Genomic DNA, 62,893 nt, shown 5'->3' on the forward strand with positions numbered 1-62,893 from the left:
AGTCTAGTCTATAGTCTAGTCTATAGTCTAGTCTATAGTCTAGTCTATAGTCTAGTCTATAGTCTAGTCTATAGTCTTAGTATAGTCTATAGTCTAGTCTGTAGTCTAGTCTATAGTCAGTCTTAGTCTAGTCTATAGTCTAGTCTATAGTCTAGTCTATAGTCTAGTCGATAGTCTAGTCTATAGTCTAGTCTATAGTCTAGTCTATAGTCTAGTCTATAGTCTAGTCTATAGTCTAGTCTATAGTCTAGTCTATAGTCTAGTCTAGTCTAGTCTATAGTCTAGCTTAGTCTAGTCTATAGTCTAGTCTATAGTCTAGTCTATAGTCTAGTCTATAGTCTAGTCTTAGTCTAGTCTATAGTCTAGTCTATAGTCTAGTCTATAGTCTAGTCTATAGTCTAGTCTATAGTCTAGTCTATAGTCTAGTCAATAGTCTAGTCATAGTCTAGTCTATAGTCTAGTCTATAGTCTAGTCTATAGTCTAGTCTATAGTCTAGTCTTAGTCTAATAGTCTAGTCTATAGTCTAGTATATAGTCTATAGTCTAGTATAGTCTAGTCTATAGTCTAGATAGTCTAGTTAGCTAGTCTATAGTCTAGTATATAGTCTAGTCTATAGTCTATAGTAGTCTATAGTCTAGTCTATAGTCTAGTCTATAGTCTAGTCTATAGTCTAGTCTATAGTCATTATAGTCTAGTCTAGTATATAGTCTAGTCTAGTCTATATAGTAGTATAGTCTAGTCTATAGTCTAGATATATATAGTCTAGTCTATAGTCTAGTCTATAGTCTAGTCTATAGTCTAGTCTATAGTCTAGTCTATAGTCTAGTCTATAGTCTATAGTCTAGTCTATAGTCTAGTCTATAGTCTAGTCTATAGTCTAGTCTATATTCTAGTCTATGGTCTAGTCTATAGTCTTGTCTATTTCGAGTCTACAGTCTGGTTTATAGACTGGTCTATATTTTGGCCTACAGTCTAGTCTACAGACTATAATTCTTGTCAGTAGTTCATCGATTTTATAAGGAAACTTTAGAAAGAATAATCTATTCAATAGTCTAGTCAGTAGTCTGTACTGTTAACTGTGAATAGTCTAGCCTATTATCTGAACATCAGTCTGGTCTATAAACTGGTCTATGGTCTGCACTGTGGTCTCTGTGGTCTGCTCTGTGGTCTGGACAGTCATGTAGTCTTTTGTCTCTGGTCTGGGCGATAGTCGAATCAATAGTTTAGTCAAATGTCTGGGCTATGAATAGTTTAGACTATTATTTGGACTTTGGTCTGGTCTGGACTATATTCTAGTATAAAATCTGGTATATAGTCTGCTCCATGATCTATATTCTGGTCTATAGTTTGAACTATAGTCTATGCTATAGTACAGTGTATACTTCGATCTATAGTCCGGACTATATTTTGTTCTATAGTCAGGACTATAGTCCTGTTGAAAGTCTATAGTATGGTCTATAGTTTGTTTTATAGTCTAGTTTAAAGTCTGCATTGTGATCTAGTCTATAGTCAAGTCTATTATCTAGTCTATAGTATGGTTTAAAATCAGGTCAGGTCTATAGTTTAGTAACAACACGGAATAAGGAAAATATTAAAAATTATACATAACTTCTGAATTCTTCTTGACTTTCAAAAGATCACTCACAAACGAAAGTCTGTTGATTATTTGCATACAGATATGTGTCTCCTTATCAGTTTTAAAATTTACAATGATTTATGGGCGCAAGCCCTGAACCTTTTAGAAATTTGTGTAAGTCAGTAAAACTTAAAAAAAAAATTTAAGAAATTTTTTTTTGCTTAACTTAAATTACAGATAAATTGTAAAAAGAATATGATAAGGCAACATTTGCAGCTTCTCTATATAAACAAGCTTTTAGGAAAAAAGGCTTATCAGCTTATCTACAAATAAGAGCAAAATCTTTAGATTGATTGAAGAGAATTTTTTTGATATAAAAAGCTGTGCGGTGGACTAAAAAATTTACTGTTTTCGAGCTGTTAGGAGCTCAAAACCTCTTAGTGTTTGCTGAAGTTGTTAAAAACTAAAAGTTTCCCTTTTAAAACCAAAACCAAAGGACAGAAGAGCAAAAACCATTCGTAAGGTTGCGAAAAAGACATTTTAAAGAAAAGAAAATTTAAAATTTTCAATAAAAAAAGGTGCGTAAAAAAGGATTAAATAAATTTAAATAAAAGTTATTAAGTAAACAGTAACATCTGTTGATAATTGAAAACCAGTTTTATTAAAGTGTTAATTTTTAAAAAGGAACAAAACAATTGAAATTAAATTTTATTATAAAAACAAAAATTAACATAAATATTTGTTTTTCTGTGTTAAGAATTTTAATTGTCTTTAAACAAAATATACAGTTTAAAAATACATGATTATTTTAACATTATGAAAAGAAATTCCCAGAATTTTAATTGAAAACTTGAAATTTAAAAAAAAGGAAAAGTGTTTAAAAAGGTAGTTTAATAAAGAAATTATAGTGCTAATAAAGAAATTTTAGTGTTAAAACATAATTTATTCTTCGTTTTAAACAAAAACAGACAAATTTTCAAAAAAGTACTTTTTTCGAAAAAGTACTTTTTCAAAAAAGTACCTTTTTTTAAAAGTACTTTTTGTGGCAAATGTGTTAAAATATAATTTCTAATTAAAATTTTATTATTAAGGCAAAAAGGTACTTTTTTGCTAAAAGTACTTTTTGCAAAAAGTAGTATTTTTTCTCAAAAAAGTAGTACTTTTTTCCAAAAGAAAGTAAAACTTTTACAGAAAATTAAATTTTAAACATAAGCCAATTATTCCTGCAAATTTTCTTGTATAAAACCTAAAAGTACTTTTTTCTAAAAAAGTACTTTTTTCCTTTAAAAACAAATTTTCCATAAATTAACAAAATTTTCCATTTTTAAACAATTTTAAACAACAAAATTACAATTTTTCAAAAAGTACTTTTCCAAAAAAGTACTATTTTTCAAAAAGTACTTTTTCCAAAAGCTTTAAAATTCAAATCCATACACTAAAATCAACATTTCTTCTCAAAAAGAAACCCCAAAAAAGTACTTAATTTTCAAAATAGTACTAAATCAATTTTATTTCGCCATTTAATCTACAACATTGTTTAATAATTAATTTAAATAATTACATATTTATTTGTTTATATTTTCATAAAAATTAATCTCTTCTTTTGTTATGTATTTCTTTTTTTCCAAAACCAATTTTGTTGCTATTGTTGTTGTTTTTATTGTAAATTTTTCGTTTAATGACTTTTGTCGTTGAATACTAGAGCAACAACTTTTCGCAGTTTGTTTTCAAAATTGACAAAATAATTGTTTTAAATTTTTAATACAATATTACAACAAAACAAACAAACAAAATAAAACAAATATTTATTTATTTTTGTTGTAAACAAAATTTAAATAATCTTTTGTTATATTTATTGTTTGTTTATTTTAGTTTTTATTCACAATAGAACTTTCAATTTTTCAACTGTTTTTGAATTGAAAAATTAAAATTTCCACAACAAAAACCAATGATCATAGAACACTTTGTTTTTACAATTTATTTAAATATTTATTTATTACGTTTTATTGTTATTAAATCAAATAAATTATTTTCATTCAGAACAAACTTCAGATAAGACTATAAAGCAAATTATACTACTAAATATAAAACTGGCTATAAACTAGACTAAAGACTAGACTGTAGTCCAGACTATAGACTATTCTATAGTTCAGACTATAAACTATTCTATAGTACAGAGTAAAGTCTAGTCTATAGTCCAGACTAGACTATGGACTAGACTATAGATTAATCTATAGACTGGACTATAAAATAGACTATAGACTAGACTATAAACTAGACTATAGACTAGACTATACACTAGACTATAGACTAGACTATAGACTAGACTAGACTATGACTAGACTATAGACTAGACTATAGACTAGACTATAGACTAGACTATAGACTAGACTATAGACTAGACTATAGACTAGACTATAGACTAGACTATAGACTAGACTATAGACTAGACTATAGACTAGACTATAGACTAGACTATAGACTAGACTAAGACTAGTCTATAGACTAGACTATAGACTAGACTATAGACTAGACTATAGACTAGACTATAGACTAGACTATAGACTAGACTATAGACTAGACTATAGACTAGACTATAGACTAGACTATAGACTAGACTATAGACTAGACTATAGACTAGACTATAGACTAGACTATAGACTAGACTATAGACTAGACTATGACTAGACTATGGACTAGACTATGGACTAGACTATAGACTAGACTATAGACTAGACTATAGACTAGACTATAGACTAGACTATGGACTAGACTATGACTAGACTATGGACTAGACTATAGACTAGACTATAGACTAGACTATAGACTAGACTATAGACTAGACTATAGACTAGACTATAGACTAGACTATAGACTAGACTATAGACTAGACTATAGACTAGACTATAGACTAGACTATAGACTAGACTATAGACTAGACTATAGACTAGACTATAGACTAGACTATAGACTAGACTATAGACTAGACTATAGACTAGACTATAGACTAGACTATAGACTAGACTATAGACTAGACTATAGACTAGACTATAGACTAGACTATAGACTAGACTATAGACTAGACTATAGACTAGACTATAGACTAGACTATAGACTAGACTATAGACTAGACTATAGACTAGACTATAGACTAGACTAATAGACTATAGACTAGACTAGACTAGACTATAGACTAGACTATAGACTAGACTATAGACTAGACTATAGACTAGACTATAGACTAGACTATAGACTAGACTATAGACTAGACTATAGACTAGACTATAGACTAGACTATAGACTAGACTATAGACTAGACTATAGACTAGACTATAGACTAGACTATAGACTAGACTATAGACTAGACTAGACATAGACTAGACTATAGACTAGACTATAGACTAGACTATAGACTAGACTAGACTAGACTAGACTAGACTAGACTAGACTAGACTAGACTAGACTAGACTAGACTAGACTAGACTAGACTATAGACTAGACTAGACTAGACTATAGACTAGACTAGACTATAGACTAGACTAGACTATATAGACTAGACTATAGACTAGAATATAGACTAGACTATAGACTAGAATATAGACTAGACTATAGACTAGACTATAGACTAGACTATAGACTAGACTATAGACTAGACTATAGACTAGACTATAGACTAGACTATAGACTAGACTATAGACTAGACTATAGACTAGACTATAGACTAGACTAGACTAGACTAGACTATAGACTAGACTAGACTAGACTAGACTAGACTAGACTAGACTAGACTAGACTAGACTAGACTATAGACTAGACTAGACTAGACTATAGACTAGACTAGACTATAGACTAGACTATAGACTAGAATATAGACTAGACTATAGACTAGACTATAGACTAGACTATAGACTAGACTATAGACTAGACTATAGACTAGACTATAGACTAGACTATAGACTAGTCTATAGTCTAGTCTATAGTCTAGTCTATATTCTAGTCTATAGTCTAGTCTATATTCTAGTCTATAGTCTAGTCTATAGTCTAGTCTAGTCTATAGTCTAGTCTATAGACTAGTCTATAGTCTAGACTATAGTCTAGTCTATAGTCTAGTCTATAGTCTAGTCTATAGTCTAGTCTATAGTCTAGTCTATAGTCTAGTCTATAGTCTAGTCTATAGTCTAGTCTATATTCTAGTCTATAGTCTAGTCTATATTCTAGTCTATAGTCTAGTCTATAGTCTAGTCTATAGTCTAGTCTATAGTCTAGTCTATAGTCTAGTCTATAGTCTAGACTATAGTCTAGTCTATAGTCTAGTCTATAGTCTAGACTATAGACTAGACTATAGTCTAGACTAGACTAGACTATAGACTAGACTATAGACTAGACTATAGACTAGACTATAGACTAGAATATAGACTAGACTATAGACTAGACTATAGACTAGACTATAGACTAGACTATAGACTAGACTATAGACTAGACTATAGACTAGACTATAGACTAGACTATAGACTAGACTATAGACTAGACTATAGACTAGACTATAGACTAGACTATAGACTAGACTATAGACTAGACTATATACTATACTAAAGGATAGACTTAGCTATATTCTATAGCCCAGATTATGGCTATTCTATAGTCCAGACCATAGACTATTATGTAGCAAGACTTAAGACTATTCTATAGTCCAGACTAGTCTATAGACTAGACTATAGACTAGACTATAGACTAGACTATAGACTAGACTATAGACTAGACTAAAGACTAGTCTATAGACTAGACTATAGACTAGACTATAGACTAGACTATAGACTAGACTATAGACTAGACTATAGACTAGACTATAGACTAGACTATAGACTAGACTATAGAGACTATGGACTAGACTATAGACTAGACTATAGACTAGACTATAGACTAGACTATAGACTAGACTATGGACTAGACTATGGACTAGACTATGGACTAGACTATGGACTAGACTATAGACTAGACTATAGACTAGACTATAGACTAGACTATAGACTAGACTATAAACTAGACTATAGACTAGACTATAGACTAGACTATAGTCTAGACTATAGACTAGACTATAGTCTAGACTAGACTAGACTATAGACTAGACTATAGACTAGACTATAGACTAGACTATAGACTAGAATATAGACTAGACTATAGACTAGACTATAGACTAGTCTATAGTCTAGTCTAGACTAGACTATAGACTAGACTATAGACTAGGACTATAGACTAGACTATAGACTAGACTATAGACTAGACTATAGACTAGACTATAGACTAGACTATAGACTAGACTATAGACTAGACTATAGACTAGACTATAGACTAGACTATAGACTAGACTATAGACTACTATATACTATACTAAAGGATAGACTTAGCTATATTCTATAGCCCAGATTATGGCTATTCTATAGTCCAGACCATAGACTATTATGTAGCAAGACTTAAGACTATTCTATAGTCCAGACTACAGACTATTCTATAGCCCAGACTATAGTCTATTCTATAGTCCAGACCATAAACTATTCTAGACTATCCTGTAGTTGATTGTATAGTCTAGACTATAGACTATTCTGTAGTCCAAACTTTAGACTATTCTGTAGTCCAAACTATGGAGTATTCTGTAAACCAAATTATAGTGTATTTAGTCCAGAGAATAGACTATTCTATAGTCCAGACTATAGACTATTATATAGTCCAAACTATAGACTGTTCTATAGTTCAGGCCATAGTTTCATAGTTCTATAGCCAGACTTAAGACTATTTTATAGTCCTGACCATAGTCTATTCTATAGTCCAAACTATAGTTTATTCTGCAGTCCAGACTATTCTCTAGTCCAGTCTTTAGACTATTGTGTAGTTCAAGCTACAAAATATGTAAAATGTTTCTTTAATTTAGAAGGGAGGCACATTTCTTTCACATTTCCTGGTTTTAGAAGTTTTCCCCAGTTTCTGGATTAAAATTTGGAAATTATCATGTAAATCTAGTAAATAATTAATGCATAACACTTAAAAAATTAACACTCAATTAAAAACTGCATTACATTAAGTTGTTTTAGTAACACTGTTAGCTATAGTAATGTTAATTTTACACTGTTATTAAAGAGAGATGGAGAGAGAGAGTGAGAATTAACAGTAACAATTTATCATTATTACTCTTAGAATTTGTACTTTTAAACTGCTTTTTTTAAGTTAATACTTTATTTTAATTGTTTAGGTATTTAATGTTAAATAAGTGACTTTTTTTGTTTTTAAAACGAAAATTTCACTTTGACTCTTCATTGTATTTAAAGCCGCGTTTTAGACTTCAGAACAATTTTACTGTTTGGCGCGTGAAAACCTAAAAAGTAACCGTTTTATTTTCTTTTTATAAAAAATAACGTTTAATATATATATTTTTTTGTATTAAAAAAAGGAATTGTCTATTTTTATTGAAAATAAATCTACATGTGCGAGTAATTAAATTTTGTTGTAAACTATTGCATAGCGTGTAAATTGTTAATGTTTTCGTTAATTTATAAAAATTATATTTATAAAAATTTACTTTTGTTAAAGACTAATCGTGGGACCAAAAAAATTCTAATTTTTGTTTATTTATAACAGTTAATAAAACGTATAGAAATAATAAAATTTTTTGTGTAAAAAACAAACAAGTGTTAAAATTATATTTGAAACACAACAACAACAATAATTATTTGATATTAACCATAAAAATTGAAAGGTAAATAAATGTAGAGACAAGTTTAATAAAAAAAATTTAATTGAAATTTCAAACATTTTTTGGAAATTACGTTTTGTAAAAAAAAAAAATTGCCACCAAAAAAAAAGTTCAATAACTTAATAATTAGAAAAAGTTTTAGGAATATGAAATGTTTTCAAATTTATTCCAAAGTTCAAAATTTTAAATAAAACACACGTTTTTATAAAAAAGTTTAAAAACCCAGATATTTGAAAGTAAAAATATCTAAAATCCGTAATAAAAAACGCTGAATTGGTAAAATATCTCTAAATTATAAAAAAATTACAATCATTTTTAAATTTCAAACAAAAAAATTAATTCCTAAAATATTTAAAAAAATCTCCTCAAGTGGGGATTTTTGTTAAACATTTGGGAATAAAAATTTGTATGTTTTTGGAAGCATACAAACATGGTTTATAAAGTAAATTATTAAAAATTCTGGATTTATTAAAAATATACACTTCCCCGGCAAAAATAGATTTCCCCAGTAGGGAATTTTTTAAATTTTTATAAGGAATTTTATGTTTCTTCAACTAAATATTGTTTAACCGAAAAAATTTATGATTTCTAGAAAGAAACTAGAATTCTTAAAATCTTAGTAAAAAATCTTTTCAAGTGGGGATTTCTGTTAAACATTTGGGAATGAAAATTTTTGTTTTTTTAGAAAGAAAAATTCATAATTTAACAATTAAAACATAAAAAACTAAAGTTTTACGAAAAAAATATACTTCCCCGGCAAAAATATACTTCCCCAGTTTAGATTTTTTTGTTTATTTTCTGAATTTTATAAAGAATTTAACTTTTCTTTAACATAAATAATTGTAAACATTTAAAATTTTTACATTTTTGCTAAGAAATTTGAATTCCTAATTTCAGGTTTAAAATCTCCTTAAGTGGGGATTTTTGAAAATTGTTTGGGAATGAAAATTTTTATGTTTTTGAAAGCATATAAACATGTTTTATTAAATTCTTTTAACAAAATTTAAGTTTTTTAAAAAAAATATATATACTTCCCCGGCTTAAAAATGTTAAATTTAAAGCAAAAAATGTTGCCACAGTTTTTTTTACCATTTTAATAATAGTTAGAAGGTTAATTTAGGGAATATTATAAAGAAACCTGAATTCCCAATACCAGAGGAAAAAATCTCCTCAAGTGGGGATTTTCGAAAAACATTTGGGAATGAAAATTTTTATGTTTTTAAAAAGAAAAATTGAAGTTTAAGCGATTAAAATTGAGAAAAAATAAGTTTTAATAAAAAAATACACTTCCCCGGCTAAAAAAAAAGTTTCCCCAGTTTTGAAAATTTGTGAATTTTGAAAGAAATTAAAATTGTTTAAGCTTTATTAAGAGTTTTTGGTTAATTTAAAGAATTTTACCAAGAAACTTGAATTCCCAAGTCCAAGGGAAAAATCTCCTTAAGATTTTGGAAAAAGTTTTTGGAATTCAAATTTTTTTGTGAAATTCGCTGAAAAATTTTATTTTTTTATGATTTAAACAATAATTTGTATAAAATTTACGTTTTCTGCTAAAATAAATGAGGTTTTTAAAAATTGCGTTTCTGTATGATTTAAATTATATTTTTTAAAAGATTTTTACAACATTTTTAAACTTGAAATGTCAATTTTATTGAAAGAATTGTGACAATATTTATTTATTACTATGAACATAAAAATTTCGTGTAAATTTTTTTTAAGGCGCAGAAAAACGCAAAACATTTAAAAACCCGCTTTAAATTTAGTTAATGAAGGCAAACAGGAACTGATTAATGCTCATTTTTGATCTGCATTTTAGAGAGAGATAGAAAAAAAAAATAGTTGTTACACATTTGATTTTATGATAAACAATAACAAAAAAGATTTTGTTAATTAATTTAATCTAAAAATCATTTCTATTTTTAAGAAAATAAAAATTTTAACAAAATACATAAATCAAAATTTTTTATTTAATAATTGCCGCCTTAATTACTAAAGATTATTATTTAAGAAAAAAACGCACACATGACATTGTTTTTGTGGGTTTTTTTTAAAGAACAACAACAACATCAAAACAAAATTTCTGTTAAATTGTCACGTGCCGTCGCTGGTTTAAACGATAGCGTGAGCCAGCTTCATACAGCTTCCCCTTTTTTTGTAAAACGGTACGTGTTTTATTAAATAATACAAGCACAATATAAGAAATTTTTAATTCCCGAAAAAATTACCAAAATCCCAACTGGGGAAACTTATTTTTTCACCAAACTTGTTTATTTTAAAGCTAGAAATAAACTAAATCAATTTCCCATTCCAAAAAAATTATTCCCAAACAATTTTCAAAAATCCCCACTTGAGGAGATTTTTAACAAAAAATAGGAATTTAATTTTCTTAATAAAAATCAGAGATTTATTAAGCAGACTATCAATTAAAGCAATAAAAACTAAAATTCATAAAAAAAAAATCAAAAATTTCCCAACTGGGGAAACCTAAATTTAACGGGGAAGTGGTATTTCTTTAAAAAATTTTGAAATTTTTTATGTCAAATAAAACTATATAAATTTCTCTTTCTAAAAACCCAAAAATTTTCAAAAATCCCCACATGAGGGGATTTTTAACAAAAAAATAGGAATTTAATTTTTTTAATAAAAATCAGAGATTTATTAAGCAGACTATAAATTAAAGCAATAAAAACCAAAATTCCTAAGAAAATTTCAAAAATTTCCAACTGGGGAAACTTAAATTTAACGGGGAAGTGGTATTTCTTTAAAAAATCTTGAAATTTTTTATGTCAAGTAAAACTACATAAATTTCACTTTCTAAAAATCTAAAAAAATTCATTCCCAAACAATTTTAAAAAATCCCCTTTTAGGAGATTTTCTTTAAAGAATATAGGAATTTAAGTTTCTTTTTAAAAATCGAAGATTTATTAAGAAAACTATCAGTTAAAGTCATAAAAGCTAAAATTCCTAATATTTAATGAAAAAATCCCTTACAAATTTCTTTAATTAACGGGGAAGTGGAATTTTCTTCAAAAAATCTTGAATTTTTAATTTCAAATAAAAATACATAGATTTCACTTTCTAAAAATCTAAAAAAAATCATTCCCAAACTATTTTTAAAAATCCCCTATTAAGAAATTTTCTTTAACGAACTTAGGAATTTAATTTTCTTTTTAAAAATCAAATATTTATTAAGAAAACTATCAGTTAAAGTCATAAAAACTAAAATTCCTAATATTTAATGAAAAAATTCCATAAAAATTTTAGGAATTTAAAACTGGGGAAGCTTAAATTTACCGGGAAAGTGGTATTTCTTTAAAAAATCTTTAAATTTTTTATGACAAATAAAACTACATGAAATTGACTTTCTAAAAATCGAAAAAAATTCATTCCCAAACTATTTTTAAAAATCCCCTATTAAGAGATTTTCTTTAAAGAATTTAGGAATTTAATTTTCTTTTTTAAAATTAAAGATTTCTTAATTTAAAAAAAGTTAAAATCATAAAAACTAAAATTCCTAATATTTAATGAAAAAATACCTTACAAATTTCAGAAATTTAAAACTGGGAAAACTTTAATTTAACGGGGAAGTGGTATTTTTAAAAAAAATCTTGAAATTTTTTATTGAAAATAAAAATACATAATTTTTTATAGGGAAATAAGCAAAAATTTCAATTCCCAAATGATCTTGGGAAATACCCATTTGAGGAGATTTTTTTATAAAAAATTAGGAATTTCGATTTCTGTAGAAATTTTGTAAATTTATTAAGTAATTTATTATTTATAGCAATAAATATTAAGATTTTTAATAATTTATGAAAAAATGTCTTAAAATTGTTAGAAAATTAAAACTGGGGAAATTTAAATTTAACGGGGAAGTGGTATTTCTTTAAAAAAACTTTAAATTTTTTATTTTATACAAAAATACATACGATTTGGTGGATTTATAGGCAAAAATTTTGATTCCCAATTGTCTTTTTAGAAATCCCCATATGAGGAGATTTTTTAAGAGAAATTGGGAATTTAAATTTTTTGTGAATTTTGTTAATATAAAGTAAAAATTTAAGTTTTATTCAAGAAATTGTTAGTTTGTTTTAGAATAAGGTGAAAATTATGTGTTTTGAACTTATAAACGTGTTATTTTTATAGTTTTTTTTTTTTTTTTTTTTTTTTTGTATTTGATTAAGTAATAGTTATTTTTGTTGTAACATAATACCTTAATAATTTTTTTAATGCTTTTGTTTTTTTATTCTATTTACAGCTTTATACACAATTAGCTGTTGCTGCTAGTTAACTATTAACTTTAAAATTTGTTGGTTAAAGTAAAACTTAACTAAAGTTTTAATAAATTTTTTCCCCCTTTTTTGGAACGAATTTTTCTTTTTTCTTTTGCGGATTACGCGTCGCACACGGATAAAACAAAAAAGCTACTTCATAGAATGGTAGAAGGTGACTCTCAAAATAAAGCAAGTAATAGTAAGTTTAACAAATTTTAAAAGGAATTTAAAGAACATTTTAATAAAATTTATGAAATTTTATTGCAGATTATAATGTAGAGACTGGACTACAACCAAACGATAATAATACAACTACAACAACTGTAGATAATCGCTCTATTTTACAACCTTACGGCTTGGTTACTGACTCTAAAGATCCCGGCTATCACATCAACGAGGCCTATGAGAATGATAAAAATGACGTAGAAAAAGGCGGTAATGCTGGCCGTTCTGGCGGCGGCCTTAAGGCCGGCTTTGAACAGGCCATAGAAATGTGCGGCTATGGCAAATTCCATTATATACTATTGGCCATTTGTGGTCTGGTTAGTACGAGTGAAGAAATGGATGTCATTTCGATGTCATTCATTTTGCCCTCGGCCCAATGTGATTTGAATTTGAATACGGAAACTAAAGGTTGGCTTAACTCCATCATCTTCATTGGCATGATGGTGGGTGCTTATTTTTGGGGTAGTATTGCTGATTCGATGGGCCGTAAGAAAGTACTGATTGTTATATCGTTTATGAATGGTTTTTGCATTGTCGCCTCGTCATTTTCGCAAACTTACGAATGGTTTATGCTGTTTCGATTTTTGAATGGTGCTGCGTAAGTATTTTGAAATGAATCATTTTTAGTTGTTGTTAATTGTTTTAAATAACAAATCTTTTTTCTGAATTCTCAAGTATTTTAAAGTGTTTATGTTAATTGATTTGCTAAATTTTACAACAAAAAAAGTGTGCCGTGTTACCCTTAACAAAAAAGTAACACCTTTTAATTATTACAGCCGCTATTTAACAACATTTTGTTTATTTGAACTAAAAATGAAAAAACAAATTTTTCATAAAATTCCCCTAATTTCACAATTTTCTTTAAAAAAAGTTAAAATTTTCCTTGAAATTTGAAAATTTTTGCAAAATTTTCCTTTCCTCAAACTCAATGACATTTATTTAACAATATACCTTCAAAAAAATAAATTCCCAAATTCCAAAGAAAAAATCCCCTCAACCAGGATTCATATAAAATCCTTTAATTACTCCCAAAACCACATAAAACCATCTAAATTTTAATTATTTCACTCCTCCACTAAAATTTTCAACAAATCTCCTTAAAACATTAAATTCCCAATTTCCAGGGGAAATATTTTCCCAAAAAAGTCTCCCCCCAAAATTTCAAATTTCCTCTTAAAATTAATAATTCACGCAAATATTCTTAAATTAAAAACCTCCAAAACAATTTTTAACCAAATTTCCTCAACAAATTAAATTCCCAAAAACTTTACGAAAATCCCCCAAACCAAAATTTTAAAAAATCTAAAATTTTCCTTATGGCCTTAATTTAAAACGCCTTAATACTTGATTTTAAACAAAATACCTTAAAAAATCAAATTCCCAAATTTTTACAAAAAATCTCCTCAAACGGCGATTTCTTAAAAACATTTAGGAATTGAAATTTTTGCTTATTTCACTACCAAAACTAATGTACTTTTATTTGCAATAAAAAAATTCAAAATTTCTTGAACAAATCCCACTTCCCCGTTAAATTTAGGGTTCCCCAGTTTTAAATTTCTTAAAATTTTAAAAGATTTGTTCATAAATTATTAAAAATCTTAAGTTTTATTGCTAACAATAAAAAAATTCTTAATAAATTTTCAAAATTTCTAAAGAAAACTAAATTACCAATTCCTTATAAAAAATCTTCTCAAAAGGGTATTTCTGAAAAAGATTTGGGAATTGAAATTTTTGTTTATTTCCCTACAAAAGCTTAGGTATTTTTATTTTCAATAAAAAAAATCAAGATTTTTTGAAGAAAATTCCACTTCCCCTTAAATAAAGTTTCCCCAGTTTTAAACTTTTGGAAATTTTAAGGGATTTTTTTATAATTATTAAGAATCTTAAGTTTTATTGCAAAAAATAATAAATTACTTAATAAATCTTCAAAATTTCTAAAGAAAACTAAATTCCAAATTCCTTATAAAAAATCCCCTCAAATGGGCATTTTTAAAAAACGTTTGGGAATTGAAATTTTTGCTTATTTTGATACAAAAACTAATGTTTTTTTATTTGCAATAAAAAAGTTAAAGATTTTTTAAAGAAATCCCACTTCCCCTTTAAATTTATGGTTCCCCAGTTTTAAATTTTTTAATATGTTAAGGGATTTTTACATAAATTATTGGAAATTTTAGTTTTTATGACTTTAACTGGTAGTTTTCTTAATAAATCTGTCATTTTTATTAAAAATTTAAATTCCTACAAACTTTAAAGAAAATCTCCTAATAGGGGATTTTTGAAAATTGTTTAGGAATGAATTTTTTTAGGTTTTTGGAAAGAAAAATAAATGTATTTTTATTTGAAATAAAAAAATTTAAGATTTTTTGAAGGAATTCCACTTCCCCGCTAAATTTAAGTTTCCCCAGTTTTAAAATTTCTTAAATTGTTATGGGAATTTTAAGTTTTTACAAGTATAAATAACATTTTACTGTTTAAATCAATAAAATTTCTAAAAAATTCTGAATTCCCAATTTCATATAAAAAATTTCCGTAAAAGAGTATCTCTGAAAAACATTTGAGAATTAAAATTTTTGCTTATTTCCCTACAAAAACTAATGTATTTTTATTTGCAATTAAAAAAAAATCAAGATTTCTTTAAGTAATCCCACTTCCCCGTTAAATTTAAAACGCTTAAAAACGTCTTTATATGGGCAAGAAGACAAAATACATTAAAATCTCACAATTTCCTTCCTTAATCTTTCCCTTTATTTGTTTGCCAACAAAACAAACAACTTTTGTTATTTATTTAGCATTGAAGAAAAAAATACCAAGACGCATTTAAATAAGTATTTACAATTAATTTAATTATTATTTAAAAATAAAATACAATTTCCCCAACGAATTTGAATACGTATGTTAATGAAGTTAATAAAAGACCAGCAGCCAAGCAAAACCATGTCCATCCAGTTTTATAAAAAAGGGTTATAATTTGTTAATTTATTTAAGAAATTAACTAGAATGAATCATTTAAAAGCTATTTGGTTGATTAAAGTGTAGCTGAATTGTTCTTAGAAGTAATTCAGCTAAAGATTGTGCTATAAAATTTATTTAACTGGATGTCTTTGGGCATATATTGCCAATTCAGCTAAGCTGAATAGCTTTAAGCACTAATTCAGCTAGTTATTTTACGGCTTAATTGCTTTTAAATGTAATTTAGTTAATTTTTATTCAGCTGAATGGCTTTTATATATAATTCAGCTACGTATTTTGCTGGTTAATTGGTTTTAAGTCTAATTCAGCAACTTTTTAATGCAATTCAGCTACTTTTTATATAGCTGAATTGCTTTTGTTATCAATTCAGCTACTTTTTATGCAGCTAAATTACTTTAAAATGTAATTCTGCTACTTATTTAGCAGCTTAATTCCATTTAAATCTAATTCTGCTACTTATTTTCTAGCTGAATTACTTTTAAATGTAATTCAGCTAGTTTTTATGCAGATGAATTGTATTAATATCTAATTCAACTACTTATCATTCAGCTGAATTGCTTTTAAATGTAATTCAGCTACTTATTTTCCAACTAAATTGCTTTTAAATGTAATTCAGTGACTTATTTCCCAGCTGAATTACTTCTAAATGTTATTTTAGCTAATTTTTATGCAGCTGAATTGCATTAATATCTAATTCAGCTACTTATTATTCAGCTGAATTGCTTTTAAATGTAATTCAGCTACTTATTTTCCAGCTGAATTGCTTTTAAATGTAATTCAGCTTCTTATTTTTAAGCTTAATTACTTTTAAATCCAATTCAGCTACTCGTCATTCAGCTGAATTACTTTTAAATGAAACTCAGCTCCTTATTATTCAGTTAAATTGCTTTTAAATGTAATTCAGCTACTTATTTTCCAACTAAATAGCTTTTAAATTTAATTCAGCTACTTATTTCCAAACTATATTGCTTTTAAATATAATTCAGCTACTTCTAATGCAGCTGAATTGCCTTAATATCTAATTCAGCTACTTCTAATGCGACTATATAACCCTAATCTCTAATTCAGCCACTTATAATGCAGCTGAATTACTTCTAAATCTAACTTAGCTACTTCTAATGCAGCTGAATTACTTCTATATCTTATTCAGTTACTTCTAAAGCAGCTGAATTGCTTTAATTTCTAATTCAGCTCGTTCCAACTTAGCAGAATTGTTTATATTTTCTATTTAACAACTTTCCTTACATCTGAATAGCTTATATTTCTAATTCAGCTCGTTTTAATGTTGCTGAATTACCATTATACTTTATACAGCTAGCTTTCTCGCAGCTGAATTGTTTTCATTTTGAATTCAGCTAGATTTAATACTGCTGAATTGCTTTTATCTCTAATTCCGCTACTTCTAATACAGCTGAATTACTTCCATCTTCAATTCAGCTCGTTTTAACGCTGCTGAATTGCTTTTATGTGTAATTCAGCTAAATTTCTTGCAGCTGAATTGCTTCATTCTGTAATTCCCGAACATTTTCTTTAGCTGAATTGTTGAAATCTCTAATTCAGCTAAATTTTTTGCAGCTGAATTGTTTTAATCTTTTAATTAAGAACTTTGAAAGCTGCTGAATAGCATTAAACTCAAATAAACAGCTGAATTGCTTTCATCTCTTAACTAACCTTGTTCTCCTTTTCTCTTCTTTCCAGCCTTGGTGGTAGCGGTCCTGTCATCTGGTCCTATTTCGCCGAATTTCAACCTAAATCGAAACGCGGTTCCATGTTATCCTTCATGGCCGCCTTCTGGACATTTGGTAATCTATTTGTGGCCGGCTTAGCCTGGCTCATCATACCAACTGGCATTGGTTTTGTCACTCCTCTCTTCACCTACAACTCATGGCGTATCTTTTTGATGACCTGCTCCATACCCTCCTTCATTGTGGCCTTTTTACTCTTCTATTTGCCCGAATCACCTAAGTTCCTGTTGTCCAAGGGTAAACAGGATAAGGCTATGGCTATATTCCGTGGTATTTTTGTGACCAACACTAAGAAACCAGCTGAATTGTATCCGGTAACCGAATTGGATATTGATGAGAAACTATTGGCTGAGATCAAGGAAAATCGTGAAAGTATTAAGGGCAAATATGCTAAAATGTTATCGGGCATGGTGGATCATAGTAAACAATTGTTTACTTCACCTATTTTGAAGTTTACCTTGGTCTCCATTACTATTAACTTCACTTTCCATATTGGTTATTATGGTTTGATGATGTGGTTCCCGGAATTGTTTAATCGTTTCGAGGAGTATAGCACCAATTTCCCCAACAATCAAACGGCTGGTGTGTGTACTGTGACCAAATATGTGGTGGATAAAATTGCCCATGAGGATGCTGTCTGCTCTTCCCATATTCCCTCCGCCGTTTTCATGGAATCCTTGATCTCTTTGGCTTCTGCTTTGCCCGCCAATTTGATTGCCATTTTGGGCATGGATTTATTGGGTCGTAAATTCTTTTTGATCTTTGGTACCATGACCGCTGGTGTCTGTTCCGCTGCCATGTACTTTGTCTACAATTCCACCCAGAATTTAATAGTATCGGCTGTGTTTAGTGGTGCCATTTCTGCCGCCAATGCTGCCCTAGATTGTTTGATTACTGAGGTCTTCCCCACTCATCTGCGTGCCACTGGTGTGGCTATTTCTATGGTAGCTGCTCGTATGGGTGGTATTATTGGTAATATTGTAATAGCTACTTTATTGGATCAATATTGTCCGGCTCCTACGTTTATTGTGGCTGTGCTGCTTATGGGTGGTGGTCTGATGTGTCTATTGCTGCCCAATACCACCAAAAAAGAATTGAATTAATCGAGAGCAGCTGGGGTTGCTATTACGAGAGTTTAAGTCATAAATATACTCAAACAAAAAAATTACACTTACACACACAGTTTCCTTTTCCCCTTAATCCTTTCCCTCAACAAATAACACTTATCCCTACACTTACACACACACACACTTCCACTCTTCTCCTTAAGTAATTTTAACAAAATTTTCTGTTTTACTTTTTTTGTTTTGAAATAATTATGATTGATTGATTGATGATGATGATGTTTAGTTGGTTAGTTGAGCCTTTCCTTTTCTAGTTTTCTTTTCCTTTTTGTAATTTCTTTAATTAAATAACTACCACTATATTCTTATAGTGTGTTTTGCTAATGCCGGCTCCAAATTCTTACACCATTTGGTATTTTTTTTTAATAAAAATGTATTTTTATTTTTTTGTTCTTTTAATTTTAGGTAAATGTTGTAAATTTCTATTTATATAGAAATATTATGTAAAATATTGTATTAATTATAAACCACAAACTAATGTATTGTTAATAATTTAATAAAAATAAAAAAGAGTTAAAAATAAAGAAAAAAGTCTTTAAATTCTATCGAGAAATTCTTAGGAAAATGTCCCCGAATGCTTTAAAATTCCATTCAGCTACTCTAAAGGCTGCTGAATTGCTTTAATATTTAGCAACTTTTAAGGTAGCTGAATACCATTAATCCTTAATTTAGCAAATTATAATGCTGCTGAATTGTTTAAATATCTTATTCAGCCGCTTCTAAGTTAGCTGAATAGCTTGCATATCTTATTCAGCTAATTACAAAGCTCCTGAATTGCTTAATATTTCATTCAGCTACTTCTAAAGAAGCTAAATATAATTAATCCTTAATTCAGCAACTTCTAATGCTGCTGAATTGCTATAATATCTCATTCAGCCATTTTGAAGGCAGCTGAACAGCCTGGGTCTGTTATTCAGCTAATTATAATTCCGCTGAATTGCTTTAATAATTCATTCAGCTACTTTTAAGGCAGCTGAATTGCTTTAATCATTAATTCAGCAGCTTACAATACTGATGAATCCTTTAACATGTAATTCTGCTACTTTTATTACTGCTGAATTGCTTTAAAATGTAATTCAGCTCCTCGAAGTTTAGCTGAATTGCTTTTATTTTTAATTCAGCTTCAAAAAACGCAGCTGAATTGCTTTAATATTTCATTTAGCTACTTTTAATGCTGCTGAATAACCCTAATATGAAATACAGCTACTTATTTTATAGCTGAATTGCTTTTATTTTCAATTCAGCTAGTTATAATGCAGATGAACAGCTTTAATACTTATTTCAGCTACTTTTATTTTAGCTGAATTGCGTTTATTTGAAATTTAGCCTCTAATAATGCAGCTGAATTGCTTTAAAATCTAATTAAGCTATTTATAATGCAGCTGAATTAGTTAAAATTTGTATTTTGTTACTTATTTTTCAGCAGTATTGCTTTAATCTTTAATTCAGTTACATATAATACAGCTGGATTGCATAAATCGTTAATTCAGCTACATATAATGCAGCTGAATTGCCCTTATCTTCAATTCAGCTACATTTTTTGCAGCTGAATTATTATATTCTTCAAGTCAGCTACTTATAATTCAATTAAATTGCTTTAATCATTAATTCAGCTACTTTTTCTGCAGCTGAATTACTAAACTCATCAATTCAGCTTCTTTTTCTGCAGCTGAATTGTTAAAATCTTTAATTCAGCTACTTTTTCTGCAGCTGATTTGCTGAAATCTTCAATTCAGCTACTTTTTCTGCAGCTGAATTGCTGAAATCTTCAATTCAACTACTTCTTTAATTATTGAATTGCTTTAATATTTATTTCCCCAGCTTATAAAGCAGCTGAATTGCTTATTTCTTCAATTCACCTACTTCTCTTGCTGCTGAATTACTTTATTCTTCGATTCAGCTACTTCTCTTGCTGCTGAATTGAATTATTCTTCAATTCAGCTACATTTCCTGCAGCTGAATTACTTCAAACCTCAATTCAGAGGCTTAATTTGTAGCTGAATTACTTCATATTTCAATTCAGCTACTTACAATGCAGCTGAATTGCTTAAACTTCTATCTCATCTACTTATTTTACAGCTAATTTCTTTAATCTATAATTTAGCTAATTTTTCTTGTAGTCTAATTGCTTTAAACTTCTGATCTCTTTGTAATTTTGCAGAATTTTCCGAATTACTAACAAGCTTAATAATATTTAGTAAATTTTCTTAGCATCTGTTATATATAAATAACTCAAGTCATAATCACTTACCGTTTCTGTTCTCCCAGTAATTGTATCAAAACTTTCTTAACTGTTCTTTTTCTCTTCACTGTTATCTTGAAATTACAAAAAACTTTAAAACTTCTGCTCTCCTGTTAATCCCAAACGATAATTCTATCAATAATCTTGATTAATACTGAACTCCTGTTAGATTAAGTCTATTTCTGGCACTCCTGATAATCAAGCACGAACACTGTTTCAAATAGTTTTAAATAATTATGTTCGCCTAGTAGATTTGTATTTCAATAATACCGCTCTCCTGGTATTAAGAAAGAAAACAAATGATCTTAAAACATTTCTGCATTCCTGTTAGGAAATTTTCAATACTTATGCTTTCCTGGTAGTTCTTGATAAATATTTCAGCATTTCTGCTCGCTTGCTAATCACAAACGAAAACTTTTTCAACATTCTTATTTATTCTGATCGCCTGTTAGGTTTACAATATTATTTCAATAATTCTGCTCTCCTAGTAATCAGAAACAAACAAATTTTATAATAATTTAAAAAAATTTTCTGAACTCCTGGTAGACTTACAACAATATTTTAATAATTGAGATCTCGAAGTTTTAGATTATTATTAACATTACTTCTGCTCTGATGTATTTTTAAAGAAATCGGCACGCCTGATAGATTTACATTATCATTTCAATTCTCCTGCACTCGTAGTAATGAGTAGCGATAAAGTTTACATTAAATTTTGAATAATTCTTAACTCCTGGTATGTTTACCAATATTTCATAAACTCCTTTACTTTTGCTAAATAGATTTACAGTAACAGTTAAATAATTCTGTTCTCCTGGTAATCGGACATGAAAACTGTTTCAATATTCTTAAATAATTCTGCTCGCCTGTTAGGTTTACAATATTATTTCAATACAGTTGCTCTCCTAGTAATAAAAAACGAAAAATTTATAATTAAATTATAAGAAAATTCATTAAACTTCCATTAATATTTCAATACTTATCTGCTCTCCTGGTAAGGAACATCAATAAATTTTACCATAATCTTAAATAATGCTGCTTGCCTGTTGGATTTTTAATATTTTCTTGTTAGATTTTGAGTATTTTTGGCAATATTTCTGCTCTCTGGGTAGATTTATATAATTATTTACCATATTTCTGCTCTTCTGTTAATCAGAATTGATAAACTTCTTAATAAAACTTAAATACTTTTGCTCTCATAGATAAATTTTTAGATAAATTTTAATACTTTTTTGCTCTTTTGCTAGGATTTTGTCTATTATTTGCAATACTTCTGGATGCCCTGATAGATTGAGATTATCATTTGAAATGCTTCTGCTCTCCTGTTAAACAAAATTTACTTCTGCTTTCTTGAAAGATTTTAAGGAAAATGTTAATAGTTTTTGCTCGGCTGGTAGATTTTTACTATAATTTGCAATTTTCTGATCTCCTGGTGGATTTTTTAATACTTTTTGCTAGACTGCTAGCTTTTGACTATTATTTGTAATACTTCTGCTCTCCTGCTAGCTTTTGGCTATTATTCGCAATACATATATCTGCTCTTCTGTTAAACAGTATAGAGAAAATTTCACAATTTTAATTATTTCTGCTCTCCTGGTAGTTTGATAATAATATTTTAATAATTCTGTGCTCCTTTTTGTTAATTACATTACTCCTGCTAGTTCGACAATAATATTTGTGTAATTCTGCGCTCCTGCTACCTTAATATATACATTTTTCTGCTCTCCTGTTAGATTGACAATAATATTTGAGTAATTCTGCTCTCCTGCTATCTTCATATCTCAATTTTTCTGTTTTCCTGCTACCTTAATATAACAATATTTCTGCTTGTCAGATTTAGTTAATTTCATTACTCCTGGTAGTTTGACAATAATATTTGAGTAATTCCGCTCTCCTGCTAACTTAATATATCAAATTTTCTGCTTTTCTGTTTGATTTAGTTAATTTCATTACTACTGGTAGTTTGACAATAATATTTGAGTAATTCTGCTCCCCTGTTACCTTAATATTTAAATTTTTCTGCTCTCCTGTTAGATTTTATTAATGTCATTACTCCTGGTAGTTTGACAATAATATTTGAGTAATTCTGCTCTCCTGCTAGTTTAAATATCAATACTTCTGTTTTCCTGTTAGATTTCGCTAATTTCATTACTCCTGGTAGTTTGATAATAATATTTGAATAATTCTGCTCTCCTGCTACCTTAATATAACAATATTTCTGCTTTTCAGTTAGATTTTGTTAATTTCATTACTTCTGCTCTCCTGGTAACTAAAGCTAATACAATTTTCTTATAATTTGATACAAATTTAAGTTATGCTTATACTAATAGATGTACTGTTGTCCTGTTATCACAAAAATATTACAAATTTCTTAAATCCTAATACATTTTAAAATTAAAAATTTCTGAATTTTTTTTTTTTTTAATTTTTCTTACGTTTTTTTGGCAACTTTTTGCCTTAATTAAACAACATTTTTGTTTTTATTATTTTTTTTTAATTTTTATACAATTTAATTTATTTTTTTTTAATTTTTTTGTTTCTTTAAAGATTTTTTGTTTAATTTTTTTTTTGTATTTTTCTTGGTTTTTTAAATATATTTTAAGAGAAAACTATTTACATTATATTTTTTTTAATTTAAAGCAACGAAGACCATGAAATTTGTTTATAATTTATAGCCTAGGAAAATAAAGTTTTAAAGAGAGAGAGAGAGAGAGTTAAAGACAAGAGAATAAAATGTGGCCAAGGCAGGGTGAGGGCATAAGAAGTTGTAATTTAAAATTGTTTTTTTTTTTAAGCAACAAATTTAAAATTAATTTTAAAAGAAAAATATTAAAAATTAAAAAAAATCCTGTTTTTTTAAAAAATAAAGTCAAGTACTTAAAAAATAAAAAAAAATTTAAATGTTAAAAAAGAGAAAATAATTAAAATTACTTATAAAAACAATAATAGTAATAAGATAAGTGGTAGTAGTAAAAGAAGAAAAAAAATTAATAATAATAAAATATGTTTTAAGCTTTAATTTAAGTTTCTTTTGTTTGCTTTTGCTTAATTCGCCAGTTTTTTTTAATAACAAATTTTATTCTAAATCACTTGGTTTTTGCTAAATAATTTTCGAAATAATTTAAATTTAAATAATGCTAAGCATTAATGAGTTATTTAAAGGACCTGCGCAGCTCAATTTGAGTTTAAATATTTATAACATTTAATTTTAATAAACCACCAAAGTTTCTTAACCAAGTGATTTTTTCTTTTTTAACTTTCAAATTTTTTTCATTTTCTAATTTCAGGTTTTAAAATTCTTTTTCTTTTGTTATGTTTTTAAAAAGGACCAAAAAAAACTTATTAATTGTTGTAATAATAATTAATATTTTTGTTGGCGTTTTGTTGTATTTGTTTTTTTGTTTAATAACTATTATATTTTGTTTTATATTTAAGTTTTTTTTTTAGATTTTTTTTGGGGTTTTTTGTTTGTTTTTTTTTTTATAGTAAAATGTGTGGTTTCTGTTTAAATTATTATTTTTGTTGTTTTTTTATAATTATAATGAATTTCTTTTGAATTTATTACCACTACATCGCTTACGAGCCGTTGATGGAATATCTCGTCATTCCAAATATTCCCACCAATCTTTTTCATAGCCCTCATGTACATGATCTAAAAGTACTTTACGCCTTTTTTCACAGTATCTGCCAGAAAAAAGAAAAAAAATTAAAATTTTTCTTTTTATATTAAAAGATTTATTTTACTTACCTGTATTTATCTTGAACTTTTTGTTTAATATCAGCTAAATTTTCTGATGTTATATCACGTTCCAAATATTCTGATAATTTTTCAGTGGCAGATTCTAAATCTTTTTGATTATCTTCGAATATCATTGATTGATTGTTCTTTTTCAAATAATACGCAAAAACATACGTATACATGAGTGTTTGACGGCATTGGCATAAAATATCAACGGCCTTTTTCAAAAATTGCACCTGGAAGAGTAAAAGTCGAAAAATCAATTAACAAAAGACCCCAAAAAGCTAGATAAATTACTAGTTATACTAGACAGTAGACTAGGTTAAGGATTAGACTATCGAGTAGACTATAGACTAGACCATAGACTAGACTACAGACTAGACTATATACTAGGCTATAGACTAGACTATAGACTAGACTATATACTAGACTATAGACTAGTCTATAAACTAGACTATAGACTAGACTATAGAATAAACTACAAACTAGACTATAGAATAGATATTAAAGTAGACTATGTACTAGACTATAGAGTAGATTATAGACTAGACTACAGACTAGACTATAGACTAGACTATAGACTAGACTATAGACTAGACTATAGACTAGACTATAGACTAGACTATAGACTAGACTATAGACTAGACTATAGACTAGACTATAGACTAGACTATAGACTAGACTATAGACTAGACTATAGACTAGACTATAGACTACACTATAGACTAGACTATAGACTAGACTATAGACTAGACTATAGACTAGACTATAGACTAGACTATAGACTAGACTATATACTAGACTATATACTAGACTATAGACTAGACTATAGACTAGACTATAGACTAGACTATAGACTAGACTATAGACTAAACTATATACTAGACTATAGACTAGACTATAGACTAGACTATAGACTAGACTATAGACTAGACTATAGACTAGACTAGACTATAGACTAGACTATAGACTAGACTATAGACTAGACTATAGACTAGACTATAGACTAGACTATAGACTAGACTATAGACTAGACTATAGACTAGACTATAGACTAGACTATAGACTAGACTATAGACTAGACTATAGACTAGACTATAGACTAGACTATAGACTAGACTATAGACTAGACTATAGACTAGACTATAGACTAGACTATAGACTAGACTATAGACTAGACTAGACTATAGACTAGACTATAGACTAGACTATAGACTAGACTATAGACTAGACTATAGACTAGACTATAGACTAGACTATAGACTAGACTATAGACTAGACTATAGACTAGACTATAGACTAGACTATAGACTAGACTATAGACTAGACTATAGACTAGACTATAGACTAGACTAGACTAGACTATAGACTAGACTATAGACTAGACTATAGACTAGACAATAGACTAGACTATAGACTAGACTATAGACTAGACTACAGACTAAACTATAGACTAGACAATAGACTAGACAGTAGACTAGACAGTAGACTAGACTATAGACTAGACTATAGACTAGACTATAGACTAGACTATAGACTAGACTATAGACTAGACTATAGACTAGACTATAGACTAGACTATAGACTAGACTATAGACTAGACTATAGACTAGACTATAGACTAGACTATAGACTATACTATAGACTAGACTATAAGCTAGTCTATAGTCTAGTCTATAGACTAGACTATAGACTAACTATAGACTAACTATAGACTAGACTATAGACTAGACTATAAGCTAGACTATATACTAGAATATAGACTAGAATATAGATTAGACTATAGACTAGACTATAACTAGACTATAGACTAGACTATAAACTAGATTATAGACTAGACTATAGACTAGACTAAAGACTAGACTATAGACTAGACTATAGATTAGACTATAGACTAGACTATAACTAGACTATAAACTAGACTATAGACTAGACTATAGACTAGACTATAGACTAGACTAAAGACTAGACTATAGACTAGAATATAGACTAGACTATAGACTAACTATAGACTAGACTATATAATAAAATACAGACTAGCCTATAGAATAGATATTAGAATGGACTATAGACTAGACAGTAGGCTGGACTATAGACTAGATCATAGACTAGACTATAGACTAGACTATAGACTAGACTATAGACTAGACTATAGACTAGACTACTAGACTAGACTACTAGACTAGACTATAGACTAGACTATAGACTAGACTATAGACTAGACTATAGACTAGACTATAGACTGGACTATAGACTAGACTATAGACTAGACTATAGACTAGACTATAGACTAGACTATAGACTAGACTATAGAGTAGACTATAGGCTAGACTATAGACTAGACGATAGACTAGACGATAGACTAGACTATAGACTAGACTATAGACTAGACTATAGACTAGACTATAGACTAGACTATGGACTAGTCTATGGACTAGACTATAGACTAGACTATAGACTAGACTATAGACTAGACTATAGACTAGACTATAGACTAGACTATAGACTAGACTATAGACTAGACTATAGACTAGACTATAGACTAGACTATAGACTAGACTATAGACTAGACTATAGACTAGACTATAGACTAGACTATAGACTAGACTATAGACTAGACTATAGACTAGACTATAGACTAGACTATAGACTAGACTATAGACTAGACTATAGACTAGACTATAGACTAGACTATAGACTAGACTATAGACTAGACTATAGACTAGACTATAGACTAGACTATAGACTAGACTATAGACTAGACTATAGACTAGACTATAGACTAGACTATAGACTAGACTATAGACTAGACTATAGACTAGACTATAGACTAGACTATAGACTAGACTATAGACTAGACTATAGACTAGACTATAGACTAGACTATAGACAAAACTAGAATATAGACAAGACTAAACGCTAAACATCTTTATAAACATAAATTTTTACTCACTTCAATCCATGACATATTATGTTGTTGCATTTCTTCCATTTTATGTTTAACAGAGGCATACAATTTATTTTCAAATTTTAAAGATTGCATATGATTCATATAACGATTATAATAATGTAAATATCTGAAAATAAAAACAGAAAATCATTTTTATATCAAAGTTAAAACCAATTTAAAAAACATACAAATAAATTAATACAAAATAAAACATCTCAACTACCTTGCTAATGATGATCTAAATTTCTCTTGAGCATGACGTGCTGCTTTGGCTTCATCTTCATCGTAACGATTGCAATTGTACCATGACGAACCATGCGGCTCCCATGAACCCAAACAAACCCAACAGAAATCATGTTTACAATTTTGATTCTTGCAGACCATATGATTACAGCCGCCGTCTTTTTCAATCGTTACATTGCACTTGGGACACTCTTTGGTGTTGGCCGCAATCCAATTGCTTGTCTCTGAATCATCGTCACACTTCTTAATCCACTTCTTTAACCAACGACACTTGACCGGATCGTGCCAGTTTTCGCCGCAAGCAAAACAGAATTCATGATTACATTTGCAACGCACTGGCCGTGATTCATAGTAGGCCACTTTGATTGCGTAGGTACAATCAACGGACGGACACCAGCGTAACAATTGATTGCACTCGACAAAAGAGTTTGTTATGAGTTGTTGGTATTTAACACGTACCCGGGGGTCTGTTACCAGTTTTGTTACGGTTACATCGTCCACTAAAATATCACAGCCGTGAGCTGCACACGATATCGATTGACCTAGACCTTCGGTAACGATTTTCGTTGTTAGATATTCACGCCAGCAGGTTAAGCAGAAACGATGACCGCATTCCAAACCAGCCATGGACTAAATGCACAAAAAAATATATATTTAATTAATTAACAAACTAACTTTAAGTTTATTTACTTACATCTGAGGGCAATTGTGAGAAACAAATTTCACATTCTTCTGCAGTATTTTTTGAATTCTACAAAGGGAGACGGGGAAGTTGTATAATTAAAGTTAATTTAAAGTAAATATTTGTTTAAAGTAAACCTTTTGTTTATTAGCATTGGCTGGTTTATTGAAGGGATTCACAATATGTGCCAGTTTAAATAAATCCTCTACATTGCCATCGAAATATTTTTCTAAAAGTCTTTCTTTGTCCCATTTGAAATGATTTAATAGCATTCGTGTTATGGTTGGAGGGAGCTGAAAATAAAAGAAAACAAAACATCAATTTAAACATAATTTAACTGAATAAATAAACTTAAATAGATTAGTCTGGTCTCTAGTAAAGTCTAGTTTACAGTCTAGTTTTTAGTCTAGTCTATAGTCTAGTCTATAGTAGTCTATAGTCTAGTCTAGTCTAGTCTATAGTCTAGTCTATAGTCTAGTCTATAGTCTAGTCTATAGTCTAGTCTATAGTCTAGTCTATAGTCTAGTCTATAGTCTAGTCTATAGTCTAGTCTATAGTCTAGTATAGTCTATAGTCTAGTCTATAGTCTAGTCTATAGTCTAGTCTATAGTCTAGTCTATAGTCTAGTCTATAGTCTAGTCTATAGTCTAGTCTATAGTCTAGTCTATAGTCTAGTCTATAGTCTAGTCTATAGTCTAGTCTATAGTCTAGTCTATAGTCTAGTCTATAGTCTAGTCTATAGTCTAGTCTATAGTCTAGTCTATAGTCTAGTCTATAGTCTAGTCTATAGTCTAGTCTATAGTCTAGTCTATAGTCTAGTCTATAGTCTAGTCTATAGTCTAGTCTATAGTCTAGTCTATAGTCTAGTCTATAGTCTAGTCTATAGTCTAGTCTATAGTCTAGTCTATAGTCTAGTCTATAGTCTAGTCTATAGTCTAGTCTATAGTCTAGTCTATAGTCTAGTCTATAGTCTAGTCTATAGTCTAGTCTATAGTCTAGTCTATAGTCTAGTCTATAGTCTAGTCTATAGTCTAGTCTATAGTCTAGTCTATAGTCTAGTCTATAGTCTAGTCTATAGTCTAGTCTATAGTCTAGTCTATAGTCTAGTCTATAGTCTAGTCTATAGTCTAGTCTATAGTCTAGTCTATAGTCTAGTCTATAGTCTAGTCTATAGTCTAGTCTATAGTCTAGTCTATAGTCTAGTCTATAGTCTAGTCTATAGTCTAGTCTATAGTCTAGTCTATAGTCTAGTCTATAGTCTAGTCTATAGTCTAGTTATAGTCTAGTCTATAGTCTAGTCTATAGTCTTGTCTATAGTCTAGTTTATAATCTAGTCTATAGTATATATTCTAGTCTATGGTCTACTCTATAATCTTGTGTGTCCTCTAGTCTATAGTGTAGTCTATAGTGTAGTCTATAGTGTAGTCTATAGTGTAGGCTATAGTGTAGTCTATAGTCTAGTCTATAGTCTAGTCTATAGTCTAGTCTATAGTCTAGTCTATTGTCTAGTCTATAGTCTAGTCTATAGTCTAGTCTATAGTATAGTCTATAGTCTTGTCTATAGTCTAGTTTATAATCTAGTCTATAGTATATATTCTAGTCTATGGTCTACTCTATAATCTTGTGTGTCCTCTAGTCTAGTCTATAGTCTAGTATGTCCTCTCTATAGTCTAGTCTATAGTCTAGTCTATAGTCTAATCTATAGTCTAGTCTATAGTCTAGCCTATAGTCTAGTCTATAGTCTAGTCTATAGTCTAGTCTATAGTCTAGTCTATAGTCTAGTCTATAGTCTAGTCTATAGCCTAGTCTATAGTCTAGTCTATAGTCTAGTCTATAGTCTAGTCTATAGTCTAGTCTATAGTCTAGTCTATAGTCTATAGTCTAGTCTATAGTCTAGTCTATAGTCTAGTCTATAGTCTAGTCTAGTTTGTCTATAGTCTAGTCTGTAGTCTATTCTATATTCTAGTCGAGAATATAGTCTATAGTCTAGTCTATATTCTAGTCTATAGTATACTACATATTCTAGTCTATAGTCTAGTCAATAATCTGGTCTATAGTCTAGTCTATAGTATATATTGTAGTCTATGGTCTACTCTATAGTCTAGCGTGTCCTCTAGTCTAGTCTATAGTCTCATATGTCCTCTACCTTAGTCTTATCTTGTCATTTGTTGTGATTGGTGAGTCATGACCTAATTTTAATAATAAATAATTTAAAATTAACACCTTTTTAAATAATATTTATAAAGCGTAAAGTTTCAATTATAAAAATAAATAAATAATCTAGAAAAATAAATTACAATAAAAAGTAAAAATATTAAAATATTTCTATAGAAATTTACAATGAGTCAAAGAAAAAATTTAAATAGGAAAATATAGCTGATTACAAATATTAATTATAAAAAGGTATTGCAATTTTTTTTTTGCTAAAGTTTTATGACTTTTTGGTGGAAACTAAAAAATTGTAAAGCAAAAATTGCATTTAAATGACCTTGTGGTAATAACAATAATAAAACTAAATGTAGTATTTTTCCTTTGTTAAGGTGGAGAGGAAATAAAAACAACATCAATCAATTTTTGCATTTTTATTATAAGTATTACATGCCATCATCATAGTCATCATAATGCAACAACGTCTTTCCCTAGATTTTCTTTCGTGTTTTTTTTTTAAAGCTTTTCTATAAGAATTTTTATATTGTATGGTAGAAGTGTTGTTGTTGTGATGATGGCGCGGGGTAACAGTTTGTTTCTTTTTTTAACAGCTGTATTTAGCAATTTTTTTTATGTTATAATTATTACATTGAAGGTTTTTTATTGTTTTTTAGGTTGTTAAGGGAATTGTTTTGTTATAGTAAAGAGGCAAACAAATATTCATGAAATGCATGCATGTTGTTATAGAAATACTATAATGCAAAGGCAATCTTATGTGGAATAGTTACTAAAGTAACAAACTGTAAGGAAATTCCATTTTTAGTTAATCTATTTAAACTATTTGTTAGTTTGTAGGTTTTTTATAGAATTTTTCATGTAACCGATTAAATCTATTGATTTTCTTTTATTTTTAAAAAGTAAATCTTTGAAATTCTCTTGATACAATGTTAAAACCTTCACTATAAAAGCTTTAAATACAGGATATTAAAACAATATACAGTTTTTTAGCTGCACATAATGATTAGTGAACACTAAGCAAACCCAGCAAACAATTTTTTTTACAAAATCTTGTTTAATAAAGAATTGAAAAGCTTGTCTTGACAAAAATTCAAAATAGGTTTCTTTGGGCAAAATTTTATTTTGAAAATCATTTTGTTTTTTTTTAACTTTTCAAAATGTTTGCTGGTTTACATGTAAATGGTATAGAGGGTGAACAAAACCTAATAATACTTGTATCAACACACAATATGTAAACTTAAAACAAACATACACACAAGAAAATACTAATGAAAGGAAAACAATAACGTATGAAAGGAAAAAAACAAAAATGTTATAGAATACACAAAAATCCTTGACCTAATTTTGAAATTTTTGGTTACAAACACAAGAAAGAAATGCTTTTTAAAACTAATGTAAAGAAAACAAACAAAACTTTAAAAGATTTCTAATAATTTTTAAAAATTTTGAAATAAGTTTGAGAAATCGACGTACGAATTTATATTTCTAGTTGAAAACTTAAACAAAGTTGTTTGAAATAATTAAAATACTATATTCTTCTTATCCTGATCCAATAGGAATCACATCAACTCATAATATTTCGAAAATTACAATAACAATCTCTTTTCTAATAGGAATTTTAAGAAATCTTTTCAATTTCCTTAAAAGAAATCTATCAAAAACAGTTTAAAATCTATCAATAATCTAAACATGCTCATCTTCTTAAACCTCCCTCTTTCACTTAATCCTTAAAGCTAACATTCCATTTTATATTCTTCATTTAACTTACCTTTAAAACAATTTTAACTTCATCGATTATCTCCCGTTGATGTAAAACAATTTCATCTGTTGTATAGACTTCATAATTGTACTCATCATTATCGGCTTGACGTTCGTGTACCGAAGGTATATCATCCATAGGAAAATCATCATCACCCTCATCGCCGGAAGAAACATTACCGGAATCAACATTATCTATTTCAAAGGAATCTTCATCAGAATCCATAATGAAAGAAGACTAAGGGGAGAAACTGAAAAAGCAGAAGACTGCTAGCAGCAACAGCAGCACGATAGAGAGGTAGTGTAGGAAGAGAAATAAACTAAATTCAAAAGCTGTAAGAAATAAAAAAAAACACAAATTTTATTGTTAATAATTTAAGTAGTTTTAGATGTTTTTAATTTTATACACAAATATAAACAGCTGTTTAATATAGCTTGCGAAAGCCCTTAAAAACTATACACAATACAACAAATAACCATAAATAAAAGTAAAAACAATAATACAAACGTCACTTGACCTTGTCGAATTTTTATTGTTTGTGTTTTTGTGTGTGTAAAAATGAGCTGCCTTTATAGCTAGGTCTATTGTTATTTTTGCAATAATTTTAAAGAAATTCCTTTTCTTTTTGATTTATTATCTTAAAAAATCACTTGTATAACATATTTGTTTTATATATTTATATAAAATCTACTTTTTTATTAAATAAAGTCTAATTTTTGCCACTCACACTTCCTTTGTCAAACAGAAACCTTAGGTCAATGTTTGTAAAACTACTGAGACAAGCCGCCTTTAAAAAGTAAAAAGCAACGTCGTTTAAAAAGTTGTTTACCTTAAACAAAGTTTAAAATTAAGCGTATAGTTGTTAACATTTTTTAGAATTTTTGTTAAATTAACAAAATATTACTATTATAAGACATATTTTTTACACTTTAAGCTTTTTCGCTAAGAGGATAATTTAAGCCGCCTTCATAGATTTATCTAAAGCCGTTGTTTTCTTCAAGTTTTGGCTTTTGTCAGTTTATTAGTAATGTCAATGCTAAAGTTAAAGAAAACTCGCTTAAAATTAAGGTATACAAGAAGATATTAAAAAAAAAAAAAAGAATTTGGGTTTTTAATATTGAAAATAAATTAAATTAAATTTTAAACATGTTTGGCAAAACATTTTTTAAAAATAAATTTTTATTAAAAGTATAATTTACGAAAAAACTTATGTTTGTAAAAAAGTTTAAAAAATGCTACTCACAAAATAGTAGTTAACCACACTACACTCCCTCAAGAGAAAAATAAGTAGGAAAATATAAAAAGATGTAAACAATATAACCAAAAAACAAATTTTCGTTAATAAAAAAGAGAAATAACAATAAATTGTACAAAAAATTAACTAAATAAAACAATTTTCTTAATGTTTTATAAAAAAAATTCCAATTACTCTTAAATAAACACACACACACCAGCACTCATTTATTCAAAAAAAATATACACACATAACCAACAACAAAGTTCAAGGCTATTAACACAACAAATGGGGCCAATACAAAAAAGAAACACAAACAAAATATTAAACAGCAAATAAGACCTTCATACTTTTTGCAAAATTACAAATATTATAAAATTTATTAAAAATTTAACACTTTACTTTTAATTTTAAGAAGTTTTCTTTAAAATATTTTACAAAACTTGACAATTACGAAAAGGCAGTACAAGAAAATGCATGTGTGAAAAATTGCATTATGGGAAAAAAGGGTAGAAAGAAAAGGAGAGCCTGACACAATGCAATTCGTATAATAAAGAAAACAACAACAACAATACCAATAAGAATGACATATTGGTTATACTTTTATAAAAAAAAAACACTAGTTATCTCTTTCTTTACTATGGGCAAAGAAAACTTATTGGATTTTGTAGAGCAATGGGAAAAACAAAGAAAAATAAAAATTTTTATAGAATAAAAAAAAAAAAATTGGGAAAATTTTCTGCTTTTTCCTTAAAATTTTTTAAAAAAGAAATCTACATTTTATTTAAAAAATACCCACCTTTTATGGAAAATTGTATATTTTTGTTTATTTTAATGTTATTGGTATAAATTTGTTAATAATTCGTTGCTAAAATTTTGTAATTGCGTATTTTACGTTGAAATTTTCTTTTTTCTTCAACTTTAATTCAATTTTCCTTTTAATTTGTGAACTTTTACACTTTGAAAACTAAATTTCAATTTTTAACTTTATAATTTTTTTTTCCTTTAACTAAAATTCTTTTTCTTTTAACACTTGCACGTTTTTTTTTTCATACACTGCTTTTAAAATTTTGCTTTTTATGCAATTTATTTTCTTTTTGTTATTTTGTGCAAATAATTTTTATAGCTTTTTAATTTATAAAGGAAATTTTATTTTAAACAAAAAGTACCCAAAGAAAAATTCCAGTTTTTCTCGCAACGAACGCAGCAAACTGCGACGAACTTTCTTTGTAAACTTTATAAAACAAATGATAATAAAATAGAAGAGTGTGTGTGTATGTTTGTTGTAAGGCAGAAAAAGAGAAATAGAAAATTTTTATAAAAGGAAAATATGATTAACTCTTTTTGTTCAAAAGGGAAAATGTATGAGAGTGACAGAGACAGCTAGTGTTCATTAAGACAATAAGAATTTGTGGAAAAGCAAATGAAAGAAGAAAAAACTAAAACAGAGTTGTCATGGCTATAATCACAGATGTGTTTAGTTGTTATAATGAACAGGGTTGCATTTTCATAAGCAAAGTTGTTTGAATTGTACACTAAGAGAAAATGTAATGTTAAAATGTTGAACTATTTCAAACAAAAGGGAATATTTTGGTACTTTTTATTAATAAAAAGAAATAAAAGTACTTTTTTAAATGTAATTAAACAGAAAATTTATATTTTATGTAAAAAACTCAAACAGTAATGTTTGAAATATATAAAAAATCACGTAAAAAAGTAAAATTTAGAGTATTATTCTTACGATAATTTGTTTAATATATTCAAGTAAGAAAATGACTTGCATTTTAAGAAAATTTTATAAATTCTAAATATTTAATATATTCTTTTGTAAAAATAACAATAAATTCTATATTTAATGGAATATGTGTTCTTTTTTTTTTCTTTAAAAAATTGTTCGCCTAATTAATATTCTTTAACACTATTTTTATATTTTCTTTTTAATCTATTTGAATTGTTAATTTCTTGAACTTTCTACCTTTTCTTTTATTTGTTAAACAAAAAAAAAAAAAAAAAACATCTATTTCGTCTGCGCAAAATGAAATTTCAAATGCAAAGAATATAATTAAAAATTCTAATCGCGTTTGTTTGAAATTATTTATTTTTTCTTTATTTTCTTAAAGTTAAATGATTTCCATTGTTTTACATTATGTACATACTTTTATGGTGTGTGTTTTAGTAAATAAAGATCTATCTCATTTATCAAATATTTACAACACCTTAGGGGTTATTTTCAAAAGTGCGCTATTGTAGTTGGAAGCAAAGTATATTAATAAAGTAGCGACATCTCTTGTTGTACAACAACATCCACAACAACCACATGTATTTTGTTTTTGGAATAATTTAAGATTGTGTCAAAATAAAATTTCCTTGAACAACAATGTGAACAAAACATAAAAAATATTACTTTTAAGTTAAAATTATTAACGATTTAATTATAATAATATAATTAATATAATAATTACACAATTTATTACATTTTAAAATAACTTTAAAACCACTTTTAATTCACTTTTTCAACTTTTCACAAATTTTAACAAATAGCAAAACACAATTTAAAAATGGCGACGTAAACAATGTTAACAATTTTCAAAACAAACTTTGACAACTTGCTTCATTTATCTAGTTTAAAAAAAATAGTCAGCTGTTCAAGTGATGCTACTTTATTAATTTACTTTGGTTGGAAGCTAGACAGCTGGACAGGCAGATTAAATGTTTTTCTGCAGGCCCAAGACTAGAAAACCTTGCGCAGCATGTGTTTTAAGTAAGAAAGGTCTTAATTAATTGAAAATTATGGAAAAGTCACAGACAAATACTATGTAGAAGAAAATTTCCAATTAGAAAAAGAAAATTTTGCAAAAATAGTTTTTTCTGTCTTTACAAAAATGCAATTTTTTAGACATTAAACTAAAATTTAGAAGAATAAAAAAATAACGTTACTAAAACAACAGCAACAAATGACATTCATTGTTTTCTTTTCATTTTCTTTATCTTTTGTTTTTCAAATTGTCAAACCACAAAAACATCTGGCGTATCATTTATATTTCATTTAGGTATTTATCTTACGCCAAATGTAACCATCTGGGTTTTATGTAAAACAAACAAAATCAATTAAAAACAAACTATTGTTACGATTTCTTATTACTTTCTTTCTTCTATAATTTCTTGTGTTTTACTTTTCCCCTTTGCTCACATTTTTTTAAATATTTTCTTTGTTTTTAATTAATTTACTTTTATTTTCCTTTTTCTGTCCTTTTTTTCAATTAAAATGTTTCTTTTATTTTTGCATTTATTTTATACTTTATTTTGGTTTTAATTTAATATTTACTTTTTTTTTTTTGCGTTTTTTATTATTTCATTGACTTTTTCTTTTCATTTTTCCTTTTATTTCCTTTTACTTTACTTCAGTTTCCTTAATTTTTAACCAAAAAATCAATAAATCTTTAATTTCTATTGAAAAACTGTTAAAAAATGGTGGATTTCTTGAATAACAAAACAAAATGTCATAAAAAACAACAAAAACTACGGCAAAATGCCGTTAGTTTTGGGACGGATAACAAGAGAGTGAGTATAAAAACAACAACAAAGAGTGTCGGAAAATAAACAACTGTAGCAAATACAAATGGGTAGCAAATACAAAACAAATGCAAAAAAAGTAAACAAATAAATTGCACAAGTATTGCATTATCCAGGTCTGCTAGGAAATCAAAACAAAAACACACATATTCAAACTGACAGTTAAATTTCTGGGCGGAATAACGATAATTTTCTTTTTTTTTACGAAATTTGTTAAATTAAATTTAACAACCACCAACAAATAGTTCAATATATTAATATAATGAATTATTAAGTGTTTTTCTATAATATTACGCCATTAAAAGTTCTTTTGTAAAAGAATTTATTGTTTTTCTAAAAAAAAACATTTAAATTTAACTTAAAATCTACATACATAACAGAATTAATAAAATTTCTTAAAAATTTATATTTTCTAACTTAATAAACTCCACCTCCTTGTTATCAACATCCTCATCTAAGTAGTTTAAGGAACTTATATTGCTTAGACCAGTATTTAAGTTAAGTAAACCCAATTCGCCATTCAATATAACATCATTTATTAACTTCTTAGCAAAAATATTTTGCGAGTGTGACATTTTCGTTAGTTTAAGAGCCCATGCTAGGGCCATATATTGTTGGCTGGTGTTGGCGGAAGTTGTATTGGGTGGTTGTGTCTGATCTATTGTTGTATTACTGTTGTTTGCATCTGCTGCTTTATTAGTTACTGATTCGTTAGCTGTACAATTCTTCTTTTTAAGTTCTAGTTCATTCGACGAATCGCGCAGCTAAAGAAACAGATTATTATTACAATTTCTTTGGCAGCATAAAGTTTTACCTTAATAATATCTTGTGAATCCTCCGCTATTATATTCAAATCTATGGTCGGTATGGCGTCGGCCTTTAACTTTTTTCTCCCCACACAATTACTCGGAAAATGATGCTCGCATATATAGAGATTTCTTTCATAATCTTGTTCGGGAATTTGACATTTTTCACGCCAAATTTTACCAAGTACCCTATCTGACGTTGGAAATTTAAACATTTTTAATCCTTTATTATTCCTTTTGGATTTTTTGCATATTCTCACACAGCATTTTATGCCAGATGTTAAATTATTTTTGTTTTTCTTATTATTCTCAGCCATTTCGCATTCAAATATTTTACTCGTCTTCAAATACTAAAGAGAATTCAGACGAATTTTGTTTAACATGCATTTGTCTGAAGAGTTTAGCTGTGACTCTTCTCTGCATTCAAACTGTTGTTATTGTGTTGTGATTCTTTACTTTTTGTTTTACTCGCTTTTCTTCTTCCTCTCTTAATTCATTTGAGATAAACAGTTGATTAAAATAAAGCAAAAAATAGTTTTTTTTGTTTACAGTGCTGTAGATATGTATGTATGTATGTTTGCAAAAAAGTAAACACATAAATTGCAATAGCATTGCACTAACCAGCCCTGCTTGCAAATCAAAACAAAAACACTTTTTTCTCCACCTTAATGACAATTAAATTTCTTTTAGAAATTAAAATAAATTTTTTACAAAATTTATTAATTAGCAGTTTGCAAACAGCTAACAAATTGTTTAAAATTTAAAAATAATTAATTGTTTAGTATATTTTCTTTAATTTTCCGTCATTTTAATGTTAAAACATCCTAGTATTTGTTGCCTTAATTAAAGGCTGTACTTGTGGTATACGTTTGCCCACAACAATTGGCGCCGGAGAAGAAAATTTACCATAAATTAGGTCCAAATTAATTAGACTGCTTAAATCCATTACTATTTTGGCCTTTAGTTAAACCTACTAGCCTAAAATAGTGAAAAAAGTTCCTTGACTTGTGTGTAGACCATTTGCCAGGAACTAAAGGCAGTCGGAGTAGATGAAGTGGCCATAAACATGGCCAATTTGTTTACATCTTCGAGCCTCGACATTTAATTATTGTTTTTGTTAAAATTTTTGCCATTTAAATGTTAAAATAAACACATTTTTGTCCATTTGTCAGGAACAGTGGTTTGTTTGCTTGATATGTATGTAGGTACATATAAAATCAGAATAGAAAAGTTTTAGCAAATTTCTTTGTTCTTTTATTATTTAAAAATACTTAAATAAACACTTAAAACTAAATGGATTTATAAAATCTCTTAGATATTTTCTTAAAAACTACAAATCAAAAATATTTTTATTTTCTATAGTAATAAACTCCTGTTCGTTCTCGGCGTCTATACTAGAGATAGGGTCTGTATCGATTCTTGAGCCTATATGGGTTAGACCAGTATTTAAGTTCAATAAACCCAATTCGCCATTAAACATAACCTCATTTATAACCTTTTCGGCAATAATACGTTGCATACGTGACATTTTTGCCAGTTTAAGACCCCATATTTGGGCTATTTGTTGGCAGGAATCCGTTGTGCGACTGGTGGCTTGTTGTTCTTGGTGTTGTTGTTTTTGTTGGCTATGTGGTGGTTGTTGTTGTTGTTGCTGTTTTTGTGGCTGTTGTGGCATTTCGATTGCTGTAAAGTGTTGATTAGGAGGGAAATAACTTTCGTTGGCTCCTGCTGCAAAACCATTATTGCTGGGCGGGCGTATCGTTGATTGCTGGACAGGTGTATCACTGGTTACCTCTTTGACTTTATGTTTTTTCGTTTTAGGCTCTGTAGTGCTATCAGTTTGCTAAAAATACATACATAAATATATTCTGCATTATATATTTTAAATTATAGTCCAGTCTAAAAACTAGTGAAAAGTCTAGCTGTAATCTATAATCTATAGCCTAGTCTAGAATATATTATAAACTACACTATAGTCCCGACTTTACACCAGATCATAGACTAAACTGTATACCAAACTATAGACAATAGAGTAGACTATAGATTTGACATTTAGCATTAGCTTTATACTGTCCCCTTTCTTTTTTATTGCATTTTTTACCCCTTTACACTCTTCTTCCTGCTCTAGCTGTAATCAATTGTAGCGAAATTCCAATTGTATCTTCTAAATGAAATTTCAACAGAATTGTAGTGAAAAAGCACGTTTTCTTTTACGTTTACCTTTACTGTTGTTGTCTTGTCAAAAATGTTGATATTTTTTCTTGTTGTTATTTTGTTTTAGTGGGTCGTATACAGCATTTCGTATAGCGGGGAGAAGGGGTAATGGGGTTCATTTATCAGTCATTCTGTTCGTCGTTGTGTCTGCTGTTTTTTTTTTTTCATAATCGCGTCATCGTTGTTTTGTTGTATTCTGCTATAAGTAATAACATAGGTACTACTTACGTAGTTGTTGCTATTATTTTGCATTTACATTTTGCTACTCTTCTGCAAGTCTCTGCTCACTTTACCAGGTATGGAAAATTGTTATTTTGAAATAGCACTAACTTGCAACAAAAATAGTACTTTTTTGGTTTTAAAGTGCTAACTTTCAGCCATACTATAGACTATATACTAGACAATAAACTAGACTATAGTGTAGACTATAAACTAGACAATAAACTAGACTATAGACTAGACTAGGCTACATACTTGACTAGACTATATATAAGACTTTAGACTAGGCGACAGACTTGACTAGACTATACATATATAAGACTTCAGACTAGTCCATAGACTAGATTATAAGACTTTAGACTAGTCTATAGACTAGATTATTAACTAGACTAGACTTTAGATGAGACTATAGACTAGTCTAGATAGTCTAGAGTCTAGACTATAAACTAGGCTATAGACTAGACTATATGCAAGACTTTAGACTAGCCTATAGACTAGACTGCAGACTAGACTATACACTAAACTATACACTAGACTATAGACTAGCCTATAGATTAAACTTTACTCTGGACTAGACTATTGACTAGACTATAACCTAGACTATAGACTATACTATTGACTAGACTATAGCCTAGACTATAAACTAGACTATTGACTAGACTATAAACTATACTATACGTCATACACTAGTCTATAGACTGATCTGTTGATTACTTAACAAAAGTTTATAGGTTATAATCAAGGCGAATAGACTATAAGGTGAAGTCATTTCATTTTGCAGCGAATTCATGAAATTTTTTATATATGTAGTTTGACAGCGTCGGGTTTGAGAGAGAATTTTTTTTATATTGAGTTTGACTACTTCGGGCTAAATTTCCATGGACAAAAAAACAATCAGCTGTTGAAATGACTTCACCTTATTAGTTTCGCCATGGTTAGAATCAATCGAATCGATAAAGTACTAAATTTTCCATGCCTGCACTTTACTCTTCTTAAAATTCCCTCTACTCTTCTTATTCTGTACGCTTAGTGCAAAACATAATGGCAACCTCAGGCGTTTTTGTTGCTTTAGTATTAGAAGCAGTTGTTATCGTTTTGTAGTTTGTAGTGTAACGCAGTAAATGTGTTTTAATAGTTTTGTTATAACTGTTTGTAGTAAAGTCTAAAGAGCATTATTCACACCCCCCCAACACCCTATTAGCACTCGTACTCTCTCTCTCTCTTTCGTTAATTCAAGTATAAAAATGGCAAAGCAATTGTTGTTGTTTTGTTTCAATATTTTTAAACACGTTTCGAGTGTGTGTATATGCGAAAGTGTAATGTTTTTTTGTTGCTGTTATTTTTGGTTTTATATTTCAATTCAGTTGTTTTTATTTTCATGTTCATGTCTGTCTTTGGTTTTTTTCTCGCTCATACAAGTTGTTTGCTTGTGAAGTAAGTCTCTTGCTAGGGCCCTTAATAATAAAGTTAATTTTAAGTTAGCAGCAACAAAAAGCAATTTTTGCTGCTGCTTATATTATTTTTATTATTTTTTATACGTCAACGACGTCCACAGCTGTTTGTTGTTGTTGTTGTTTTTCTTTTAGCTCAGTCATGTTGTATTGAGAGGAAAAAAAAAAATACCAGCAAATAAAACTCTCTGCCCTGTCGTGCCATGCCTTAACACTGCCTGTCACTGCAGCTATATAATACAATCAGTTGTCTATATGTATAAATTTATGTTTATATGTAAGTATGTTTAAATAATATCGTACCATATCGTGTGTATACTATAATTTTAAAAATTTATTTCTATATAACACAAAATATAAGTAAATGAGAAAACTTGCTATTGGCTCCTTAAAGTGCTGGTGGTACCAGCTCCCTTAAAATGATTAAGGTTTTAGGTAAATATCGACTTTTTTAAAGGAAATTATAATTTAAGTCTTATAAGCTTAATAAATTAAATTTCTTTAAAATTATACAAATTTCCCTTTTATGAACAAAATTGCTTTTGAGGGGAAATTTTTATTTGAAAAGAAATTTTGAAAATTTTATAATATTTTAAGTTAATTTCGTGTTAAAACTAAAAATTTACAAAAAATATTTCAATTTTCTTTATATAAAATAATTTCCCTTTAAGGGAAATTTATATAAAAGGCAATTTGACAACTTTTCATCAACCCTAAAGCCAATTTTTGTTGCTCAATAAATAATTCGGGAATTTTTTCAAAATTTCCCTTATAAGAAAAAATTTCCTCTTAAGGGAAATTTTATTTAAAAGAAAATTTGACAACTTTTTGTGGTTTTCTAAGTTAAATTTACATTTAATAAAAAAATTTCAATAAATTTTCAAAATTTCCCTTATAAGAAAAAATTTTCCTTTAGGGGAAATTTTATTTAAAAGGAAATTTGATAACTTTTTATAGTTATCTAAGTCAAATTTACATTTAAAATAAAATTTTCTAAAAATTTTCAAAATTTCCCTTATAAGAAAAAATTTCCCTTTAAGGGAAATTTTATTTAAAAGGAAATTTGATAACTTTTAATGATACTCAATGTCAAATATAAATTTTAAATAAAATTTTATAAAAATTTTCAAAATTTCCCTTATAAGAAAAAATTTCCCTTTAAGGGAAATTTTATTTAAAAGGAAATTTGAAAACTTTTTATGGTTTTCTAAGTTAAATTTACATTTAATAAAAAAATTTCAATAAATTTTAAAAATTTCCCTTATAAGAAAAAATTTTCCTTTAGGGGAAATTTTATTTAAAAGGAAATTTAATAACTTTTTATAATTTTCTAAGTCAATTTTACATTTAAAATAAAATTTTCTAAAAATTTTCAAAATTTCCCTTATAAGAAAAAATTTCCTCTTAAGGGAAATTTTATTTAAAAGGAAATTTGACAACTTTTTATGGTTTTCTAAGTTAAATTTAAATTTGAAACAAAATTTTATAAAAATTTTCAAAATTTCCCTTATAAGAAAAAATTTCCCTTTAAGGGAAATTTTATTTAAAAGGAAATTTGAAAACTTTTTATGGTTTTCTAAGTTAAATTTACATTTAATAAAAAAATTTCAATAAATTTTCAAAATTTCCCTTATAAGAAAAAATTTCCCTTTAGGGGAAATTTTATTTAAAAGGAAATTTGATAACTTTTTATAGTTATCCAAGTCAAATTTACATTTAAAATAAAATTTTCTAAAAATTTTCAAAATTTCCCTTATAAGAAAAAATTTCCCTTTAGGGGAAATTTTATTTAAAAGGAAATTTGAAAACTTTTTATGGTTTTCTAAGTTAAATTTACATTTAATAAAAAAATTTCAATAAATTTTCAAAATTTCCCTTATAAGAAAAAATTTCCCTTTAGGGGAAATTTTATTTAAAAGGAAATTTGATAACTTTTAATGATTTTCAATGTCAAATATAAATTTTAAATAATATTTTCTACAAATTTTCAAAATTTCCCTTATAAGAAAAATTTCCCTTTAAGGGAAATTTTATTTCAAAGGAAATTTGATAACTTTTTATGTTTCTCTAAAGCAAATTTAAATTTTAATTAGGATTTTAAGAAAATTTTCAAAATTTCCCTTATAAGACAAAATTTCCCTTTAGGGGAAATTTTCTTTAAAAAGAAATTTTTCCAAATTTATATGGTTTTCCTAAATAGTTTTAAATTTTTAATAAGATTTAAAAAAAAATCAAAATTTCCCTTATGAGAAAAAATTTCCCTTAAAGGAAATTTTTTCAAAAAGGCACATTTTTAATTTTTTTAAATTGTTTTCTAGTAAATAACCCAAGCTTATTAAGATTTTCGAAAAAAAGTTCAAATTTTCTTTTGTAATAAAATATTTCCCTTAAAGGGAAATTTTTCTAAAAAGTACATTTCTGAATATTTATATAATTTTCTAAGATAAATCCCTATTATTTAAAAATATTTTATCAAAAATTTCCTTTAGAGACCTAAAAATTTCCCTTGCTTTATGCAATATTTACCTTTCGCCTTGGTCCCCCTCTAATGCATTCCACTTCATCCAAATATTTCAATTTATCAAAATACCACAAAGAAGACTCAACTACGTTATCACTTGTTTTTTGTAGTCTTAAAACGCGTTTATAATTTGTACGAAATACATTGATTTTCTTAATCACTTTTTCTCTATCCGCTTCTGCATCATATTCTTTTAGTTTTTTCACCATTATATCGTACGATTTATTTTTCAACTCACGATTTGTATAGTCGCGACTATGAACTTTCCACAAACTAGGTAGAGATTTGTAAAGATCAAGAAATTCCGACCAAAATATTCTTTGCTGTTGATTCATAGTGCGGTGAATGAGTGTGTATGGTTTGTTGACGTATACTTGAATGATTGAGCAAGCATGCTGGTTCAAGCAATTCAATGCACTCACTCACAAATACTTTCAAGCAACTGCCAAAACAAACCTCATTGTGTTTGCACCAGCATAATCGGCGAATTCATTGTGTGTTTGTTCCCTTTAACACCCCACTTCTCGAAAATATTTTACTTTTATGTTCTATTGTAACAGAAATTTATTAATACTTTACCTTCAAAATACCTTTTATTTCGCGAAATTTTAGATGGGGATGTCTTTTCGAAAATCCCCAATACCATCTCCTTCCAGGTCGGCCATTTATAAAGGGAGTGGATCGTTGACGTTTCTTAACTATTGCTTCTACTGTATCTAGCAAGTCTTTAGCTTTTAATGTTACTCCATTATTTGCATGTGCTTCGCACCATTTCACCACACATTCCTCTTCATCCTCAGATAATACTGTATGTGAACCGATTTTTTTGGCATTATCGGCTATGCGTCCATGAATTCTATCCTGTATAGTGCTACGCGGTACACCGTATTTTTTACTTGCTCGCAATATCGAAGATGTACCAGCTCTTATTTCTTTTAAGGCATTTTTTAGGGATTCTTCGGAGTATTGGTACAGGGATCGTTTTTTACGTTCGGTGGACGACATATTTGACATTTTCAAATACTTCAAGTCTGAAATTTCCAAAATTTGCTATATAGACTATAGACTAGTGTATAGTCTATACTGAATTCCACTCTATAGTCTATAGTCTAGTCTATAGTCTAGTCTATAGTCTAGTCTAGAGTCTAGTCTGTAGTCTAGTCTATAGTCTAGTCTATAGTCTAGTCTATAGTCTAGTCTAGTCTATAGTCTAGTCTATAGTCTAATCTAGTCTATAGTCTAGTCTATAGTCTAGTCTATAGTCTAGTCTATAGTCTAGTCTATAGTCTAGTCTATAGTCTAGTCTATAGTCTAGTCTGTAGTCTAGTCTATAGTCTAGTCTATAGTCTAGTCTATAGTCTAGTCTAGTCTAGTCTATAGTCTAGTCTATAGTCTAATCTAGTCTATAGTCTAGTCTATAGTCTAGTCTATAGTCTAGTCTATAGTCTAGTCTATAGTCTAGTCTATAGTCTAGTCTATAGTCTAGTCTATAGTCTAGTCTATAGTCTAGTCTATAGTCTAGTCTATAGTCTAGTCTATAGTCTAGTCTAGTCTATAGTCTAGTCTATAGTCTAGTCTATAGTCTAGTCTATAGTCTAGTCTATAGTCTAGTCTATAGTCTAGTCTATAGTCTAGTCTATAGTCTAGTCTATAGTGTAGTCTGTAGTCTAGTCTATAGTCTAGTCTATAGTCTAGTCTATACTCTAGTCTATAGTCTAGTCTATAGTCTAGTCTATAGTCTAGTCTATAGTCTAGTCTATAGTCTAGTCTATAGTCTAGTCTATAGTCTAGTCTATAGTCTAGTCTATAGTCTAGTCTATAGTCTAGTCTATAGTCTAGTCTATAGTCTAGTCTATAGTCTAGTCTATAGTCTAGTCTATAGTCTAGTCTATAGTCTAGTCTATAGTCTAGTCTATAGTCTAGTCTATAGTCTATTCTATAGTTTGGACCATAGTCTAGTCTATAGTCTGGACTATAGTCTAGTCTATAGTCTGGACTATAGTCTAGTTTATAGTATGGCCATAGTCTAGTCTATATTCTGGACTATGGTCTAGTCTGTAGTGTGGACAATAGTCTAGTCTATAGTCTGGAATATAGTCTAGTCTATAGTCTGGACTATAGTCTAGTCTTTAGTCTGGACTATAGTCTAGTCTATAGTATGGACAATAGTCTAGTCTATAGTCTGGAATATAGTCTAGCCTATAGTCTAGTCTATAGTCTAGTCTATAGTATGGACAATAGTCTAGTCTATAGTCTGGAATATAGTCTGGACTATAGTCTAGTCTATAGTATGGACAATAGTCTAGTCTATAGTCTGGAATATAGTCTAGCCTATAGTCTAGTCTATAGTCTGGACTATAGTCTAGTCTATACTCTGGACTATAGTCTAGTATATAGTCTGGACTAAAGTCTAGTCTAGTCTATAGTCTGGACTTTAGTCTAGTCTATAGTCTGTACTATAGCCTAGTCTGTAGTCTGTACTATAGCCTAGTCTATAGTCTGGACTATAGTCTAGTCTATAGTCTGGACTATAGTCTAGTCTATAGTCTGGACTATAGTCTAGTCTATAGTCTGGACTATAGTCTAGTATATAGTCTGGACTATAGTCTAGTCTATAGTCTATTCTATTGTCTGGTCTAGTCTGGACTTTAGTCTAGTCTATAGTCTGGACTATAGCCTAGTCTGTAGTCTGTACTATAGTCTAGTCTATAGTCTGGACTATAGTCTAGTCTATAGTCTGTACTATAGCCTAGTCTATAGTCTGGACTATAGTCTAGTCTATAGTCTGGACTATAGTCTAGTCTATAGTCTGGACTATAGTCTAGTATATAGTCTGGACTAAAGTCTAGTCTATAGTCTGGACTTTAGTCTAGTCTATAGTCTGTACTATAGCCTAGTCTGTAGTCTGTACTATAGCCTAGTCTATAGTCTGGACTATAGCCTAGTCTATAGTCTGGACTATAGTCTAGTCTATAGTCTGGACTATAGTCTAGTCTATAGTCTGGACTATAGTCTAGTCTATAGTCTGGACTATAGTCTAGTCTATAGTCTGGACTATAGTCTAGTATATAGTCTGGACTATAGTCTAGTCTATAGTCTGGACTATAGTATAGTCTATAGTCTGAACTATAGTATAGTCTATAGTCTGGTCTAATCTATAGTCTAGACTTTAGTCTAGTCTATAGTCTGGACTATAGTCTAGTCTACAGTCTGGACTATAGTCTAGTCTATAGTCTGAACAATAGTATATTCCATAGTCTGGACTAGTCGTGACTGTAGTCTAGTCTAGAATATAGTCTGAATTATAATCGAGTAAAATATCTGCAATAAGTCGTTAAGGTTGGCAACACTGATGACAAAAAAAATTTAATAAATAACTTGGCACTACTGCACGACAGTGTTGAAAGAAATATTGTAACTGAATGAGAACACAAGTAGATGAACAAATATACCAACAAAATTTTAATTTTCTCTCGCAAAATGCCAGCTATTGGTGCATACACATGACGACTTTTAGTATATTTACTCCATGAATTTGCTTTACTAAATGTCAAAATTAAAATCGTACAAATGTTAATTCGCCGTCATAGATTTTACTGTTGTTGTTTTTGCTGCTGCTATTACAGTTTCTATTGCTGTTGTTGTTATTGTTAATAATAACATAGCAGTGTCGGTTAAATTTTATTGTTTTATCTTTGTTTCTCTTACATATGTTTTTTTTTTGTTTACTTACATCTTCGCTATCACTTTCAATGTCACTCTCAATATCTTGCCGGTGAACGAGTTTATAATGTCGTTTTATATTTGATTTTACTTTTCCACTAAGCTCCTTTCTGCACGTTTCTATTAAACATGTGCTTTTTTTCGTAACTTTATCGTATGATACACATTTTTCTAAATGAAAAACTCTTCTGGCCATTGCTAAAGACACGTTTAATTGATTACAGAATCAAAATTGTACTGTCTTCACGAACGCAAACACGATTACGAAAAGGTCCCAATATGTTTTTTTTTTTCATTCATTTTTGTACACACACATTGAGAATGGTAAACATGTTTTTGTTCGCTCTTCATTTTCGAATGAAGCAGGCATGGGAAATAGAAATTTCATAATATTTATAAACAATAGCTGACATTTATAGGCAAAAGAAGATACATACATATAAGAGCAATAAATTTAACATAAAGGAAATTACAACAACGACTAGATTATAGACTATACTATAGACTAGACTTTAGACTAGTCTGATTTATACCCTGGACTATAGTCCAGCCTATAGTCTAGTCCAGTATATAGTGTAGTCTATAGTGTAGTTTATAGTGTAGTCTATAGTCAAGTCTATAGTCCAGTGTATAGTGTAGTCTACAGTGTAGTCTATAGTCAAGTCTATAATCTAGTCTATAGTCTAGTCTACAGTCTGGTCTATAATCTAGTCTATAGTCTAGTCTATAGTCTAGTCTATACTCTAGTCTATAGTCAAGTGTATAATCTAGTCTATAGTCTAGTCTATAGTCGAGTCTATAGTCTAGTCTATAGTCTAGTCTATAGTCGAGTCTATAGTCTAGTCTATAGTCTAGTCTATAGTCTAGTCTATAGTCTAGTCTATCGTCTAGTCTATAGTCTAGTGTATATTCAAGTCTACATTTTATTCTATAGTCTAGTCAATACTCTAGTCTATACTCTGATCTGGTTTTTAGTCTACACTATAGTTTTCATTATAGTCTGAATAATAATCTAGTATATTCTAAAGATTGCAATGATTTGTTAAGATTGGCAACACTGTTTGTAAACAATCTGGCACAACTGTGTTTGAAAGAAAAACTGTAACTGAGTGAGGATAAAAAAATAGATGAACAAATATACCAAAGAATTGTATTACATATCCAGCACTGTAAATGTAGCTTTATATTTTTTCTCACTCTATGAATTCGCTTTATTAAATGTCAAAAATAAAAACGTATGTACAATTTCTAATTCGCCTTAATTTTTTCAGAATATTTATTTCTTTTTGTTTGGACTATTTACTGTTTACAGCTTCTGTTGTTGTTATGAATAACCAGGGAAATGTATGTGTGTATGTATGTATGTAAACTTTGGTGGTGGCTTTATTGTTTTTTCTTTCATTTAATACTCTTATTTTTTTTACTTACATCTTCGCTATCATTTTCAATTTCACTTCGAATGTCTCGAAAATGAACGAGTTTATAGTGTCTTCTTACATTTCCTGAATTTTTTCCATTTAGCTCTTTTCTACAGTATGGTACTAAGCAAGTGGTTTTTTTCGTATTTTCATCATACGATGCGTATTTTTCCAAATTTAAACCTTTTCTACCCATTGCTACACACACGTTTTATCACTAACAATATCAAATTTATACTGTTCTCACGAAAACAAACACGAAAACTTCACAACAAGATTTATTCATTTTTGTTCACACATTGAGAATGTAAACAATTTTTTTTGCTCTTCATTTTGAAATGCTAGGCGAAATCAGGTATGGGAAATTGAAATTTCAAAATATTTATACACAACTGCCGATATTTATATCCAAGAGAAAAGAAGAAGATATAAAAGCAATAAGTCTTAATTAATGTTACATAAAGGACTTTAAAACAACGAGCAGATTATGGGCAAGACTACAGACTAGACTATAAGCTAGACTATAGACTAGGCTATAAACTAGACTATACTATAGACCAGACTATAGACTAGACTATAGAATAGACTATAGAATAGATTATAGACTAGACTATTGACTAGACTATACACTAGACTTGACTATTATGTAGACTATAGAGTATACTATATACTAGACAATATTCTAGACTATAGACTAGGCTATATACAAGACTATAGACGAGACAACAGACTAGGTTAAAGAATAGACTATAGACTAGACTCTTGACTAGACTATAGACTAGACTATAGACTAGACTATAGACTAGAATATAGACTAGACTATAGATTAGACTATAGACTAGACTATAGACTAGACTATAGACTAGACTATAGACTAGACTATAGACTAGACTATAGATTAGACTATAGACTGGACTACAGACTAGACTATAGTCTAGACTATAGACTAGACTATAGACTAGACTATAGACTAGACTAAAGACTAGACTATAGACTAGACTATAGACTAGACTATAGACTAGACTAGACTATAGACTAGACTATAGATTACACTATAGCCTAGTCTATAGAAAGGTCAACTATAGTCCGAACCATTTTCTAGTCTTTAATCTAGACCATAACTTAGTATTTAGTCTGGACTATAGTCTAGTCTATATTCTGGCGTTTAGTCTATATTATAGTCTTATATATAGTTTGCATCAAGGCGAATAGACTATAAGGTGAAGACACTACATTTTGCGGCGAATTCATGAAATTTTTTATATATGTAGTTTGACAGCGTCGGGTTTGAGAGAGAATTTTTTTATATGGAGTTTGACAGTTTCGGAATGAATTTGCATGAACAAAAAAAAAAAAAAAAACAATTAGCTGTTGAAATGAATTCACGTTTTTTTTTTTGTTTTGGTCATTTACTGTAGTTGTTGTTGCTGATGCTATTACGGTCTCAATTGTTCTTGTTAGTAATAACAGCATAAAGGTGGCCGAAGTGTATTGTAATATACTCCTTGGTGGTAGCTTAAATGTATTGCTTTATCTTTATAGGTATTTTCTTTCTTTTGTTTTGTTACTTACATCTTCGCTATCGCTCTCAAATTCATTTTCAATATTTCGCCGATGTATGAGTTTATAATGTCTTTTTATATTTGCTGATAGTTTTCCACACAGCTCTTTTCTACAGGTTGCAATTAAGCAAGTGCTTTTATTCGTAATTTCATCGTACGATGCAAATTTTTCGAAATTAAAACGTTTCTTAGACATTGCTAAACACACACGTTTAATCACTAATAAAACCGAATTTGTACTGTCCTCACGAAAGCAAACACGAATACGAATATGTACATTCCAATATTGAATATTCATTTTTGTTTGTTAAAAATATTTGCTCTTCATTTTCAAAACCTAGGCGAAAGCAGGTATGGAAAATTGAAATTTTGAAATTGTACTAAATTATAAGAGAATAAATAAAAATAGTAAATAAATGAAGGACTATAGACTAGACTGGACTATAGCATAGACTAGACTATATACTAGTTTAAGGACTAGACTATAGACTAGAATATAGATTAGAATATAAACTAGACTATTTACTAGACTATTGACTAGATTATAGACTAGACTATTTACTAGACCATTGACTAGACTATATACTAGACTATTGACCACACTATAGACTAGACTATAGACTAGACTATAGACTAGATTATAGACTAGACTATAGACTAGACTATAGACTAGACTATAGACTAGACTATAGACTAGACTATAGACTATACTATAGACTAGACTATAGACTAGACTATAGACTATATTATAGACTAGATTGTAGACTAGACTATAGACTAGATATAGACTAGATATAGACTAGATATAGACTAGATATAGACTAGATATAGACTAGACAATAGACTAGACGATAGACTAGACTATAGACTAGACTATATACTATACTAGACTGTGGACTAGACTATAGACTAGACTATAGACTATATTATAGACCAGACTATAGACTAGATTGTAGACTAGACTATAGACTAGACTATATACTAGACTATAGACTAGACGATAGACTAGATATAGACCATACTACAGATTAGACTATAGACTAGACTATAGACTATACCATAGACTTTACTATAGACTAGACTATAGACTAGACTATAGACTAGACTATAGACTAGACTATAGACTAGACTATAGACTAGACTATAGACTAGACTATAGACTATACTATAGACTAGACTATAGACTAGACTATAGACTAGACTATAGACTAGACTATAGACTAGACTAAACTATAGACTAGACTATAGACTAGACTATAGACTAGAATATAGACTAGAATATAGACTAGACTATAGACTAGACTATAGACTAGACTATAGACAAGACTATAGACTAGACTATAGACTAGACTATAGACTAGATTATAGACTAGACCATAGACTAGACTATAGACTAGACTATAGACTGTACCATATACTATATACTAGACTATAGACTAGACTATAGACTAGACTATAGACTAGACTATAGACTAGACTATAGACTAGACTATAGACTAGACTATAGACTAGACTATAGACTAAACTATAGACTAAACTATAGACTAAACTATAGTCTAGACTATAGACTGAACTATAGGCTAGACTATAGACCAAACTATAGACTATACAATAGACTAGACTATGGACTAGACTATAGACTAGACTATAGACTAGACTATAGACTAGACTATATACTAGACTATAGACTAGACTATAGACTAGACTATAGACTAGACTATGGACTAGACTATAGACTAGACTATAGACTAGACTATAGACTAGACTATATACTAGACTATAGACTAGACTATAGACTAGACTATAGACTAGACTATATACTAGACTACAGACTAGACTATAGACAGACTAAGACTATAGACTAGACTATAGACTAGACTATAGACTAGACTATAGACTAGACTATAGACTAGACTATAGACTAGACTATAGACTAGACTATAGGCTAGACTATAGACTAGACTATAGACTAGACTATAGACTAGACTATAGACTAGACTATAGACTAGACTATAGACTAGACTATAGACTAGACTATAGACTAGACTATAGACTAGACTATAGACTAGACTATAGACTAGACTATAGACTAGACTATAGACTAGACTATAGACTAGACTATAGACTAGACTATAGACTAGACTATAGACTAGACTATAGACTAGACTATAGACTAGACTATAGACTAGACTATAGACTAGACTATAGACTAGACTATAGACTAGACTATAGACTAGACTATAGACTAGACTATAGACTAGACTATAGACTAGACTATAGACTAGACTATAGACTAGACTATAGACTAGACTATAGACTAGACTATAGACTAGACTATAGACTAGACTATAGACTACTATAGACTAGACTATAGACTAGACTATAGACTAGACTATAGACTAGACTATAGACTAGACTATAACTAGACTATAGACTAGACTATAGACTAGACTATAGACTAGACTATAGAACTAGACTATAGACTAGATCTATAGACTAGACTATAGACTAGAACTATAGACTAGACTATAGACTAGACTAGACTAGACTAGACTATAGACTAGACTATAGACTAGACTATAGACTAGACTATAGACTAGCTATAGACTAGACTATAGACTAGACTATAGACTAGACTATAGACTAGACTATAGACTAGACTATAGACTAGACTATAGACTAGACTATAGACTAGACTATAGACTAGACTATAGAACTAGACTATAGACTAACTATAGACTAGACTATAGACTAGACTATGACTAGACTATAGACTAGACTAGAGACTAGACTATAGACTAGACTATAGACTAGACTAGACTAAGACTAGACTATAGACTAGACTATAGACTAGACTATAGACTAGACTATAGACTATACTGTAGACTATACTATAGACTAGGCTATCGACTAGACTATAGACTAGACTATAGACTATACTGTAGACTATACCATAGACTAGGCTATCGACTAGACTATAGAATAAAATAGAATATAGGTTATACAGTATACTAGACTTTAGACTAAACCAATAACTAGACTATAGACGAGACTATAGACTAGACTATAATCTAGACTATAGACTCGACTATAGAATGGACTATAGGCTAAACAATAATCCAGACTATAGACTTGACCATAGTCCAGACCACAGATATATGTAGTCTAAGCTATAGCTTAGACACCACGCCGTACCAAAAAGTACTATATTACTGTATTTTCCATGCCTGGTGCAAAATAAAACCTTATGCTCTTTTATTTGTGAAAGATTTCTGAAAAATGTTTCTAGTGAAAAATATCTTCTGTATGAAAAAAAGCTACCAAACAAGAATGAATAAGTCATATGTAGATACATATTATGTGTATGAATGTATAATTTGTTATATCTACCTTTTAAATTTGTTCATTTCTGTTATTGTACACTCTCTTGTTTTCTGCTCTTTTGTTTTGCTTATTTATTCAGTGAGAGTTTGTTTTTTAGAGTATTTTTAATTTCATTCATTGTTGCTGTTATTTGATGCGTTTTTATCAGGGGATTTTTGCAAAGTTTGAGGGGGATCTAAGATTTTAAAGTAATAAAATACATTTTATATTAATTTAAAAAAAGATTAAACATTTTAAAGATTTTATTATTAAAAAAAGGTCAAAAACCGCTTAATTAAATGAATAAAAATATTTGATTTTTTAAGTAATAAACAAAATGAAGAATTTATTTGAAAACTCATTATAAATTTTTCAAAATAACCGATTATAATTATTCGAATAATCGATTAATTTTATTCGATTAATCGTATACAAATACATATATGAAATTAGTTTTAATAAGAAAATAGAACAAAATGCTAAAGTTAAACAAATAACCGATTAAAATTAATAGAATAATCGAGTAAAATTATTCGAATAACCGTCAAAAAAAGTTTGACGATTAATTTTATTCGATTAATCGTATACAAATACATATATGAAATTAGTTTTAATAAGAAAATAGAATAAAATACTAAAGTTAAACAAATAATCTATTAAAATTAATCGAATAATCGAGTAAAATTATTCGAATAACCGCCAAAAAAAGTTTAAAAGAAATTTGGAAACAATTTCTACAAAATATTTGAACAAATAAAACAAGTTGTTTGAATAACCAATTAAAAATATTCGATTAATCGATTAAAATTAATTAAAATTATTCGATTAATTTTATTTGATTAATCGAATAAATATAGTTGCTTTTAGTTTTAAAAAGAAAATTGAAAATAAATTTTAACATTACGAATAATTTTTTTGGATAATTCTTTAAAAGTAGCCGATTAATCGAATAAAATTATTCAATTAATCAAATAAAAATTATCGAAATTGATTCAAAATAGTGTTAAAATCAATGTAAAACAATTTCCCATCAAAAAATATTCGAATAATCTTTAAAAATTATTCGTTAAATTGAAAGAATTAAAATAAATCCGTACTTTTTTTAAATCTCTATAAAATTATCGATTTTCTGGTCCCTTGCTAAAAATCTCAATCCCTTAAGATTCTTCCTTTCATAAAATACATTCGATTTGAAATAAAACATTAGATTTTATTGTAATAAATTTTTGCAAATAAAATATCTATATGTAATAGAAGAAAAACATTGTAAAAGAAAATATTTTATTTATAATTTATTTATGTAAAAGTATACAATTTATATGTACATACATGTATGTATGTATTTACAATACATACATTTCCTAATACATAAAGTCGGGCTGTCTGTTATATAGAAATTTGAAATTTTCTGTAGACTCTACTGCATAACTTCGCTTTTTGCCATCATCATCATCATCCATATACAATGTGAAACCACGGTGTTTTTGAATGTTTGTCTGTCGGTTTGTCTGTCCGTCTATGGTAGATGAAAGTACAAATTACGCATCTATACCCATTTTTAATAATAAACGCGGTGGTGGTGAAGGAACGGATGCATATAAATACTACTGCAAATATTTTTACATATACCTCTATATTTACACAGAGATATGTATTTACAGTGGGACAAAGTAATAGAATTTATCGAAAAAATTAGACTATAAATACAAGTAACACGCTAAATGATAAATTATAGTCAAGACTACAGCCAAGAATATGCTTAACTTTAGACTAGACATAGACTAGAAAATTAGTCTAGCCTATGTCGAATCTATAGTCTAGTCTATAGTCTAGTCTATAGTCTAATTTATAGTCTAGTCTATAGTCTAGTCTATAGTTAGTCTAGTCTATAGTCTAGGCTATAGTCTAGTCTATAGTCTAGTCTATAGTCTAGTCTATAATCTAGTCTATAGTCTAGTCTATCCTATAGTCTAGTCTATAGTCTAGTCTATAGTCTAGTCTATATCTAGTCTATAGTCTAGTCTATAGTCTAGTCTATAGTCTAGTCTATAGTCTAGTCTATAGTCTAGTCTATAGTCTAGTCTATAGTCTAGTCTATAATCTAGTCTATAGTCTAGTCTATAGTCTAGTCTATAGTCTATAGTCTAGTCTATAGTCTAGTCTATAGTCTAGTCTATAGTCTAGTCTATAGTCTAGTCTATAGTCTAGTCTATAGTCTAGTCTATAGTCTAGTCTATAGTCTAGTCTATAGTCTAGTCTATAGTCTAGTCTATAATCTAGTCTATAGTCTAGTATATAGTCTAGTTTATAGTCTAGTCTATAGTCTAGTCTATAGTCTAGTCTATAGTCTAGTCTATAGTCTAGTCTATAGTCTAGTCTATAGTCTAGTCTATAGTCTAGTCTATAGTCTAGTCTATAGTCTAGTTTATAGTCTAGTCTATAGTCTAGTCTATAGTCTAGTCTATAATCTAGTCTATAGTCTAGTCTATAGTCTAGTCTATAGTCTAGTCTATAGTCTAGTCTATAGTCTAGTCTATAGTCTAGTCTATAGTCTAGTCTATAGTCTAGTCTATAGTCTAGTCTATAGTCTAGTCTATAGTCTAGTCTATAGTCTAGTCTATAGTCTAGTCTATAGTCTAGTCTATAGTCTAGTCTATAGTCTAGTCTATAGTCTAGTCTATAGTCTAGTCTATAGACTAGTCTATAGTCTAGTCTATAGTCTAGTCTATAGTCTAGTCTATAGTCTAGTCTATAGTCTAGTCTAGTCTATAGTCTAGTCATAGTCTAGTCTATAGTCTAGTCTATAGTCTAGTCTATAGTCTAGTCTATAGTCTAGTCTATAGTCTAGTCTATAGTCTAGTCTATAGTCTAGTCTATAGTCTAGTCTATAGTCTAGTCTATAGTCTAGTCTATAGTCTAGTCTATAGTCTAGTCTATAGTCTAGTCTATAGTCTAGTCTATAGTCTAGTCTATAGTCTAGTCTATAGTCTAGTCTATAGTCTAGTCTATAGTCTAGTCTATAGTCTAGTCTATAGTCTAGTCTATAGTCTAGTCTATAGTCTAGTCTATAGTCTAGTCTATAGTCTAGTCTATAGTCTAGTCTATAGTCTAGTCTATAGTCTAGTCTATAGTCTAGTCTATAGTCTAGTCTATAGTCTAGTCTAGTCTAGTCTATAGTCTAGTCTATATAGTCTATAGTCTAGTCTATAGTCTAGTCTATAGTCTAGTCTATAGTCTAGTCTATAGTCTATCTATAGTCTAGTCTATAGTAGTCTATAGTATAGTCTAGTCTATAGTCTAGCTATAGTCTATAGTATAGTCTATAGTCTAGTCCATAGTCTAGTCTATAGTCTAGTCCATAGTCTAGTCTATAGTCTAGTCTATAGTCTAGTCTATAGTCTAGTCTATAGTCTAGTCTATAGTATAGTCTATAGTCTAGTCTATAGTCTAGTCTATAGTCTAGTTTATAGTCTAGTCTATAGTCTAGTCTATAGTTTAGTCTATAGTCTAGTCTATAGTCTAGTCTATAGTCTAGTCTATAGTCTAATCTATAGTCTAGTTTATAGTCTAGTCTATAGTCTAGTCTATAGTCTAGTCTATAGTTTAGTCTATAGTCTAGTCTATAGTTTAGTCTATAGTCTAGTCTATAGTCTAGTCTATAGTATGTAGTCTTGTCTATAGTCTAGTCTTTAGTCTAGTCTATAGTGTAGCATAGAGTCTAGTCTGTAGTCTACTTTATAGCCTAGAATATCCTGGCCCACTGTGCCTGTTGTATGAGTGCAAAGTGTAGAAGAGTGGACGTGTGGTAGCAATACAACAGCTGTTTAAATTTAGCTAGTTTCTTTTTTGTTGTTGTTGTTGCTGCTGTTGTTATTAGTTTAATTTTCACCCAAAGACACACGTAAAATAACTACAACAACAGATACTTTGGAAAAAATACAAAAAAAGTTGGTTTAAGTTAGTGTTGGTGTGCCAACAGCAGCAATAACAACAACAAAATAAAGTTGTTGCTGTTGCTGGTACTTTTGCCAATAACACTGCTGTTGTTGCTGCTATTATTGTTGTTGATGTTCTTTTTGTACTTGTACATGTTGTTTTTGTTGCTGTTGTTTGTTATTATGACAATAGATACTTTGACCTTTTCTTCTGTTTGCATTTGTTTCTCCACAAATGTATATGTATATGTTGCTGTAAGTGTTAAATATAGAGTCTTCTCTCTGTCTTGGCCTGTAGCTCAAGACCCCCTTTGCCCTATTCCCTGCTATAACCCCTTTATCAAACACCTTTGTTACTTTACGTTTCTAACTCTTCTACCTGCCTCTCTCTCTATGTGTTTTGTAATAATTTAGCTCTGTTGCCTCTTGCCCTCCTTGTGTCTTTGACTGGAACTTCAATTCATTTTCGTCTGCTGCAACACTCCGAATTGTGGTCTTAAAATGCAGTTGGTTGTTGTTATTGTTAGTATTCTGGCACTTTTCACATTCCGCTGTTTTGTTCGTTCGTTGGAGTACTTTTGTCTCTTCATACTTCGTTCAAGTACACGAATTTTTGTTTTTGGGTTTTTGAAATTTTATTTGTCTTCTTTGCAAATAGTTGTTGCAAGTTTTGGGTTTGCAATGTGTATGTATCTATAGACAGCTGCCAACAATAAGTAAACATACATATACCCATAGATCGCCATAGATACATGAATGCATTAACAGCGGATGCAAACATACCAGGGTATAGATATTTGTGTACATACTTACTATGTATGTTCCCTCTAAAGTATACATTTCCACAAACTCATTGTCGTCATTGTTCCATTTTGGCTAGAAGAAAGCTTGAACTCATGCAGCGCCCTCTTTACAACCCGATTCTCTTACTCACGCAGTTTATGTTTCGTAGTTTATTTGTTTGTATTGTTTGTTAAGCTAACTTCTTGCGAATTCCCTTTTAGCTGCCCCCTGCCCTATATATAACACTCATCCATCCAGTTTCTATATATAGAGACACAGAAATTCGTTCACTTCGTTCCTTTGTTTACGATTACCTCTTGAAACGTTTCCCTCTCTATCATACTACTTCGTGTTAGTATTTGTTTTTTTTTTTTTGGCAGTAGAGTAGTTTTTTCTTGTTAAGGCCACACTGTGTCCAGGGAAATTTGCATTTTTTAAAAAAATCTGTCTATAGTTTGTCTATATGTTGGCGTGACTAAGGTCAATCTATAGTCTTGTCTATAGTCTAGAATATAGTCTGCTCCATAGTCTAAGCTATAGTCTAGTCTCTAGTCTAGTCTATAGTCTAGTCTAAAGTCTAGTCTATAGTCTACTCCATAGTCTAGTCTATAGTCTAAGCTATAGTCTAGTCTCTAGTCTAGTCTATAGTCTAGTCTAAAGTCTAGTCTATAGTCTACTCCATAGTCTAGTCTATAGTCTAGTCTAATCTATAGCCTAGCCTAGACTATAGTCTAATCTTCTCCATAGTCTAGTCTAGTCTATAGTTTAGTCTATAGTCTAGTCTATAGTCTAGTCTATGGTCTAGTCTATAGTCTAGTCTATAGTCTAGTCTATAGTCTAGTCTATAGTTTAGTCTATAGTCTAGTCTATAGTCTAGTCTATAGTCTAGTCTATAGTCTAAGTCTATAGTCTAGTCTATAGTCTAGTCTATAGTCTAGTCTATAGTCTAGTCTATAGTGTAGTCTGTAGTCTAGTCTGTAGTCTAGTCTTATAGTCTAGTCTAGTCTATAGTCTTAGTCTATAGTCTAGTCTATAGTCTAGTCTATAGTCTAGTCTATAGTAGTCTAGTCTATAGTCTAGTCTATAGTCTAGTCTATAGTCTAGTCTATAGTTAGTCTATAGTCTAGTCTATAGTCTAGTCTAGGGTCTAGTTCGCTAGTCTGTCTAAGTAGTCTATAGTCTAGTCGATAGTTAGTCTATTTAGTCTAGTCTCATAGTCTAGTCTATAGTTAGTCTATAGTCTAGCTATAGTCTAGTCTATAGTCTAGTCTATAGTCTAGTCTATAGTCTAGTCTATAGTCTAGTCTATAGTCTAGTCTATAGTCTAGTCTATAGTCTAGTCTATAGTGTAGTCTGTAGTCTAGTCTGTAGTCTAGTCTATAGTCCAGTCTAGTCTATAGTCTAATCTATAGTCTAGTCTATAGTAGTCTAGTCTATAGTCTAGTCTATAGTCTAGTCTATAGTCTAGTCTATAGTCTAGTCTATAGTCTAGTCTATAGTCTAGTCTATAGTCTAGTCTATAGTCTAGTCTAAAGTCTAGTCTATAGTCTACTCCATAGTCTAGTCTATAGTCTAAGCTATAGTCTAGTCTCTAGTCTAGTCTATAGTCTAGTCTAAAGTCTAGTCTATAGTCTACTCCATAGTCTAGTCTATAGTCTAGTCTAATCTATAGCCTAGTCTAGACTATAGTCTAATCTTCTCCATAGTCTAGTCTAGTCTATAGTTTAGTCTATAGTCTAGTCTATAGTCTAGTCTATGGTCGGTCTATAGTCCAGTCTATAGCTTTAGTCTATAGTCTAGTCTATAGTCTAGTCTATAGTCTAGTCTATAGTCTAGTCTATAGTCTAGTCTATAGTCTATTCTATAGTCTAGTCTATAGCCTAGTCTATAGTCTAGTCTATAGTCTAGTCTATAGTCTAGTCTATAGTCTAGTCTATAGTCTAATCTATAGTCTAGTCGATAGTCTAGTCTATAGTAAGTCTATAGTCTAGTCTATAGTCTAGTATTAGTCTAGTCTATAGTCTAGTCTATAGTCTAGTCTATAGTCTAGTCTTTAGTCCAGTCTATGTCTAGTCTATAGTCTAGTCTATAGTCTAGTCTATAGTCTAGTCTATAGTCTATTCTATAGTCCTAGTCTATAGCCTAGTCTATAGTCTAGTCTATGTCTAGTCTATAGTCTAGTCTATAGTCTAGTCTATAGTCTAGTCTATAGTCTAATCTATAGTCTAGTCTAAGTAGTCCTATGTCTAGTCTAAGTTCTAGTCTATAGTCTAGTCTATAGTCTAGTCTATAGTCTAGTCTAGTCTAAAGTCTAGTCTATAGTCTACTCCATAGTCTAGTCTATAGTCTAAGCTATAGTCTAGTCTCTAGTCTAGTCTATAGTCTAGTCTAAAGTCTAGTCTATAGTCTACTCCATAGTCTAGTCTATAGTCTAGTCTAATCTATAGCCTAGTCTAGACTATAGTCTAATCTTCTCCATAGTCTAGTCTAGTCTATAGTTTAGTCTATAGTCTAGTCTATAGTCTAGTCTATGGTCTAGTCTATAGTCCAGTCTATAGTCTAGTCTATAGTCTAGTCTATAGTCTAGTCTATAGTCTAGTCTATAGTCTAGTCTATAGTCTAGTCTATAGTCTAGTCTATAGTCTAGTCTATAGTCTATTCTATAGTCTAGTCTATAGCCTAGTCTATAGTCTAGTCTATAGTCTAGTCTATAGTCTAGTCTATAGTCTAGTCTATAGTCTAGTCTATAGTCTAGTCTATAGTCTAGTCTATAGTCTAATCTATAGTCTAGTCTATAGTCTAGTCTATAGTCTAGTCTATAGTCTAGTCTATAGTCTAGTCTATAGTCTAGTCTATAGTCTAGTCTATAGTCTAGTCTATAGTCTAGTCTATAGTCTAGTCTATAGTCTAGTCTATAGTCTAGTCTATAGTCTAGTCTATAGTTTAGTCTATAGTCTAGTCTATAGTCTAGTCTATAGTCTAGTCTTTAGTCCAGTCTCTAGTCTATAGTCTAGTCTATAGTCTAGTCTATAGTCTAGTCTATAGTCTATTCTATAGTCTAGTCTATAGTCTAGTCTATAGCCTAGTCTATAGTCTAGTCTATAGTCTAGTCTATAGTCTAGTCTATAGTCTAGTCTATAGTCTAGTCTATAGTCTAGTCTATAGTCTAGTCTATAGTCTAGTCTATAGTCTAGTCTATAGTCTAGTCTATAGTCTAGTCTATAGTCTAGTCTAGTCAAGTCTATAGTCTAGTCTATAGTCTAGTCTATAGTCTAGTCTACAGTCTAGTCTATAGTCTAGTCTATAGTCTAGTCTATAGTCTAGTCTATAGTCTAGTCTATAGTCTAGTCTATAGTCTAGTCTATAGTCTAGTCTATAGTCTAGTCTATAGTCGAGTATATAGTTTTGACTATGGTCTGTCTATATTCTTGACTAGAGTCTGCCTATATCAACGACTATTGTGTGTCTATAGTCTCGACTATAGGCTGTCTGTAGAGTCGACTAAATTCTGGACTACATTCCGTCTATAGTCTCTCTCTAGTCTCGACTATAGTGCGTCTATAGTCTTGGCTAAGTCCGTTCAAAGTCTGGCCTATAGTCCGTCTATAGTCTGGACTATAGTCCGTCTATAGTCTGGACTATAGTCCGTCTAT

General features: G+C 29.2%; 4 protein-coding genes across 7 annotated transcripts; 1 reads left to right on the plus strand and 3 right to left on the minus strand.

Annotated features, from left to right (window-relative positions):
- The first annotated feature begins 1,970 nt into the window (after window positions 1-1,970).
- LOC119613768 (synaptic vesicle glycoprotein 2B) lies at window positions 1,971-19,149 on the plus strand. Its single transcript, XM_037969802.1, has 4 exons — window positions 1,971-2,155; window positions 12,578-12,792; window positions 12,861-13,416; window positions 17,487-19,149. Exons 2-4 carry the CDS (start codon window positions 12,756-12,758, stop codon window positions 18,634-18,636), a joined length of 1,743 nt encoding a protein of 580 aa, XP_037825730.1. The 5' UTR covers window positions 1,971-2,155; window positions 12,578-12,755; the 3' UTR covers window positions 18,637-19,149.
- A 4,737-nt stretch (window positions 19,150-23,886) lies between these two features.
- Window positions 23,887-34,924, minus strand: LOC119613769 (E3 ubiquitin-protein ligase ariadne-1). 2 transcript variants are annotated; one of them, XM_037969803.1, is made up of 8 exons: window positions 34,472-34,924; window positions 32,448-32,770; window positions 28,651-28,806; window positions 28,526-28,582; window positions 27,812-28,461; window positions 27,592-27,715; window positions 24,648-24,874; window positions 23,887-24,583 (listed from the first exon to the last, which is right to left on the minus strand). In XM_037969803.1, exons 2-8 carry the CDS (start codon window positions 32,661-32,663, stop codon window positions 24,502-24,504), a joined length of 1,512 nt encoding a protein of 503 aa, XP_037825731.1. In that variant the 5' UTR covers window positions 32,664-32,770; window positions 34,472-34,924; the 3' UTR covers window positions 23,887-24,501. The 2 variants fall into 2 exon arrangements, with proteins under 2 accessions (XP_037825731.1, XP_037825733.1); XM_037969805.1 differs by lacking the exon at window positions 34,472-34,924 and adding an exon at window positions 34,075-34,180.
- A 2,637-nt stretch (window positions 34,925-37,561) lies between these two features.
- On the minus strand, window positions 37,562-38,803 carry LOC119613771. Its single transcript, XM_037969809.1, has 2 exons — window positions 38,060-38,803; window positions 37,562-38,009 (listed from the first exon to the last, which is right to left on the minus strand). Exons 1-2 carry the CDS (start codon window positions 38,366-38,368, stop codon window positions 37,641-37,643), a joined length of 678 nt encoding a protein of 225 aa, XP_037825737.1. The 5' UTR covers window positions 38,369-38,803; the 3' UTR covers window positions 37,562-37,640.
- Window positions 38,804-38,863: 60 nt separating this feature from the next.
- On the minus strand, window positions 38,864-47,874 carry LOC119613770 (activating signal cointegrator 1 complex subunit 2 homolog). Of its 3 annotated transcripts, XM_037969807.1 has the most exons (3): window positions 47,835-47,874; window positions 45,036-45,487; window positions 38,868-39,894 (listed from the first exon to the last, which is right to left on the minus strand). In XM_037969807.1, exons 2-3 carry the CDS (start codon window positions 45,468-45,470, stop codon window positions 39,382-39,384), a joined length of 948 nt encoding a protein of 315 aa, XP_037825735.1. In that variant the 5' UTR covers window positions 45,471-45,487; window positions 47,835-47,874; the 3' UTR covers window positions 38,868-39,381. The 3 variants fall into 3 exon arrangements, with proteins under 3 accessions (XP_037825736.1, XP_037825735.1, XP_037825734.1); XM_037969808.1 differs by lacking the exons at window positions 45,036-45,487; window positions 47,835-47,874 and adding an exon at window positions 44,462-44,965 and having other exon boundaries at window positions 38,864-39,894; XM_037969806.1 differs by lacking the exon at window positions 47,835-47,874 and having other exon boundaries at window positions 45,036-45,513.
- Window positions 47,875-62,893: the final 15,019 nt, after the last annotated feature.

The sequence above is a fragment of the Lucilia sericata genome, unplaced genomic scaffold (assembly GCF_015586225.1).
Source record: "Lucilia sericata isolate MDLA Ls3-8-SP2 unplaced genomic scaffold, ASM1558622v1 Contig002299F_arrow, whole genome shotgun sequence".
In the NCBI taxonomy this organism is placed as follows: Eukaryota; Metazoa; Arthropoda; class Insecta; order Diptera; family Calliphoridae; genus Lucilia; species Lucilia sericata.

Bases quoted from the DNA above. Each gene is read 5' to 3' on its own strand.
- LOC119613768 (XM_037969802.1), top strand. From the start codon at position 12,756: ATGGTAGAAGGTGACTCTCAAAATAAAGCAAGTAATA. The intron at 12,793-12,860 runs GTAAGTTTAACA...ATTTTATTGCAG, and splicing joins TCAAAATAAAGCAAGTAATA to ATTATAATGTAGAGACTGGA. The intron at 13,417-17,486 runs GTAAGTATTTTG...TCTTCTTTCCAG, and splicing joins CGATTTTTGAATGGTGCTGC to CCTTGGTGGTAGCGGTCCTG.
- LOC119613769 (XM_037969803.1), bottom strand. From the start codon at position 32,663: ATGGATTCTGATGAAGATTCCTTTGAAATAGATAATGTTGATTCCGGT. The intron at 27,716-27,811 runs GTAGTTGAGATG...TTTTATTTTCAG, and splicing joins TTTAGATCATCATTAGCAAG to ATATTTACATTATTATAATC. The intron at 24,584-24,647 runs GTAAGTAAAATA...TTTTTCTGGCAG, and splicing joins AAAGTTCAAGATAAATACAG to ATACTGTGAAAAAAGGCGTA.
- LOC119613771 (XM_037969809.1), bottom strand. From the start codon at position 38,368: ATGGCTGAGAATAATAAGAAAAACAAAAATAATTTAACATCTGGCATA. The intron at 38,010-38,059 runs GTAAAACTTTAT...CTGTTTCTTTAG, and splicing joins ATTCACAAGATATTATTAAG to CTGCGCGATTCGTCGAATGA.
- LOC119613770 (XM_037969807.1), bottom strand. From the start codon at position 45,470: ATGTCAAATATGTCGTCCACCGAACGTAAAAAACGATCCCTGTACCAA. The intron at 39,895-45,035 runs GTAAAGTATTAA...ATGTATTTTTAG, and splicing joins AAATAAAAGGTATTTTGAAG to CAAACTGATAGCACTACAGA.